The 67,819-nt window shown below is 32.9% G+C and overlaps 1 protein-coding gene across 2 annotated transcripts; it reads left to right on the top strand.

The window, feature by feature from the left end:
• Positions 1-36,095: 36,095 nt before the first annotated feature.
• Positions 36,096-67,009, top strand: LOC129232083 (peptidyl-prolyl cis-trans isomerase FKBP4-like; the record flags this gene model as incomplete). 2 transcript variants are annotated; one of them, XM_054866319.1, is given in 6 exon segments in its annotated part: positions 36,096-36,225; positions 42,667-42,920; positions 47,195-47,458; positions 56,450-56,697; positions 64,491-64,574; positions 66,773-67,009. In XM_054866319.1, coding segments are annotated over 5 exon segments (1,077 nt in total), but the record flags the coding sequence as incomplete, so codon positions are not given.
• Between the last annotated feature and the right edge of the window lie 810 nt (positions 67,010-67,819).

Raw genomic sequence — 67,819 nt, 5'->3', positions numbered from 1 at the left:
TGAAGGAAGCGGCGCGGCAATGTTTGGCGTCCCTGGCCATCATACCAGGTGGGCTTACAAAAAAGTTGCAGCCCTTGGATTTGGCCCCCAATCACAGTTTTAAGAGCCACATGCGTCAACAATGGGAGTCCTGGATGGTGAACGGACTGCACGAATACACGAAAGGCGGCAACCTGAAGAAAGCGTCGTTCGCGGAAGTGGCGAAGTGGGTAGCTGCAGCTTGGAATGCGGTAAAGCCGAGCACCATAATTTCCGGCTTCACCGAGGCGGAGATCATTCCCCGAGTCCCGGATGTTGCTGCGGAGGACGATGGCTCCGATGACGAGGAAAACAGCCCGGAGCTCGATGCAGACTTTCTAGGACTATTTGCGTCCGACAGCGAGGACAGCGATTTCGAAGGATTTTGAATCGCCGATCCATAGTGGATGCGACCCACTGAAAAAAGCGTGCTTATAGTGGCGCCGACCACTTAAAAAAACGTGGAGCGCCATGAGGAGAAGGGTCCGCGTCCCGCGCTCTGGATAACCAACCAATGTCTCCTCCCAAAGTACGAAAATTTTAATTATAGTAATAATAATATAGTTATGTTAATTATATTCTTTTAAATTTTATTTTCATTTTATTGCAAGTTTCTGAACGTCTAAATTGCGCTTTTAAGTTGCGTTAAGTTGGATGCGGCGCTTATAGCGGGCGCGGCGCTTATAATGGGTGCGGCGCGTACATTAATTTTTTTTTTCCGGCGACGATAATTTTCGATGCGGCGCTTATACTGGGTGCGGCGCTTAATCCCGAAAATACGGTATTCAAAAAGGCTTTAAAATAGCAAAAGAGAATGATAAAATATAAAAACTTTACCTAAATAAGTTACAAGTGAGTTTTTAAAGAGCTATTAATTAATCTTTGGTAAGGTATTTACTTATATTTGACCTTAATATATAGACATATATGTTATACACGGTGTACCATTTTAACCTGCAAGACCTTTATTTTTGCAACCGTTAGTCCTAAATGTATACTTCCAATTGCAAAAATGTTCAAAATCAGATGCAGGGTTAAGATATTGAAAGTCTAAAGTAAAAATAAAAATAAGTCAAAAAATACAAAATTTAACTTTTTACATTGGCCCCAGGTCCCTTAACTTATATTTAGGGAAATAACCTCCATTGAAAAATAATTCCAACAAAAAAAGTTTGAAATTAGTACGACAAATAATCACCGAGATATGAAACACAGCGTTTTGTGACTTAGACCACTTTTCACTCACCGTCAATAACACCTTTTGGGGGAAAATATAGCAGTTAACAAGTGTTTAAAATGACATGTGCGCATATAGCGTAGTTTCTCAAACTGTTCGAGGTTTTGTAGTGTGTTTTTGCATGTCATGGCATAAACATTTGCATAGTAATGAAAAATATAAATGCCTTGTTTTTAACAAATCTGATGATCAAGCGAAGGAATCACAAAATTAATAATGAAATTACATGAAAAAAAAATGATTTTGAGAAATGATGTCATAAGAAAAGGAATTTTAAAACGCATGTGAAAAAAACATGAAAAATAAGAAGAAAAATAATAATAATAGGACAGGCTGAGAATATGGAAAAAATGCCTGAATCTAAGAAACTTGAAATGCCTACAATTCATTACTAGAGCATTAGAATATTACCCGATTTTTGCTATCTTAAGTGACCAAAATTAGTGATCCATTTTCTGTTCTAAAATCTTAAGAAACCCAAGATCAAAAACTGGTGAACAATATTAATTTTTACAGATGGCATTCACTTGAAACAATTTGGATGCAACTGGATTGACATTTTCGAGTGGGCGTGGCAAGAAGACGAACTTATAAGTCCCTTTCTTCTGAAAACAAACGATAAGAATGTTTGAAAACAATGGTCAATACAAAATTTTTGAATTTAAAGGAACAGAATCACACAATAAATTAAAACGATCGAGTTTTTCAAAAGTGGATGCAATCGGATTTTGAAATGAACAAAAAAATCGGGACTAAGTCAAAAAATCGGAAAAAACAAGCTCGAAAGGAAAAAAACTTGATGACATTCTGCAAAAACTGCCAAATTTGCTGAAGGAACTGCAACATTAAATGCAAAATAGAACTTTTGGTTCAAGTTTGTCCGATTTTGGCACAGAAAAGTCCATTTAGTGATCATTGGAGCAGTTTGGCGCTATTGGCGCAGCTGGCACATCCCTGCATTTGTTCCTTCAATTTATATTTGTTCACAATACGTTTTCATAATAATGCAATTTTTGTACAAAATTATGAAATATGGCAACAAAACAATATGTTTTCAAGCATTTTTTTTAGAAGTTTCAAATACCAGTATTCCGGTATCATGTTTTAAAAATATCGAATACCGGTATTGAATCTTTGGTTCAGTATTGCAATCCCTAGTTATATCACAGATTAAAATTTTAAGGTTTAATAGAAATCTTATCTATGTTTCTAATTAAGCTGATTCACTTCAAAGAATCTATCTCAAACCCTTTGCAATCATTTGCCGCCAATCCTCTCAAACCCTTTTCAGGAGAATCTTGTACACTGAAGAGTCAACAAACAGCATACAGATGGAGTTGGTGAAATCATTTACACAGTGATGCCAAGTGATGCTTTATTTAAGCTGTTGAACTCATTAAATTTTAAGAATATTCGTACTCAAAAGGTACCATTGTTAAAAATTATTAAAAAGTTGTTGAAACATTTTCGACAACATGCAAGAAATAGAACAGAAATTTTCAAATGCGAGAATATGGTAAAAATAGTGAAATAATATAGAGACTTTCTCTCCTTTCCTAACTTTTGTGAAACTTTGAAACATAGAGCTTGGAAAAGAGCCTCCTCTTTATTTTATACCTACAGCTGATTCTCAATTTGATGAGTTTTGAGAGATTACAAAAAATCTGTCCTTAAGTAAAATGCATCCTTTAACAGATTTTTTCTAAAGCTACAGTGAAGGGTCCGAGACCTTGAAAAGTTGTCTTTAAATAGAGAAAGACATTAAATAGAGCATCATTAAACAGAGAACCAACTGTACTGTTTATTTATTACTGCATAAGAAAGGTACTTCCTCCTTTTGCCTCTTAATCAAATAACGTGATCCTGCACTATTTTATGTTTTGGTAATTCACTTACGACTTGAATTATTTCTGCTTGACTTACCCATTACATTTAAGAGTACATTTTAGCAAAATTTATTTCTTTGGTTTGGCAACAAAGCAAATTATTCTGATTAATTTTATTAATTTTGGACTCAGATATGACTGAATCTATTTAAAATAAGGTAGTTTGAAAAAAAAAGATTGTAAATTAATACGTCGCTGTTTTGAATCACCAATGAATTTTCTGATAACTTTTAAATAAGCATCACACAATAACTATAATGCCATAAGTGTAATACTTCTAGATCCACTACTGTCTGACCATCGATTACATGGAAAGCTAATATCCGGTTTATAGATGGAAATGGACGTATCTATTAGTTTATCGGGGTGTTAGTTGGTTTGTTACAGATGTGCACTTTTGCCTCTCTATTATTTAGCCTTAGTTTTGTAAAAATGAAAATTTGCTCTTAGCAACATTTTTTAATCTGAAATCTATTCTATCTATATTCTCACGGCAAAAATTGATTTATTTATTCACAACAAAGTTTTGAGCTTACCATTTGGCTTTTATGTTCCTGAACGAAATGAATATATTTTCTTTTCTTTTTGTTGTTTCCATGGTAACTATTTTTGTCTTCCCTTATTTTATTTTAGAGAATGCAATAAATGAATATAAGGCACTAGTGACATTATAAAATGCGAGCATCAAAACCCCATCGTTATTCTCCCTTCTCCCCTGTTAAATTCATTCAGATGGAATAGTCTTTACTTGGCAGATTGCCAAATTACATACAATCCGCGGTCAACCAGTACTACGACTAACTTACATTTTCAGTAGATGATGGAGATGATTTCTGCAAGTTGTGCTTGGGACTTTCATTCTCCGTGGCCAAACTATCTGTTTTGGTTTGTAGCTTTTCATTGAAAAGGGTCAACAGTTGCTGGACCCAAGTACTGCGACTCGAGGAAGGCTCAGAATAATGCAACCAATGATCTCGACTAGCAACTGCAAAAGGAAAAGGCTGACACTAAGTAAATGACAATAACACTGTTAGCATAACCATATATTTTAGGTTCTTGGAGCAATTTCGTAAAAAGATAGAATGTATTTTAATTGTTTAAAACTCACCAGTAAATTCAAACTAGTCTGAAAAATAGATTCCCGGTTTTAAAAGACGTAATTTATCCGGCGGGCGTATGTATGAAATCCCTAAGTGACTAAACGCCCGACAAGTCAATCACGTGTTTCGCCCATCGGCGGACGTGACGTCAGGCCTCAAGAGTTGAGGATCTTTCTGCTGGTAGCAGTCAAGAAAGTAAATTTAAAAACTAGCAACAGTTAAAGGATTATCTGTGAGTTGCTTTCAGATGCAACAGATGTAAATTTTGACGACGTCATGTCATAGCGTCGGGGTAACAGAGAAGGTTTAAATAGAAAGTCAATCAATCAATCGATCTCTTATGATTTGCTTCTGTTCTGCAGACGGTGTGTTTTGATTTGAGCATGTGGGCTCAATAAGATTGATTTATCCACGCAGAGGACGTGGAGGTTTTCAGAAATGTTGTAACAAGATTCAAAAGCCTGCTAACTGAGCAGGATGTTCTAAAACAGTGCCCTACAAGTAACGAAGGAGTTTTATTTAAGGAATATAAATTTGAAGAGTTGATGTCTTTTAAGTATTAGGCCTAACAGGGCCAGAAGGTTCGTCTGGCATATATTAGATTTCAGTGCCGGTCGGAGTGGATGAATCCACTAGATGGTGAGGTAGCCTCTGCTAGTGGAAGGTTCCTGTTTTGCTTGAAGCTGGGCAAATTATTTCCTGTGCTGCTGTTCCTGTGGCATGGGTGTGCCTAGGATTGATTGACCATGGATTCTGGTCTGCTGTCCACGAGTGGACGTTTTCAACTCGTCTGAACATCCGACAGATGGATGTTGCCTTCGTTGTTTTGTGTGCCAAGTTTAAAGTATGGACTGCTAGTGGTATGATTATTTAAAATAGTTTTCTGGACAGCTACCATCGTTGTGGCATGGCGTATGGTAAATTTTAAAAATATTAGGAACGTTTTAGAACTGTTGATGGTTTTTTCAGTAATTGAATCTTGTGATATTTCTCTGTGATATTTGTTTGTTGGGGGGGGGGGGGGGGGTATTATATTTGAATTGTTAATAGGGGATATGCTTTTTATAAATGTTTGATTGTTTTTGCCTATTTACATTTTACACATGTTTTTGAATAAAATGTTATTTAAATTGAAATTCAGTTTCCATTGCTTCATTTCTCCCGAACTTACCATTCCACATCTGTTGGTCTACCTTTAAGAGGCCAACAAACACCTATCATTATGCATGTTACATTACATTATGACAGCTTTTGGAAGATCAATTTTAATTTTAATCAATCTATACAATACAGAAAAGCTTTTGTAAATTTTGCTACTAATCCTGTATTTGCTACCTTAAAAAAGAAGAAATAAATCTGTTGAGGGTATCATATTAAAAAAAAGGGCTGATGTGTGCATCACACAACTTTCTTTTACGCTAATTTAATGATAATAGTGCCTTGGACTTTAAGTAAGCAAGCAAAGTAAAACATTACATATGTTCACCCCAAGTTTGTTGTGAACCGAAGCAAAAATAAAAATGTTTAATTCAGATTAATTTTCCCAATATTGGCAATTTTAATGTGATTTAATGGTTAACTCTCTAAATATCTCCAATAGTGGAAACATTGAAACCAAATTTTTTTAAAAAAGAGCCAAATTTGTTGGCAACAAAACTTGGCGACCAAAAGTTTGGCGATATATCTCCAAGTGTTAGCCAAATTATAACACCACTTGAGTTTGCATTGAAATTAACAATGATTTCCCTCCAAAAAGGTGTAAAAGACCACCTTTGGAACATCCAAATGGAACCAACACAACTAGATCCCACTAGGAGTCTGCTTACCAAATTTCAATTTTCTAGGACATACCGTTCTTGAGTTATGCGACATGCATACATACAGACGTCATGAGAAAACTAGTTTACACAATTAATTCAGAAATTGTCAAAATGGATATTTCATGTTTCTATGCGTTCTTAAGCACTTATCCACGTGTGGTCGAGTCAAAAAAAGAATCTCAACATTCATTCATGGGTGAGCAAAATGGAAATTAAGGCTGATTTTACGAGTGAAAATTTTTTTGCGAATACAATACTTCCTTTTTTGCAAAACGAAGTTATAGATCCACTTTCATGGAATATAATATCAACATAATAAAATAAACTATTTAAAACAGAAATAATTTTACTGAAGATGTCTGAAAGAGAAAAAATGACTTTACTCACATGCTCGGTGGAAAGGATAATAATCTACAATTAATTTATCAAGGGAAACTTGCAATGCTCCCCCTCCTCTTAAATTAGGATGCTGAGATCTGCCATCTAAAATTAAAACATACAACACATAGTTAGAGATTATTTACATACAAACGCCATTTTATATCATTAGAAATCAATAAACAAGACCCCGAAATTCTATGAAACTTTACAGATAAATCAACTGTATAACTAAAACTTGCTAAAGAGAAGGTTTCCGTGTTTTTAAATATTACACTTGGCTTTTCCAAACCATAGACTGCAGTTACCCACACTGAAATTTATCTTCAGTTTAAACAACTTAACAGTTACTAAAGTACTTTAAATATACTGAAAATAGTGGATGCAGTTGAACCTTTTTTATGGCCCTGATCAAGGCCTCAATTTGAATTCTTGCTCCAGTAATACAGGGGAATGTGCTTCACATATCACAAGTGAGAATATTTTTTTCAAAATCAATGACACAACTATTCCCTCACATGATAAAATAATCACCCAATTGTAGTGACATCTATAGGTGATAGGTAGTAACTTTGCTTACAGCACTTCATTGTAGAAGTATGGAACATTCAAGTGGATTCATCGTTATGCTGGGGTGTAGTGTAGCAGGCCTCTTGTGGTGTAGCCTGGGTAACGCAAAATCTGCTACAGCCTTGGCCATTATTTCTTGCTGTCCTCTACTTTGTCCTACTTCAATACTGTACTGGACTGCAAGCCGCCTCATGTCCGAAAAGATGATAGCGGGCTTTTTTTTTAATAATGTTATTCTTATGTATGTAAATGTGCTTTGTCTAGCTAGTGGTGTTAACAATTTTAGTAACCTACTTAAAACTGACACATATGTTCCTAACAGAATGGAAAATAGACAGCATAGTTTAATATCATCTAGGTCTCAATATGGAGAAAAACAGAAGAAATCCTGACTTGCCTTTATTCTGATCTTTATAACTTGCCATGTGGCAAAAAATTTTTCTTTTTTAAAGTAATAATAATGGATATATAAACAAATGAAACTTTTTTTTTTTTCCTTGGTATTAAAGAAGTCCCAAAATATATTTAAATGTAAGCATAAGTGGTTATTACAATAAGTATGAATAAGCACTTGTGAAAACTCATGGAAAATAACAAAAATTAATCACAAAACTCGGGTCACTTCAAAAGGCATTTCTACATACCTTTTGGGTCCATATCATCACACAAATGCAAATCTATTCTACTGCACAAAACATGATATGAAGTTTCCACAACATCATGACGGTAGAAAGCTGGCGATAATGGTAGATTTGATTTGGAATGAGTCCCTGGAACATGTCTATCAGGTTGTTGCTAAATAAATAAAAAGCCCAATCTCTTATTTTTTTCAAATATTAATTAATTTTCAAAGTAAATTCTTGGATGAATACTATTAATGAAAGACAACATAAGATTGGTTCTCACCAAATTGGTTATTGCTCACCAAAGAAAAAAGAAAGAAAGAAAGAAAAGGAAGAAGAAAAATGTATGCATGGAGAATAAAATTACTTATTCACTGAAACACGAGCTTTTAAATTTCCTAAGTTATCAGATAACAAAAAGTAATATACAAGACTTGATTTTTGAAATATTGATAAATATAAAAAGTCTTGAAAAGAAATCATATTAAACAAAATGTAGACTCCCACTTATAATAAATCCATAAAATATATACACACACATGCACCTCAAATCATAACAAAACATAAATTCTAGACAGCATGATTTTTTTAATATATATATTTTTTTGAAAGATTTTATTCCTGTTGTGAAATATAGCTCGGAAAAAAAAGGCATATAAGAACTATAACAAAGTGATGAATGGAAAAACAGAGTTCATCTGTACAATAAATTAAGCATTGAGCAACAAAATAGCCTAAACAACGAAATTTTAAAACTCGGTTTCTTGAGAACTCTTATTAATATAAAAATAAATAACAAAAAACATTTTTTGAAACAAAAGTCACTAAGTCATTAAAAAATATGTAATATGTTTAGTGAAACAATTTTTCAAATATTGGTGTAAAGTAAAACCCGATTATCCACGGAATAGGGTGGGGGGCACAGTAACCGGGCATAAGCGAATGTGATGGGATAATCCGAAAAATAGGTAAAAATGATACTAGTGTATGCAATAACTGAACATGATCAATAACACTCAAATACATTTCAACTATAACTAAGACAATAACAGTCTAGTATGTAAAAAAAGCATGTAAAAGCTGAAAACGGGTCACTCACTTTCGCAAGCGGATTACATAAATACTTGAGCAAATAATCAACATATTAACTGAAACAGATGAAGCTAGGTTACACCAAAAACCATACGGGAGATGAGGGAAACTTTTTCGAAGAGCACTGATCCGGTCAATTTTCTACGCGCTAAGTAATAAAGATCTAAAAATCAGTTAAGTAGTTTAGATCTCAAAATAAGGTTTCAAGTACTGAAGTTAAAGTGACCATGGAAGGTTTGATATCATAGGAAGGGAAAGGGAAGAAAGAAATAGGAACAACTAAAAACAGATTTTGCACTTGTTAAGTTACAGTACGTCCTTTTGTCTATATTTAATTAGCCACCAACGTTTTTTTTTTTTTATATTCATTTCAAGTTAGCAGATAAATGGGCTAATCAAGGCTATGGATGTTTGGGTTTGTACTTTCAAGTTACATTTCTATTGAAAGAGGCTGCTTACACATAACCCAGTGTCCACATAACCCAGTGTCATTAATCTCCTCAGGGATTACTAAAATTTTTAGTAAGACCTGAGAGATTAGCATACACATAAATACAGAGTTTGCAAAGTATTCAGATTCTTGAACATGTGTAATTTAAAACTGTTTAACTATTAATCATGAAAACCAAAACTTTCAATAACATACTTTCTAAATTTTCACTGTTAAGTACTTAAAATGTTCAAATAAATACTTTCACTTTGGTAGAATTGTTAAAATATTGAGATATAAAGATCACTATTAGTGGTCCCCACTTGTCATGTGGTGACTAAGTGAAAAAACCGCTGACTAAAATATTAAAAACATTAGTTTAGTAATACTAAATATATTAGTTTTATTTGCCAAGGAGTCACCAATCTGATCAACTCCACCTGTGTTATCCTTTTTACTTCTAAAAATTTCAACTAAAAAAAAAAATACTAAAAATTAAACTAGCTGCATTTGATCACCGAGAATAACGCTTATCTATTTTTGCCACTTTGGCATATATTGGCAAAAATGTATTTTTTGACCAGGACGTTTTTTACAGATTTTTTAAATGGTTTTTGCCAAAAACGTGACAACCCCAATGAACTTGCTGTAACTATTGATTGGATCCATGGGTGCAAGTTTGGTGATGTGTTCAAGACGGAAAATATTTTCAGCCCCCCCCCCCCCCCCCCCACCGCCCGCATGCAGGCTTAAGGAAAAATTTGTATGTATAAATGTTGCAGATTTTAACAATGTCAGTTTTGCAATCTGTTTGATTTAAATTTTAAGCCTTAAAATTGTAATATTTAAGTGTTTTGACATCATAAGTCCAAAAAATCTAAAATCCGGCAATAAGGGGGGGGGGGGGTCTGGGAGCTCTCTCCCAGAAATTTTTTCAAATTGAAGTCCAAAAAGCGCTGTGGTAGGCCATTTTGGTAAAGTTCAGGGAAAGGAGCAGTTCAGGGACTCTTACATCAATTATTTCAAACTGATAGTCCCAAAATCACAATATTGGGCAACCTTCAAAAAATATTAAAGAAAGAGGGGGGGGGGGAGGGGACGCTATGGGCTTTCCCAAAATCGAAGATTTAAAAACGAAATTGTAATTTAAATTTCATAACGTTTATACGCTTTTTGAAGGCACTATTGAAGGGATGGAGTTCAGGAACCCTCCTTCGGCAATATTTCGAAATTGAAGTTTCAAAAACGCAATTTTAGACGATGTTGGATAATGTAAGGGGTAAAAGCCTTTGCAGCACACCACCATTAGTTTTTTGCCGATCCTAAACATTTTTGTTGGAGCAATAAAATTGCTTAGGACATAAGATTTTCACTTTTGCAACATAAATCAGTTCTGATTCAAAAGTCTACCCAAGGTAGCGCCAACAAACTAGAAAAGAAGGAAAGGTGGGGGAAGGGCAAGGCCGACTAATGATAATGAACTGTCACCATTCCCCCACAGTCTTCATTTGAAAAAGAATTCTTTTATAAGATAGCAGGTGGTGAAATTAGCAATAAAAAATCGCTTCAGTGAAGTAGATATATTTTTTTAAACAAGGTACCCTTTCCAACATTCATTAATTAAAAAAAGAAATAGGGGAACTGAATCCTAACTCCAGGCAGGGTTCCCGAATCACATCCCTCTTAAGGCACTCAAATATAGCCAAAAGTGGCGCTTTATATATTTCAGCATCAAAGAATTTTCGGAGAACTCCCGAACCCCTTCCTCTGAGTTCACCACAAATGTCCAAAATTTCAATTTTTAAGGCTTCAGTTTCTAAATTGTTTTGTAGAAATAGTACTCCTCTTACCTATAAACATGACTTATGATAGCCTAAAAATTTTAATACTTTAATTTTGGAAACTTTTTGAAAAAATCTTCCTACACTCTTCCCCCTTAAGTCATCCAAAGATAACCCAAAACAAAGCTCTTAAAATTTCAGAAACTAAAATATTTCGGTCTGGGGGTGCGGAATACCCCGCCTCCCTTTCATTGTGTTTACTAAACGCAGTGTAAGTTTTTGTTTAAGATTTATTTTTCTATTGAGAGAACACCTCCCTTCCACACATCGCCAAAGACAACCCAAAGTTTTAAGACTTCAATTTCGAAAATGTTTCGAGAAAGACCCCTGAATTCCCTAACCCTTAACTCACTCAAAAATAGCCAAAATAGCATTTCAATACTTCGGGGAGAGAGACCCCTCCCCCCCCCCCCTCTTTCCTCTAAGTTCACTAAATTTTACTTAAATTTGCGGTTTTCCCTTTAGATCACCGAAGATTTAAGAATTTAAATTCTAAAACGTATTGAGAGAAAGCCTTCGAATTCCCTCTTCTTAAGTCTTCCAAAGATTACCTAAAACTGAGTTCTGAATGCTTCAGCTTTGAATATTTTTTGGGAAAGGAGAACCCCGAACCCCAAGACGGTCCAAAGTTGCGCTTTTAAGACTCCAGTTTCGGAATTTCGCCTAAAGAGAGCCCCCTCCCTCCCTCTTGACATTGCCAAAGACAGCCTAAAAGATTTAAGACTTCAATTACAAACACTTTTCGGGAGAGGGTCGCAAATGCCCTTTAACATAAGTCATTTAAGTATAGCCTCAAACAGTTTTTAATACATCAGCTACAAAACATTTTCATGTTAGAACACCAAAACCATCTCTCATAAATTCACCAAAGATTGCCTAAATTAGTGTTTTTAAGACTCCAGTCTTCGATTCTTTTTTAAAACCCACTTTTACATCATTAGAGACAGCCTAAAACTTTTTGACTTTTAAATTTTTAAGAGTTTGCAGTGGAGAAACATCGAACCACTCCTAGCTTCAAAAATATTTTCAATTCAGTTTTTCGATATTTTATACTGTAACCCGTGAGTAACACCCCCCCCTCCTTAGATTGTCCAAGATATCAATGTTTTAAGACCTCAGTATCGTGGGTTAATTTGCGCACAGATTACCCTCTTTGCAAGAGCAGCGTTTTTTCGCAAACTCGCGCGCTACCGTTATTTTTCTCCTTTCCTTTCTCTCCCCCCCCCCCCACACCCATATTTCCATTCTAGCGAGTGTTCGATTCAATGACATTAGAATTTAGTGATACCTCAAGTATTTGTCAAAAATGCAGGAACGGTTTGCCCATCGGTGTTTCCAACCAGCTTGAAATACCCCCCCCCCCCCCCCCGATTATTTCCAAAATTCCCATTTTCATTAAAATCTTCAAAATCCTTGATAGTTTCTGTTTTACCTGGTATGTGGACGCCCTTTGCTGAGGCGAAAATATTTCATCTTGTCAGCAATCACTCTCAAACGGTGATGCAGATTCAACTCTTAAGACATTTTAAGAGCGTACATAATTTTCATTTATGCGTGTAAAGTTTGCAAAAAAAAAAAAAAAAACACACACAAATGAAAAAAACAAAAGGATGATCGAAAATAGCATGAGAAAAGGCTAAATTTTCAATTAGAGCCGATTGCTTCGAAAAATCAGGGAGAATAGCGAGCAACTCCTCGGCCTGCAATGCAGTGAGTTGGAAATACAAAGCTACACCTAAAAAAAGTGAAACGGCGCGAGTCAAAAAGCCACTCCTCCAAAAGCACGTTGCAAACGAAACAAGCACATGGCGGAAAACTGAGAGAATGTCGATGTAAATTCGTGGTTATGGAACGGTCCAGTAATATTAAAGCATATTTTTCAAACACTCAATTTTTCTTTTTTCATTAAAAATTAAAAGAAAGTCATTGAATTTCTTTCCGTCCCGACCTCCGTCTCGGAAATTTTGTCAAGACGGAAATCCGTCCTGAGACGGAAGGTCTTGCACCCATGATTGGATCGCAAAGAAATGAAAAAAAAAAAACATTTCCTCACTCTAGAAAATCCTGAATGTAATTTCTTTTTTATGTTGTAAATCTTTCTGGCTCGTCTGTTTTGTACTCAATGTAAAGTTGTTTCAAGATTTTTTTTTTTTTTTGCAGGGGACAATTTTTATTTATTTATTTATTTATTTATTTATTTATTTTTTTTTTTTTTTTTTGTAAAGGAAATTGTTTCAAAGAAATATTTTTGAACGATCCCATTCATTATCTTTTTTTTTTTTACTATATCATTTTTAAGATAAATAATGAACCAGCTACAAAAGTAAAGATTACAAAACCATGAGTAAAATTTAAGAATTATTCATGTTGGGTGTCATGTTGGCCTAGATCTCAGGAATTTTATGAGCTTCATCTTCGGTTTGGCGAAAAATCATAATGGCAGCCCTGATAACATTTTACGTTTTAAAAGCAATTATATTCATTTGTGAAAAAAAATAGTAAGAAGGAAAAAAACACAATAAATTTGCTTCTAATAGCCGCTGACAACCAGAAAAATGACTCACTATTGATCTTCACTGAGATACAAGTGCAACAATTCCACCACTGTATGTAAAAAAGATAAATATTACTTAATACCTCTAACTTTTGTTTAGCTTTTTGCTTCTGTGTCAGTTCCGTAGCCTTTTGCACCAAGCCACTTAAAGACTGGATGAAATGGAGAGCAGCAACCAACTGAGCATCTGTCAATACCCATAACAGATCATCGAGAACAAAAATCAACCTTGAACCAACAACACTGCAATCTAAAAGGAAATTAGAAAAGTTTCAAAATAAGTATAAAACATATTGAAATCAGGTACTTTGAGTTAAACTAGTGCTGCCCCTTTACTGGTTGGAAAATTTTTTACTTTTCTTTTTTCCCTTTTTTGATGGAGTAGAATATTAAGAAAATTGTCAAGAATTCCAGTTACTTCAGCTTAACCACAGCCTTCTATATATCAGGCCTACGCGCTGTATTGCGCAATCGATGTCACGTGACCTCAAGGAGGCTTTGAGCGGGAAAACCCCTTTACTTCAAACAGTGTTGTGGACTTCAAGTAGCTGCTCGTTGCGGATGCAATATTGTATTTCATCTTACAACTTTAGTATCAAATAACAAAGTAATATTTATTCCGAATGTGTGAATACGTTATCAACTGTCTTTATGGAGACTTGAAATGATGTTTTCTTTTTTGCTCTTTGTATTTGACTGTGCTAAATCGTTACGTTTCGTCAAGTTTACATTATAAGCCGTTGGGATACTTTGGTGGTCAAAATTTAACGTATCAAATGTTTAACATCTCCAAATATGTTTGAAGCTACTATTGTTGGATTAAAAAATGTTAAGAAGGTAAGTGTGGTTACCAATGGTTATTTTTAAGCAGAATTGATAATAAAAATAAATACAGTAAAATCCCTCCTAACGGATACCCCTCCTATGTGGACAGTATTTAATTCCTCGATTCTAAGGTAAAATTAAAAGGTATTAAACTTTTGTCATGCGGACACCCCTTTATTGCGAACAAAAATTTTTGTCTTGTTAGTGTCCGTATTAGAGGAGTTTTACTGTACTTGTTAAATAATATTTTAAGGATTTTTTACTTGTAAGGGACGAATTTTTATGTATGTTTTTTCATGCTACATATTTTTATCACTTTCGATTTTAATGACGAAGCTTTTTTGCCCTCAATTTGTGTAATGATTATTTTTTGTAACTATTGTTTCAAGGAACTTTTTAACATGAATTGGCTGAAGAGTGCTGTTTAATATATACATTAGATCGCGATTCATTAAAAAAAGCAACTGTTTTAACTTTTAAAGCAGTTTCTATTTCTGTAAGGTACTGTACTCTATTATTGAAAGGTACACATTTTTATTTATGTTTTTTTTTCATGTAATACACATTTATTACTTTCGATTTTAATGACGAAGCTTTTTGCCCTCACTTTGGTAAATGATTATTTTTTGTAACTAAAATTTCAAGGAGCTTTTTAATATGAATTCTCTGAAGAGTGCAGTTTAATAGATACATGAAATCGTGACTTTTGAAAAACACCAACTTTTTCTTTTAAACCCAGCTTCTATTTGTTTAAATGTATTTTAAAATGTTGTGGAGTTTTTTTTTTTTTTTTGGAGGAATTCATAGCAAATGAAAATGAATTAAAGCTTTTAACAACTATTAGCGAGCCATGCATTAGAAATGTGGTACATGACCATTACAAGCTTAGCTCTCACACCATTTTCTTGATTTTGAGAAATGTTATGCAAACGATTTATAACATACTGTTAAATAACTTCTCCAAAAAAAAAAAAAAATCTCACAGATAACTCATGATAAATCTAATTATATTTTTTACTCTGAAATATATGCATTAGTATTGTCCTTTATACCAATTGTTTAGTTTGTTTCAATTGTTCAGATGTTTTGTAATTATTATTGGGTATTGGAGTGATTTTTCTCTCAAAAATGTATACTGTTTCTTTTGTTTGTAACAGTTAGAAATATGGCTAAATATTGGTTTATTTTATTCCATCTTATTTTTTTTTCATTTGTCTGTATTTTTATCAAAGGAAATCAATACTACTGTAAATCATTCGTGTGAAAAATGCAAAATATTTATTAGTTTATGAATAAGAAATATGCACTTCCCATTTATCTTCCCCGTCTGTCTTAATCATTTTACAATTTACATTAAGCAAAATTTATTTCGTACTTTCTTTTGCATTATGTTTTGAAGTTGAAGTGTATTTTCTTTTTACCCATTAAAATTTTCATTTTTATTCATTATCTATATATTTATTACGAATATAATATGTAATGTGTCATGCATGAATTTTAATTTAGTTTACTATTTAAGAACTATTTGTGTCGATACTAAAACTCGAACGATATAAATTTTTAATTTAGAGATGTATCGGAGTATTTCATGTAAAAATTAACTGTTTTTTTTTAATGGATTATAAAAAAATCTAAATTTTTATTCACGGTAGAGCTATTATGAGATGTAAACAAACCGCCTTCACGGGCGGCCATGTTGAATGAGCGCGCAGGCCTTGTGTTAAGATGGCTGTGGCTTAACGGTGAACTGATTATCAGATAGCAAGGCTTTTACTGTATGCATATTTATATGTATCTGCTATACAGCCTGGTTGATATATATGGCAGACTAGTTATGGATACTAGGAGCTGTTATAGGACTTAATAGAGTAGAACCTCTTAAATAGAGACACTAAGGGGACTAGAAGTTTGGTCCCTTAAATAGAGGTGTCCCTTCTTCGGAGGTAGATGAATTGATGCATGAAGCATATTGACTGAGTATAATTTTGTAATAAACATAAACTATAAATATTTAAGATAAAATGCTAAAAATAATTTAGGCATACTGAATAAAAAGCAAAATTATTAAAATTTCGAAATTTATTATTTTAATGATTAAAATTTAATCAAAAACATAGCAATGGTAAAGTTTTGTGACATACATGAATTACATTGAAGCAATTCCTTACCAGGACTTGTTTGATTTCATACAATTTAAAAGTCATTATAGTATAAATTCCAATCAGTGTTCACATTTGAAGTTTTGTACACGAAACTATTCATGGGTCTTGGACTACCCATTGGCTGTTAGTCTACAAATGAATTGCTGAGAGGAAAAAACATGCATGTAAATTTTAGCAAGAATTTTACTATGGATCATATTAGTACATGTTAATGTCAAACTTTCTCTCATTGAATTTTAGATTCTTAAATTCCAGTAAATTCAATACCTTGTATGCATTTATACATTAATTTTTGTAAGTTTTCTCTGTAACTGTCCCTTAAACAGAGTGCCCCTTATTTAGAGGGAAATACATGGAGATCCCAATTCAAAGGAACTGGGACCAGAAAAAATGTCCCTTAAATAGAGGTGTCCCTTATTTGAAGATGTCCCTTTAAAGAGGTACTACTGTATAATGGTTCTTTAATTTAAATCTTATTAGGAAAAGTGCTACTCCTGTCAAACAAATGAAATATTTAAAAACAAATGAACACTGGACAAGAGTCATACACAAAATTGAAATTTGTTTCCAAGGAATATTCAAAGACTTTCCAAGGAAAAAAAATGTCAGTTAAAAAAAAAAAAAAAAATTAACAGGATTCTTTAGTGAAACTCTTAAAATTAAATCACGAAATTCTAAAACTAAAACCATATTTTGATGTCTTTCTCCAGGTTTCTAAGCACTTGAGAATGAAACTTTTTATTTCAAGCAGTTTTTGAGGACTTTTAAAAGCGTGCAGCACCATGCTGGAGAGAAACATAAGTGATTATAAACAACATAACAGCGACATACATACATACCACACAGTTTCTTTTTGATGGTCATTTTGCAGCAACCTTGATTTGTAATGAGTCTCAGTGGAGTCAATGGTATATCACCACGAAGACCATTTGCATCATTATCTCGTGATTTTGCTTCTATACGCAGCACTTGCCATTCCAAACGTTTGAAAAGTAAAACCTCGCCTCGATCAGCATCCTTGATGCGGGACAGACGGAGATCCTTCTTTTTGAAAAATGGACAATAACTTTCTAAAACAACACGGGACAGCTGAAAGAACAAGTTTGTGACTTCAAACAGCAGGCTAGTCAAAAAAATTTTGATATACACAGTGAAATACGTCTAACACGAAAACATTTACCAAGAAATGATATAGTGGTGGTAGGTGTTTTATAATATGCTGCATAACTTTGGATTTATGCCTGTTGCTCGTAAATTATACCAGCTCAAACTTTTTACATTTCCACAGCAGCACTATTTGAGCAATTTTATAAATAACAGGGTTCATACACTTTTGGTTAAAAAAAGTTCCCTGACTTTTCCAGGTTTTCCAGGTTGTTTTTCAGAAAATTCCAGGTTACTCGCTTCATTCAAAATTTAAGTTTAAATAGTAATATTTTCAAAATAATTAAAATTGTTTAAAGTAGCAATGCAGAAGAACTGAAACTTCTCCCCTTAGATTTAAAAAAAAAAGGATTTTTTTTCCTTTGTTTTCTCTGTCAAAATTTTAAGTTTTCTTTAAACATTTTGTTCAAAATTGTTTTAATTTGTTTACTATTTGTTGAAAACAGAGTACTTTCAACTTATTTTAGCGTTTCTTTGATGTCACACGTAATATTATAGCGTTTTGCTGTAGTCCTACAGCAACCTTTTAGCATCCGCTTTTGGTTTACAATACTTTTTATTTTCTTATAAGTAGGTTACACAAAACATATTGAGCAAAATGCAAAGCTAAATTTCAGTATAAATATGGTTAACTTGTTGCATCAATCGGCATACCATGTAATGCATAGTAACAAAAATCAACATCTGCCGATCATAGGCCAATGCCAATAATCTTTTTTTTTTTTTCACATATTAAAGGACGCTTACATTAAAATTTCAAATTTTCTTTCCCAGAAAGTAATAGTTAATTTTCAAAAATTCATAACTTTTTGCACATTTAATGTTATTTTCAATGTTACTCATTGATATAAAAATCCAATTCTGTTTCTGAAAGTTTAATTCTACTTCCATTGTGCAAACGATCAAATATGGCGACAAAGTGAAAAATTTAAAACAATAAGTAGATTTTTGGATTTGTAGTATAAAAGTAGTAATAAATAATTAATAATCCTTAAAAAGCTACAATAAAAGCAAAATAGTCAGTATTTAGCACATAAGAGTCTAAATCAATTAAAACAAAAAATGTTATGAAGATTAAATTTTGCATTTTTCCAGAAAATGATTACAAATTATCCGGAAAAAAAAGCACAATTTGTGTTGCTTTCGTTTGCATTGCAATTAACATCCAATGCCGTTTTCGGGAACTTAGGCACTTAAAAAGTCTTGTGTACTTCCATCTTGGGAATGACCAAATATGGCGGCTATGCCCAAAAATAAGAAATAGCTTTTTTGATTTGTCGCATGAAGACAATTAAAAAATAATAAATCTTCATGAAACTACAATTCATTGAAAAGTTTTTATCACATTTGCGTCCGAGGCAGTGAGGATAAAATTAAGTTTTAAGAACAAAATTTTTCATTTCTCAAGAAAATTATTTTAAATAACTATAGAAAAACAATTTGTGGACCATTTTTTGTTACTTTCATCAGTTTTCAATTAAAGAAAACATCCAATTCTGCTTTGTTTTTAGAAACTTAGGCATTTTAGGGTCGTATCTACTTCCATCTTGTGAATGACCAAAGATGGCGACTACGTTTCACACGTAGCTGAAATGATTTTCGATCAAAAAAAAAAAAAATAAAAACGATTTCCCCGATCGACCCTCCCATCTACAGGTTGTGCTTCCGAAGCAGTAAATTGTCTTCTCTCCTTTTGAGTTTGTGCATAATTGCTGTTCACCTGATTTTTTTTCCCTTGGGAACTACTGAGAGCCAAAAATGGCGGCTGCTGAAGATTTTTTGGGTCGCCACTTTTTTCATTGCTATAAAATTGTTACAATTTTTTTTAAATACATCGATAAAAATGAAGATTAGATCTCATAAAACCAAATTCCCTGGGGAAAAATTGGGAAAAGAAAAATTTTGGGGACACATTTGGAAAATTCCCTGACATTTTTGACTATGTCATTTTAAATGATAATTTTAAGTTTTCCCGAAGCGTACGAACCCTGAACCGAATAGAATGTTGTGGCAACCCATCTATAACTTTAGGCAGTAGAAAGAAATGCGTTCCCCTCACTGACTCCATGCAAGAAAATCTTCGCTCTTTTGGCGCATTTTTCGTGGTGAAAAAAACGTTCATTTTTCGATTGCAGTTTTTAAGTGCCAGTCAGTTTAGATAAAAATTTACAATTTTTTTCGTGAACTCACAATAAAAACGAAGACTAGACCTCATGGTACTTAATTCCTTGGGAAAAAAAATTTTTGGAGGACAAAATTTGAAATCTCCCTGACTTTTCCCTGACATTTTTGACAGTGTCATTTTCCCTGACAATTCCCGGTTTTCCCGGAATTCCCGGAGCGTACGAACCCTGAAATAGGAACTCCTCTGCTGTTGTAGATTTTTACTGCTGTACGTTCAAAAATTTGAACGTACAATGATTTCGGTTCTGTATCATGGGAAAATAAATGTACATTTAAAATATAAGTAGGTATTTAATTAAATTGAAACTTCTTGAATTAAAACTTTTATTTTCAGCTAATAGTGAAAATAACAGTATTCTCCTCAATGCCGGTATTACGAAATTGCAAAATTGCTCGAAATACTGGTATTCTGTATACTGGTATTGCAATCCCTACCTTTAACCTAACTTTCATCTTCAAAAATTTGGCAGAAAACTTTTAACAAGACTTTTTGAAAGATGTCATACACATCATGCTCCTGAATGGTTTTCATTACGAGTTGGGTCTTTACGTTTGAATGTAAAGGGAAAAGGTACTGTGTACACAATTCAACTAAAAACATTGTGTGCTGGTACTGAATTCAAAACTCTATGTGTGGTAAAATATTTCGATAATAAAAAAAAAACTAAATAAATAAAAAGAACAAATTAAGAATTGTTGTTTTCATACTTAAAGAGCAATTTAAACTAAGTATTCGCAATCTGCATACTTTAAATTCAAAAGCACTATGTTCTAAGTACCTTAAATTGCACTTATATTTTTTGATAATTTTTGGATTTTAAGAAAAAATGAATAAATTCTACTGATGATTTAAAACATTCTAAATATTTTAAACCACATAAGTATAGGTCAGGCATTTCTAATAGTTTACTCGTGATAGCTTGACATTTACTATTTCATTCATATAGAAATGAAAATTAATTTCATTATCATTATTTATTTTGTAAAAATATCCTTTCATTTAAAGTATTTACTAGCTGCGTTGCCCGGCGTTGAGAGGTCTACCTTGAAAATAATACTTGTGTCAAGTGGCGCATTTTCAACAATCAGGCTTAAATAAAAGAAAAAAATAGTGTTAGGTTTCCCTTCTTGTAGGAAAGAGTCTCAAAATGTAACTTTAGACGTATTTGGCTTTTTTTAATTAAAATTTTTTTTTATCATTGTTACTGATAGGCCTCCACTATCCCGTTTAACGGATTTTCTGGGAAAAACCCCTAAGGTGGTTGACCCCCCCCCCCCCATATGGGACAAAAGTACCTCATATGTGAATTCTTGAGCATCAAAGGTCGAATGTCTGTGCCAAACCTGGCAAAGATACGACGTAAACTAAACTTGAATACATAGGATCCCCGTCAAGGGGGGGGGGGCAAAGCCCGAGGGGAATCCCATGCGAGTTCCTGAGAACACCAAAGAACCTCTGTGCGCAATTTCGCAAAGATCCGACATAAACTGGATTTTTATTAGGAAATCTCATTCAACTATTGCACCCGGGCACACACGTAACGCTTATAAAATATTTTTTGTTGCTGTTGTACAAGCTTTACAGAAAAGCTATTAATGGAATACTTACTCAGTATACTTTGACACGTGCACAAAAAATACTGTTCATTTACCTTTTAAAACTTCACAGGAAATTACAAAATAGTATAAGGTATAGTTAATTTTCATATTTTCTGAGTCACACGTAACTCTGCATTTAAAATTTTATTAAAAAAATTTAGATTTGTCCTACAAAAATAAAACTGCCACTTAAAACCTCTTACATATCTTCTGCTAATCAAGTAAAAACTGCTTTTAATTTCAATGAAATGGTGTCAAAAAGTCACACAAGTAACGCTGGAATGGCACTGATTCAATGTGATTTAATGATTATGTTTTACAACTTTCTGTGCTTTTACTCAATTTTTTTTTATTTATATGATAGTTATTTACATTTATATTTAAATATGTAGAATGCACATAATAATAAAAATGTTACAAATAATTCATATAGCAGTTTTTTGAAACCAAGTAATGTTTTTCGTTTAGTTAAAAATAAAGAAAAGAAAAAAAAACAACACGAGTCTGTAAATTGTTTTCAGAAATTTTTTATCAGTCAGCAGACCAAAAGGGGTTCTGAGGCTGACCCAAACTAAGTTTTAACAAACTAAGTAATAACAAGTGCATTGAAAGTAGTAAAAGTCAAAATAAATTCTAATTTTTAAAACAGTAGCAATATTTACAGGATGCAGCAGGATTGAAACTTCCAATCATGGCATACAATTTTCGGCAAAGCACTTGATCTATTTCGGCAAGTTTCCAAAATATAGGGTTTTTACATGGTTGTAATTAACACACTTATATGGTTATAATTAAGATAATTCAATTCAAATATTTAAGATCTTCCATAAACATTGATGAAAATTATTGCAATTTTTAAACATGAAAATTTTGTAGATAAAAGTTATTTTGCAATGAGGGAATAGTGAGATGCCATTAATTCATTGACTGCACCCTTTCATATAAAAAGTGCAGAAATTATACATTGAATTAAATTTAGTTACAACTAGCCTTTGATACAAATGATATTAAAATAAGTTTTGAAGCCCAGCATCAACAAAATAAGGATGCTTGTATGGAATTATAGCTCTTATAGCTATATAATATCACATAAATATTTCCATTTCGTACTCATTCCATTTACATAATTTTTGATTCATTGTTTCATTCCAATATGTTAATGTAATATTTTTTCACACTTCAAAATTTCAACATGCCTAGAAAATAGGAAGTCAGATAAGCTATCTGAGATTTTTTGAAACAGACGGGACAGAAACTGTTGTACTAGTATTAGACAAAGGCTACAGTGAAAGCATTCCATCCTTATCTTATGCTACATCACAAGATGATACTTTAAGTCAATTTACTGATCCCGAATTATCTATCAATCATTCTATATCAGTCTCAAATAAACTTGTGGTAAAGGTCACTAATGAGTGTCAAGACCACACAAAATTTACCTTGCCAAAGGTAATGGCTCATACCAAAACCAAAGGACAACAATCATTCAGATTTTTCCAGGAAATTTTCTGTTCTTTCAAAGTTCGCTAATTCAAAAAAAAAAAAAATGTGTCTCACTGTTCCCACTTACCAGGGGAAAATGAGACAAAATTGCATTTAGATCCAATTTTTTTTTTCCTGTTTGTGTGTATTTGTAGTTTTTTTTTGCTACAAACTAACTTAGCCAAATTTCATGAAAATTGGCCGAACGGTCTAGGTGCTATGCGCGTCCCAGACATCCAGACAGAGAGACTTTCAGCTTTATTATTAGTAAATATTACAGTGACAAATATTGTACCATTTGAAAGAATTTAATTTCTGTGTTTTTAATAATGAAAAATGTAATTGTAAATTTTGGCATCTCACTGCACCCACTCTTCCCCTACTTGATACTAAACACCTTTAAAATTTATACTAACCCCCATCGATCATGTGGTAACTAAATAGATAAATTATGAGAGAACAAAATTATGAAACATGTTATGAGGTTTGTAAAGATTTAATTTTCAAAGACAAAAAATGCTGTTTTCACTATTAATTTCAGAACAAAAGTATAACAGTTTACTTTTTAAGTAGGTATTTTTTAGCACAAAGAGCTGTTGATGGATTTTCATTTTAACAGGTTAAAGTTTAACCCCTTCAGTTGGAATTATGAAATATTGGACCAAAAATGTTGATATTTGGTACACAGTGTACAATAGTAAAGGTTATCTTAAAAACAAAGTTTTGAGTTTGTCGGAGAAAAATTAAAACAGTTATGGCACGTCCAATATTCTGGACTTATATTTTTGAAATCAATATTTTATACATAAAAACGATGAAATACCGAACAAACTTCATTATAAAATGTTCTACAAACAATTATAAAACATAATATAAGCGTTTGCAATAATTAACTAAAGATTATATATTTTTTTAAAAATCTAGAAAAAAACCTCACTTTTCAGATGAAAATCCATGGTTGGAAAAATGAGCCACTCTCTGTCTCTCAATCCTTATGTGTCAGTGTTGTCAATCCCAAAACGAAAAATTATTTCACAGATTATAATAAGTAGAATGTAAAGAGTCAACTACAAAAAACAGCAACTAATTAAATCAATTATTAAATGATTAGCAGCTGTTTAAAGTGTATGTCCGGTATACCGGACACCAGGTCTGAAGGGGTTAATAGGCTTATGTTGTGCATTATGAAAAGCTCTATAAAATTTCAATTTAGTCAAATGAGATCAAAACTTGCTGGTACCCCCCCCCCCCCCCAGCCCCTCTCTTTAAAATGAAGATGTGCGGATTTAGGACCGTGTAAATTATGTTAACTTTATCGATGAAAGATATACGAAAATGCCACTATTTAGAAAAAAAAAAGAAATAGTTTAAAAATACCTGAAAAGATGCTTGAAAGGCAGGAGAATTAAAATTAATAACAACTGAATTAACAACAACAGTCATCCCATCTATAACTCGATCAGAAAAACCATATTTTCCACCAGATCTGAAAAAAAGGACAAGGTTAGCAAGTTTAAAAAATTTCCTTTCAAAATACAAAAAAATTTTCAGCACATTAATAGATTTAACATATAATTTTTATCACTGGTTTAAAACTGATTGAATCTTTTGAAAGAATTTAATTTAAGTTCAAATTTTATCGAAGCACAAATAAACATACTGGGCTATTTAATTTTAATGCATTCACTCTGTTCCAATATTGACTTCAAAGAAAAAAATTTTTTTTTTTGCTCTAAAATCAATAACAGTTCAGTGGAAACACGGAAAATGATATCTTTTCTAGCAAAGAAATCATTTGATAAAAAAGTGTTGACATAAGAAGTTAAGTACTCAGTAAATGTTTCCCCAAAAATTAATAGAACTCATCTTACTTCAGAACAGATCTTATTTCATTAACTTGCTCTTCAAAATGAAATAAATTAGGCTTTGATTAAAATTTGAACAGATTCATCTTCAAGAAAGATAATGTTACCAACAAAATTTCAGAAAATGTGTTTTTTAATTAAGTAACAAGAGCGATTGCTAAAAAAAAGTTTATTAAGCTAACGACCAAATGGCACGACGTTGAGGGTTACAGTTTTGGACAAAATTCTGGATATAGGAAATGTGTCCAGGTAAAGTGGTTTGACTGCATAGGCCCTAGTTTGGCTGCAACTAGGCTCCAAAGTAGCTAGTTTCGCGCCAGAAATACAACGGCATTTCCATTGAAATTTCCGACGAACAAATTTGGTATCTTTTGTTAGTACAACGAGTGGAAGGGAAATCACCTTTTTTTTATGGGCATTATTTGAGTTACTTGAAAAGTTGAAACGATCTTGTATTTTTATGTGCCATGCACAAATATCTTTGATAGCAGAAGAAAAATATCCAGGGCCGGATTTAGGGGAGAGCAGGCGGGGCTACTGCCCCGGAGCCTCCACAACAAAGGGGCTCCCACAATAAATTTTTTGCAAAATATCCTAACTTTCACGGGTCGAAAATGTCGGATATATACATATATATCAAAATATTTGGTTATATATCAAAGTATCGGATATATTCGAAAATATGATGATCTTTTCGAACAATGATTAGGGGCCTCCACTCTTTCGTTGCCCCGGGGCCTCCACACTTCCAAATCCGGCCCTGTAAATATCCAGTTAAAGTACATGTTTTCATTAGTAAATGAAAAATTATTTTTACTAGCAGAGTATTAATATGAAATGAAAATAATTAGCTTCATTTGCAAATGATGAATATCCTGTAACTATGTTATTTTGGCATTCAAGTTACCAAAATTAAAAATAGTATCCAATTCAAATTTGACAACCACTTATTAAAAATCAGCACTTAATGTAATTAATTCAAAGGTAAGTGATTGAAAATGGCTCATAACTCAGTACAATACTGTAAAAAGGGGTAAAATTGGTAATTCCAAAGGAAATTCCATTGCATTTTTGGGTCCAAGTTATCAACTTTGGACCTCCGTTGCAGCCAAACTAGGGCCAATGCAGTCGAACCGCTTTACCTGGGCTCATACCTAGAAGGAATTGACCTATATCTAGGATCATGTCTAAATCCGTGATCCTCAAGGTTGTGCCGTTTGGTAGTAAGATATACGATCATTTATCGTCTTTGAAATCTGAGACTGGATAATGCATGTACAGTAGAAACTCGATAATTCGGATTAATTGGAATCTGACCAAATCCGGAGTATTGAAAATCCGGATTATCCAGGAAATGAAAAAAATAAATAAAATAAAACATACTTACTGAAAATCACCTTTACATAAAACACATAGAATTACACCTATAAACAGTAAACATGTTTACTTTGCTATTATAAAGTCTATAAGCTTTATTATAAAGTTTACCTATCGAGCAAAGAAAAATTATTCAAAAGTTGCATTGCCAAGAAAAGGGAACTCAATCAACCACATAACACGGTCTTGCCCGTGAGAGGGTTAAACAAATTAATGTTATGGAAATTCGACGATCGCTCCTCAAATTAAAAAAAAAAATTGATCAAATTGATCGATCCGGATTATCCGGGCTAACGGGGTACAAATTTGCAGGGTTCTACTGTATATGTATTCTACTGTAGTAGTGGACAATGTTCAGTACTTTGCCCGATGAGATACAGTCGTCCCTCGCAGGGCCCACTTTCGCAGCTTCACTACATCGCGGTTTTTTCTAGTTTTTTTTTTTTTAATATAGTAATTAAAATTTTTTATGCGCTCGTGTAAACTTTTTACTACAAAAGAATAACAAAGTATGTCTTTTAAGTAAAGTGAGCTCTTTTGAGGGGCTGTAGTTGAACTAGTTGAGTGAGTGGAAGTATAAAATCTCCGAAGAAAGTGAAGGGAATTGCTATCTCATTTCAACCGTTAACTGAAAAGTATAAATCACTGTATATACCACTATCACTGTATATATCACTAAGGGATAAATACATCTGTAGTGTAGATGGTGTTCAACAATGTACTAGCTTTTTAAGTTGTATACGTAATACCTTTAATGAGGATGAATGTTGAGGAAAAACGGGGGCACATACGTTCACTAACTGGCAATTAATTCATCATCAAACAAGTTGAACTATTTTCATAGATTAGTAGTAGTGTGTAAGAACTACAAGTGTGTGTGTAGTATATTTCCCAATAATTAACAATATGATATCTTTTTAGTCTATAGTGTATTATTTTGTGCAATATATTGAATACTACAAATTTAATGGTGGCTAAGGGTGCCATTTCAGGTCTAGAGCGCTCTATCTTAAAACCCTATTTAAATAGTCGTAAGTAAGTTTTATGTGCTCCTAATAAGGAAACTATTCGGTTTATTAATACAGAATCCTACTTCGCGGAAGTTCTGTTATTGCGGTAAAATCTGGAACGAATTAACCACAATAAAACAAGGGTTGACTGTATACCAGAAACTGAGGTTGAGGCGTTGAATTTTGGATTTTTGGCTAGTGCAATGTTAATTCAACTCTGTAGGACCTAAACTCTTGCATTTATTTATTTCTTCTTTAATTTAAAAAGTTTAACGTAACATTCAACAAAAAATATTGCAATACAGCTATTGGTACAATACCTCAAAAAAAAAAAAAAAAAATCTGTTTTTGCATTGTACATCTTCATGCAAGGTACGTGTTATCATCCAAGTGAAAATGTTTCCGTGTGATTCTCAGACGCATTTTGCTTGAAAGTAATTATACTTTAAAGGTATTGAATACAACTTGATACAATTGTTGGATTCTAGAAATATAGTCCAGTAGCAGATACTTCAGGCTCATATTGCTCAGTTGAATGATTTCATGTGATGCAGTAATATTCAGGAAAATAATTTTTCTTCTTCCTCTATCCATTTTCTCTTTAATGCCATTCAATCAGTGATAAAATTGTAAATGTCTTTTTAGCTTTCCAATTTGATTTGGAGGAATTCCCGAGTTCCAATTGTGAACATGTTCAGTATATAGAGAGAAGATGACTAATGGGGATTGAAAATAACATTCATAATACGGGGTTGTTTATATTATAGGATGTTCAGAGTACAGAGAGGTAAGTGTATGGAGTTTTGCCAGTACCATCAAACCTGTTCAGTATACTGGGGTGTTTACATTAGAGAGTGTTCCGATAGAGAAGTCCAACTGTATATCCTTTTTGCATAGTTTTATCACTTCATTGCAGACATAATAGGAAAAAAACATTCATTTTTTGTTTAATTTATTGTTTTGCATAAGAAGTTACAATAAAAACATTTTTGTATTCACACAAGGGTTAATGACTTATCAGATTAGAAAAAATAAATGAATCAATAAAACAACCTGACATATTTAAACACCACTTCGAATAAAATTTATAAAGTGAAACTCTTTCTAAAATATTTCTTTTTAAGTATTTTTACTACACAATAAAGAAATTCATTAGGGAAAAAATCTAAATTAAATTACAAAAATCATGTAGCAAAAATGCATAAAATAATTTTTAAATCTGACAAAAAAAATCCCACTTTTGTTTATTGCTTGAAAGAATTGAATATTACTATATTTGACATCCGGGCTTTAAGCTGACAAATGGCAATAGTTTGACAAGGACATCTAATTTTGAACAAAATCAACATCAATTTATAACTAATCATTTTTAAATTGATTTTCTAATTGTTGCAATATACAGGGTCTGAAAAAGTATTTGACACATTAAAAAAATTCACAGAAAAGTAACAAAATAATCTATAAATATGTGATTTGAGCAAGAATACTTCACAGGTTCATGAATATTTTTTTGTGTCAAATTGTGTAGCATTGCTAGCATTGAAGGTCTGAATTGACGAATTACCAAGCAGCACAAATATCTGCAGTTCATGGGGGCTAGTACATGGGATGAATTTGAGCACCGTTTACATGTGGTATGAGCAACAAACAGTGCATGTTGACACATTGAACTCTAGAAATGAAAGGTGTTGCTTTCTGTTTAACAAAATGATTAAACACCTCACATTATGTTTCTTCTCCCTCCTAGCAGTGACGGTAGAGCAGCGCCACCTTTAAATGCAACTTCAAAGTTTTTTGTCTTTTTTGCAATGTCATAAATATTCATGACCCTGTGAAACATTTTTGTGTAAACTCCATATTTATATAACAATTTGTTGCTTTTCCATGATTTTTTTTAAAGGTGTCAGAGATTTTTTGGACACCCTGTACTATAAATATTCAGCAATTCAAAAACTAGTTTTATAGAAGCCACTAGACCATATGTGCTTCACCTTTGGTGTGAAACAATCTTGATAGCTTTTATTCATAAGACACTCAAAAGTTTAACAGAAGCAAAGAAATAAATTATTACATAATAACTTAAGAGGAAAACAAAACTAACTGCATTAAAATAATGAAAAATTACAGATTAACATACTTATAGCTAGCTTCACTAGACATAGGGGTTGGTGGCCTAAGATCTTCACAAGTTTCTATTTCCACAATAACTTCATCTAAAGACTAAACATTTATTCAAATCATTAGATTAACACACTTTAGTAAGAGACAATGCAATAATAATTATAATAGTAATAACATGTTAAATAAATGAGTAAAACAAATAAAAACAGAATAAACAGATTAGGATCAGGGTTGGCCTTTTCCCGTCCAAAAAACTTGTTTTTCCCATCCCGCCGGGAAATACTGGGAAAAAGTGGTAAATACCGGGAAAATGTGATAAAAACCAGGAAAAACTTCCAAATAACAATATGTAAGAAATATTTTGTCTTTCTGTATCTGATGTGTAAAATGAAAGTTAGAAATAAATAGTTATTACAAAATTCTCTTGGTTTTAAAATTATTCTGTAGGAAAGGAATATAAATAAATACGAATTATTGCATAAAACATAAAATTTGCTCACAAAAGTTTTTAACAATAATTAATTTCCTAAATAAATATTTTAGAACATAATAAAATAAAATTCTTAAACTTAAAAATACCAGGGTCATCAGGAGAAGCAATAAATTTTTTGTGTTTAATATGAATAAAGTTTTTATTACATTTTTAAGTAGACCTATCAATTTTTTTTTCTTTAAATTTTGGTTCAGTGTGATATTTACACAGAATGTTTTTTTGCATTATCAGTAACAGTTGTTGCCAGATTCTTGTCCACTCAAATGGAATGTTTGACAAATCAGTCATAGACATTTTTCTCTGAAGGCAAAACAAAGGTCAACGAAGGTCAAACACTGCAAAAAGCATCTAATGTGCTTTGTTACATGATGCTAAAACCCAATGTGTAAGTAGAAGATGAAGAATATAAATAGGATTAAGATTTGTAATCTCTGTGTTGTGTAAATATTTATAACTAAATCCACTTCATTGTCCATTTTTGTAAAATTTTCTCCTTCTTTTCTATTTTCCAAGCTATTATTTAATTAGAACTCAATTTCGATATTTTTAAAGATTGTTTTGAATTGATATTTATGTTTTTAAAAATCAGTTTTTCCCCATGCGGGAAAAACATAGTATTTCCCATGACAGTAAATGCCGGTTTTTACCATGGTATTTACCGGAGGTGGGAAAAACCTTGCCAACCCTGATTAGGGTACATTTCTGCATGGAGGTACAACAGTACCTACTAGAGCTATTTTTAACATTCCTACACGTGCATTCTATACATTGAACCTTGAAAATGCTGATAAAAAGTTTATTTAAGCGTACTTTCACCCTTTACATTTAAATGAAAACTAAGCAGCATGGAAAATGGGGAGGGGGGAGGAGAAAAGCAAATTAAGTTTTTAAATATTACATTTGTATGCTTCTTCATTATTCAAATTCAAAACATTAAAAATCAAAATAATACACACCTTTCCTTACTCTGCCATCTTTCATTACACCCCCAGAAAGTTTTTAATAAAAATGATCACCATTATGGACGTTAGATTTTTTTTTCATTTACTTCACTCATCCAAAAAAAATTTTACTCATTGAAAAAATGTCAAGGTGTATTTCCATGCTTTGGAAAAAAAATCTAGCAATATCCTGTACTGTATCATTAAGTAATTAAAGGAAATACTTTCTATAATATCAAAGTTAAAAATGAAATTTAGCTTTTTTATTTTTCCTTATTTTTAAAATTGATTTGGAACAGTTTCTTTAAAACTAACAACCTGTTTGGCTCCTAATGCTACATCAAAAGTACTTTTACTTTGAAGATTTTTGATATCTTAAGTACTTATGTATCAATATCAAACTGTTTACATTATTTTAAGGAACTATTTATTCATAAAAATATCATTATTATTCTATGAAATAAAACAAACTTACCAAATAAATAGGAACAGATTTAAGTTTAGTCCAAGAGATCTAAAAATTCAATATGAAAATATTACCATATATTTTTTCAAATAAAAACCATCAAAAAATTTCAAATAAAAATGAGAGGATGTCGGAAAATGGTACAAAACAAGAAACATGAAGCACAGCATTTATAAGATAATAAGGTTTGTATTTCTAGCACTTTTAGTAAGATTTATATTTGCTATCTTGTGAATTAACAAGGTGATATCAAAATGTAATTTATTTTTATCAATTTTTATTTTCAGAAGAAAATTTACTATTCAATCATCAAAGTTGTTTGAGAGTGAATTTAATGACCCTTAAAGTATCTTTAAAATTTTCCTCACTGCTTAGTCATTGGCTATCTATAGGTGTATCTTAAAAATTCAAAATTTCGGAGACAAGCCACCTACAATATTGGCTTCCCAGATAAAAAATTAAAAGCTTCTTTTTTTTTTCTTCTTTTTTTTTGGGGTGAGGGGGTAGGTATCGAAGAAAGAGAGGACTTGGGAGTAAAAAATCATAAAAAGCAAGATACAAAATTTGACATTACCCTCGAGGGCCCCCTGTTCCTATCACTTGGTGACTAGCCAGGTGGGAGTCCCTTGGGGAAAAAACAAAATTTGACAGGAGACCAATGGCAAAAATACTTATTCGCAGAAAAATCTGGAAACTGTCTGTTCTCCTGAGCTCACAAACGAAGAAGATGGACGAATGTCTGAAATCAGTATTCTAATGTAAGACCTCTGAATCCTTGATGCTTAAAATTAAAACAAACCACTTGAAAAATATTATTTCACCCTCCCGAAAAGTGATAAACCAAACCTTCCGACATCTAAACCAACAACACATTAAATCAACAAATGCTCGCTTCGAAAGAGAATGAAAATATCAGCAAGGAAGTGCTACTATATGCCATAACAGGCTTGACAATAGCTGTTGTGTAAAAAGAGGATTTCTTTCATTGAATTAAAAAAAAAAATCTACACACTCAAAAGTGAAACATAAACTGTTAAATGCAAAAACGCAGGAACTTAATAGTGGAAAAATTTTTAATGAATTTGATGCTGAACCAACAACTGAACATTCGCCAAGTGTGGGACTTGGCTCATTGACGGCAAGTCAATGGAACCCGTCTTTTTTTTTTAAATTCTTATTATTGCTTAAAATATAAGGGTTATTTTCTGAGATGCTTTGTCATTATTTTACTGGATTTATATGCTTCAGTTAAAAGAAAAATTGATGACAAAACTTCTCCTAACTAAACGAACTAAAATACAAACCTGCAAGGTGACATGATTGCAAGTGGCACATTTCAAGTTCAACCACGCAGGAAGTTCAAGAAGTTCTGTCAAAACTTTTTCATTCAGTTCCAAGTTACGTAGTTCTCCATGTCCTTTTAAAGTGCTAAGATGCAGCTTATCAGGAGAAAGATTTTTGGCAAATCTGTAAACAAAAGTAAATGAAAAAAGAAATAAAGTGAGCAACTTTTTTTTTTCAATAAAATATTATTATTGAAATAAATGTAAAGATATTTAAATAGTTTTTCCAAAATATTAATTGGAGGCATTGCTGATGATAGAAGCCCAGTGGCTCAGTGGTAGCGCTTCGCACTCCCCAGCTACAGTTCCAGGATTTTTTTCCCAGGCTGGGCATGGTTGACTCAGCCGTTCATCCTTTAGTGGGTCATTAAAATCAGTACCAAGCGTACTTGGGAACCAAGCACTGGAGGTTACGCTTTAGGCTGACCACCTAACCGGAACATCTGCCTTCAGGGGTCTGGCCAGAGTAAATCTGGGTCTGTTAACGGACTCTTCACGAAAATCTGATCAACCAAAACGGACCTTTCACAAAATCCCGTTCAACCAAAACGGACCATTCACAAAATTCTGATTAAAAAAAACAGATCTTTCACAAATTGTTTATTGAAAGAGCAAACCTGAAACCAAAATAACGCATATTTCCCCTGTATAAAACCAATAATTTTTGGAACCTTTTTTGAAGTTAAATTAGAGGGATGAGCTTATACAAAATCTGCTAATTTTGCAGAAAAAAAAAAAAAACAAATTGGCACTCTTGTGATGCTCTTGCAAGCAATAAATAACTACTGCTGCCAAATAAATAAAATGCTTGTTTGTTTCTTTGAAAGAAATTAACCGCTGAAAGTCAGTTTGGATTTAAATAATTTTGCTTGGTTGTTTTATCTTAACTATTTTGCACCGGTGTTTTTGTAAACTTCTCTGCTCTGAAAAAGGCATTGTGACACTTTGCCTCCTAAGCACTTTTCTCCCCTCTCATGATTTAATAGACAATAATAATATATATCAGCAAAATGAACTTTTAGAACTGCAAACGGATAGTAGGGGTGGGAAAAAAAATGGGATCACTTCAGATAGGGTTAACAACTTCAAAATGGCAATAATTTGTGTATCTACGGTGCAATGTGTATCTGTTATTTTGAAAGAAAATTATATGGGTTTGATTTGCTGATGCTAACAAGGATGATTAACATTAACTCTTTTATTTACCTGCAAGTGCAATCTTTTTACATCCGATATGAAAATCATATTTTATTCTTTTTTCAAGCTAACTTTGCTTTATTAGGATACAAATAAATGAAAATTCTCTTTATTTTTGTTCAAATGCTGATTTCAAGTTTTTAAAGTGAAATTCCATTTTTTATTTTTAGTATGAATCAATGCTGAATCAATGGTTTAATTTTATTTTTGCTTCAACTCTGTCAATAGATATTAATGATATGCTTATCATAGGCCTCTAAAATACAATTCTAAAATAATTTTAGCAAAAATATTTCTTTTACAAGCCATTTTTATACCTTTGATGCCTTCACTTTGAGGATTGTGATCTCTTTGCATCTGCTATAGGGACATTACACAAAAAAAATGTAGGTTTTTGAAGTTGAAATTCATGTAAAAAAATAATCTTCAATTTTTTTTTTTTTTTAAGTTAATTTACATTGATCCTTTAAGGCCCCTTTTTACTCTCACAGAGTTAGTCACATTCTTTATTGATTATTTTGTAACTTAAAATAAACCCAATCCGATGCTCAACTTTACAGAATTCATTCCAGTTATCAACGTAAAAGTAAAAAACAAATCCATATCCAAAGAGATCAATCCAGAAACATGCTGGTCGTCTGTTTCCCATGTGTAAAATTCGTCCACCCCAGCGATCCACAAAAAAATGGTTTGTCAAGGTTGTCTCATACATTTACACAGTCAAATGGTTTCAAAAGTAAGTGAAATGTTCATCAAAGGCTATACATTTGCTTAAGTATAGCCTTCGATGAACATTTCTCTTCTTTACACATACGCACATATGAGGCAGTGAGAAGCAAACGGATGTAAGTGGCAGAATTTTAAATTTGGAGATAACCAGTACAAATAGTAGAGGAATCTCTCCTCTGTCTTTGGACAAGAGATAGTACTAGTAGCCCAGGTAGGTGCTGCTGTACAGCCTCATTTAGGAAAAAAAATTCAATGAAAGCCTACCTAGGATGTTACCTTTAAATACGTTTTACTCATGACTTGAAAATTTCCACTTACATCCTTTTGCTTCTCACTTTATGCTTTATATTTAACAATGTACCAACCAAGTATCTCTGATTTCCTTGCTAAATCCTGGTTCTTGTTAAAACAGGACTTGTTACAAGCGAGTTTGACTGTATAATTAAAACAAATGTATATGTTTTTTTTAATTATATTTTCCAAGTCAATAAATAGTTAGAAAAAATCGTTGCTATTGGAAATAAACCACATCCAGAATGCTGCATTCAAATAATACTATTGAGGGAAAACCTGGGGTTATATGAAAAAAGCCCAGCTAAAAGAGTTCCACCTATCAAAGAAATTAAGAAATGCTGATTTGACAAATTCAATTATTGCATGGCTTGCAAATCATATTTATGTTTCCAAGTGGAACTTTGCGAAGGGTAATTACAAGTAAGATTATTATGAAACCAGCAGATAGTTTTGGTATAAATAAATTATGTAATTATGTTGAAGTGAAGAGAGAGATAAAGAACATTTCTTTTCATTACAACATCTATAGACAAATTCAAAGTCCATTACAACGTTTATGCAACAAGCTTAGTCTATATTACTCGGACTATGATTATCTAGAGGAAATACAAACCGATATTTTAGCAAAATATACTGAGTAAATTAAGGATCGATTAAGGATAAAAAATTAATTGGCGTTTGTCGATTCAAGTCTCATTTTCCAAAAGAACCTGAACTTTTTAGAAAAGTCTCAGCATTATATTTTATTTTAACTCAAAATATTTGAAATAAATTCATGAAAAATTATCATACTTCGACAAATGCTTTAAAAGTTGATTTTTGAATATGGATGCCATTGTAAGTATATATTTAAATTTGTTCAACACATGTAGGTAACATGGTTCTTGAACTTCTTAAAGATAAAGTACCACCAAAACATTTAAAATGATTTACAATTCCCTGGTTACTCGCAATGAAACAAAGATCTATAATGTGTAATGATTAGCACATCTTAGCTATCATTTCACGGAGATGTTTACTAAATCATTATACAGTCATAGTTAGTTAAAATTAACTGACTTTCAGCGATGATTCATTTCTCATGTTTTCTCATTTCGATCGTTCTTTTAATGCAAATAGATATTTTTGGTCACGTTACTTTTAGAATTTTTTTTAAAAATTTTACTTTGCATTTCAAACGTAAATACTTTCCAAACGTAAAAAATAAAATAAATTTTCAAGAAAAAAAAATCTTTTCATCTCTTTTGTTTTGCGCATGCTCTCATCATTTGTAGAAAGCAGAATTAATGGAAAACTAGCCACTGGTACTCTACGAGCGTCTGTCTCTCTGTCTGTGGTTGCACGCTTTCCCTTGCCGGCATCTAAAGGAACTTTCTGGAAAGATTTTTCCTGTATTGAAATCACAAATCCATTCTTATATACATGTGAGTGCCATAGAATACCCTTCTGTGAGTTCAAATTGAATATTATTGTGAATTAATAATCTTGGTTTTCAGGCGAAAACTTTAAACGACAAAAGTTGTTAAAAGCCTTTGTATTTAAATCACTTTAATAACTTCGTAGAAGTGCAAATGAAAAACAACCCATTGGTAGATTTCTCAATTTAAAATCTTAAAACGAAGTAAATATTTTATTTTGACTGCAGTTTTGAATTTGTTATACTTTCAGTGACTTCATGCAATTTTCAGATTTTTCCTGGCCAAGTGTTTCTAAAGATTAACGATCGTAAAATAACTTTCAGTTTCGTTCGTTATATTTTATACCTACATATTCTAATTTCTTGAAGCATATGTATAAGTCAAATAAAAATGAAATAGGCAAATAATTTGTTTGTCCAAAATGATATTTGTAGCTGGTTGTAGTTTCAATTTGAATCATATCGGCTTTAATGTTGGAGTTGGTTTGCTGTCTATGGCTATTCAGCCTGATGAGCCTAAAAAAGACAAAACTGAAGTCTCTGGATGCTGTAACTGAACTGTTTGCTTAAATCGGATGTTTTCAATTAAGTTACAAATGCTATAGAGCTTTAATTTTACGCTTTGATTTGTTACTCTAGTTCATATGGTCAGTGATCTTCGACCTTATTTTAATAAATGGCCAAATTTTTATAATTTTAGAAGGGGGCAGTGTATAGCTTTACGATACATTTACATTTAGTTTGAAAATTACAATGAAAATAGACATTAAAATATAATGTTAAATTAAAATAGTGAAATATGATATAACTAATCTGCCAACCAGAACTTTTGTCTGTGATAAAGCAATTCAAAGAGAATTTTTGAGAAGATTGCTGGAAACAAGATTATTCAGTAAAAATATGAGGTGTATACTAGGGTGGGTCAATTTTAACTTTTTTGAAAAATGGAAAACTGTGGCGGAAAAAATTGTGTATTGACATCAAATGTTCGTGTAAAAAATTTTTTGGAAATCAAGTATATTTAGATTCTTTGCCAGCCCCTTGAAGTTTCGCCAAAATGTAAAAATTGACATTTTTTAAATTAAAAAAAAAATGCTGAGGTATAATTTTTTTTTATCGCCTGTGATAGGAAAAGTTGTGTATTGACATCCAGGGTTGTTTGGTTTAAACCATGTGTTTTTTTTTTTTTTTTTTTTTGAGCAATCACGATTGCTTATTGCTTTCATTTGACTGTTTTTGGCGTCCTCTATCATTTTATTTTCCCACTGCCACCCTCTGCACCATCAAAGTCGACCGGCTCCTCACGATGCTGCTCCTATAGCGAAAGCCGTCTCCAGGTTGCATCCATGTCCTACACACACGCGCACACATACACAACTACACATACATACACAAAAACATACACACACGCACACACAAACACATACACACACAAACACATACACACACAAACACATACACACACAAACACATACACACACGCATACATACAGACACCTACACATACACACACGCATACATACAGACACCTACACATATACACACAAAAACATACACACACACAACTACCCACACACTCATGCCTGCACACAGACACAAACACATATGCCTACACACACATACACATACCCCTACACACAACACACATACCCCCCACACACAAACACACACGCCTACATACACACAATCGTGATTGCAAAAAACATAATTTGAATTCAAGATGTCAAAATTCAAATTAATTTTTCTTTTTTTCAAAATGGTTTTTTTTTTTTGAAAAACTTCCATCATTTCCCCCCAAATATTTTCATGTATTTTACATATTGGGCAATTCCATGATAAGATCAACCAGATGATCAAATTTTCAGAATTAAAATTGTGAAACAAATAAGGTATCATTTTAAAAGTAAAGTGTTGTGTATTTTGAAATGCCTGTCTAAAATTTGACGACTTCAGTTATAAATAAGTTACAGGAGGTTAAACTAAGGTCAACATCTTGAGTATTTTCAAACCATATTTAGCGACTCTCGAAGTTATTCAGTTTTTCCAAAAAATACATTCCGAATTGAGATGAATAACCATTTAAAGATACAATGTGTTGCTGGTGATGTTGCAAAAATGCGTCAAAATACAATTCATTTTGATTTGTAAAAGAATTTCTCTGAAGTACAGTAAGTGTTTTAAGTCCAGAGTTGGCAAAAACCCGGGTTTTTAAAAAAAAGCCCATGGACCCAGGGTTTTTTGGGTTTTTTAAATAAGACGCAAAAGAACCCAACTAAAGCTGGGTTTTTTTTAAAGAAATGTGGGTTTTTTGGGAAAATGTGAAGTGCTTGTAGCATACTGTAGCGTAAGTATATGGACAAAGATGAAAGCACTAAAGAAAAGTATAAAAGACAACGGAACCCAAGAATGGTGAAGTTTCAGATTTTTTAGTTTTCATGATTACTAACAGTTAGGGCAAACTTACTTTTTGAGTGATAAAATCTATTGTTCGTTTGTTTGTTTATAATTATTACATTTTTTTCTGTATTTTACTTTATTGTATTTCATTTTGACATGCAAAAGTACTGTAGAACCTCAAGTAGTTTAAATCCCTTTTTACTGAATTCCAGCTTAATCAAAACATTTCTTTGAATTTTATGTTGCATGTTTTTCTATTTCTGTGTACAGAGTAAGAAATATTAAACTTTTTTGTAAGCTAATGAAAATACTGTATATCCTATTCTGTTTTCTGTCCAACCGTTTGTAAAACCTGTTAATTTCTAAAAATGATACCTTGTTTATTCGAGATTTGTGACATGTTGGTTTACAGAAAATAATTCACATGAAAGCCTTTTAGCTCGAGTAGTTTCATCTATACAATCTATAAATATTGAGAAAATCAGACATGACTTAGGCAAGATAATTTGAGTTATTTATTGACCAGTTAAAGAAAAAAGTTAAATATATTTATTTAAAATCTTTGAAGCTTTTTTTAATGCCGTTAAGAGTTAAGAAATACTATTAACGTTCAAAATTCATTTTTTATGTCCATTGTCTGTAATAAGAACAAATAAAAAAGAAGTTTAAATTGTAAAAGTATTTAAATTAATTAATTTTTTTAAAAACTTCTAGAAAAATTTTAAACAGAAAAGTGGGCTAAATAACAGGTTTTTTCAAAAAAAAAAAAAAAACCATTGGGTCCAATCCGGCCAACCCTGATTACATCCGACACCAAAATGTGCAATTAGTTATGCTGAGCCAATAATTTTAAAGCTAGATACATGAATTTTTGGGTACAAAGTAAGATTTTCAATCTCATTGATGTAACGCATATGTTTTCAACTGTTTTTCTCCTTTTTTTGCATTTCATTTCAAAGTTAAAGTGAAACATATGCATAGAAAGCAACATAGTGAATTTACTGCACAAACATACAGGGTTGATTAGGGCAAGTAGGACTCCTTTTGAGAACAATTTGTTTTTGAAAACATACAAAAGTTTCAAAACAAAAAAAAATATTTTGTCTTGGACAATAAACGAATTCTATCATTATTTTCTAAAATAATGCTTTAATTATTGTTAAGGTTTATATTTTTTTAAAAATCGAACAGGTGTCCCACTTATTCCATAGTAAGGGGTAAGTGGGCCACCCCCCTTGTAATTAAATTTAAATCAAGCATATATAAAAAAAGGGGTAAGTACATGATAAAGTATGTAAATTTTTAGTGTGAATTAATTTTTTGCAAATGCATCCATTTATGAGATATTTAGTCTTTTAAATCTGTATCACGGAAAACTTTAAATCAAAAAACAAATCAATTTCATTTGTGAAATTTATTGAAAGCCTTTAGGTATAGATTTTACTTTTACATATCAAGGTGTGTTGAATGAACGTAATAAAGTTGATTAAGATCAATTTTGGCAAATTAGCCAAAACTATAACTTGAAAAAGAAATTGGATACACTAAATCAATGCGTCTATGTAAAGTTGGCTAAGGAAGAACCATTATCAATATTAGACCTACATAAATCTTAATGGTTTTCTTTCACATAAGTTTCACAGATAAAACTAATCACCAGCTTTAGCAGTTTTTATAGCTGAACTATCAATTCCTACTGAGTCATCATAGTTGTCTTGTATTTCACTGATACAAATATTTCATCAGAGTTGCTTTTGATTTTCAAATCCTCACTGTTACGGGTGGAACCACTTATAGCGAAATTTTATGGGATAAGTAGAACTCCTCCTCTAAAACAGATATTGATAATTTTTTATTCAAAAATTCTGGTTGAAGTATGCACTTTAAGTTAAACTGTACATGAAGGTTTAATGATCATAAAAAATAATAAAAGCTAACAGGAAACACTTCTTTGAAAAGTGTTGCTTAAACTTGCCAAAAAATATTTTTCAGATTTTTTTCCCCTCTGACCTAGAAAAAAAATTCCACAAAACCCAAATATATGCAAAATCGATCACTGTGATGAATCATGACATGATAAATGTAAAAAGTATAAAAAACCATATGCATATTTCAGTTTTAGGGGGGTGACCCACTTAACCCAAATGATCATACTTCTGAATTTACTTGGTAAATTTTGGCGCAATATATGTAACCTGTAATTTAAATATTTATAATAGTAATCGTTGTTATGTATTTACATTAAAAGCAAAAGTTTATGTCCAATATGAACAATTTTCGTCCAACACCAAGATAAAAATATTTTTTAAGTAATTTTATTATTTATAATATCATTTGAAAACTGAAATATGCTTCAATCATAAGTATACTTAAGAATTAAGTTGTTTTTAAAATTAAAATGAAAGGCAATTCAGACTTTGAATAATTTTTAAGTGAACCATCAATTTTACTATTTTTGTATTTACGTCCGACACCAACTCCTTAAAATTTTTTAATTCATGCTTTAGGGATCTATTTTGAAAAACTAACATGATTTTTTATTCAGTAGGATGTAGTAAGTATCTTGAAAATAAATTTAATCAATTTGGATCAGTTTATATTTGGTAAATGAAATTAAAACTGAAATGTTTCTTCATTTTTCACCTCCGACACCATGAAATTGCGCTATCATTGCAAAGAGTAAAATCTAGTTGATGCAAAGTAACTAGCAAATTTTTACAGATAAATTACAGATTTAATAAATTTAGAAACTTATATTTTTTAAGGAAATGTAAGTTTGCTAAATAATTTTTTTTTTTTCTCTTTTTTAAATCAATGCAGCTTTCCTATTAGGTACATAAATATGTAAGGGAGACCATCTAAGTTTTTCTAAAATTACATGGAGAAAAAAATCCAAGTAACGCTTTTTTTATTTATTCAATTATTATTTTTCAGTCTTTTGCATTTCAAAATAGTCTGAAAAGCATATTTCAACCAAAACTTCACTTGCTACCTAATTTCCTTGATTACTTAAGATTTATTGAGATAGATTATGTACCCTTGAAGCGATGCCTAGTGTATGTCAATTTTAACGCTAGAGTATTTAAATGACAAGAGAAAAAAAAATTAACTAAAGAAGTTAAAGAACACTTAGAGTAGGCATAAAATTCTGCTTATATCTGCACACTTTTTGCATCCCCGATAGACGATAAAGTCTAAACAAGAAAAGAAGGTATATAAAATTATGAAAACAGAAAATATTCATGTTAATCAATGCTCTTATTGAAAAAAAACGAGCTGATGTGAGCATCGCATGACTTCCTTTTACTCCAATTTAATTTCATTTCCCCATTACTGGCATTTTTAATATGATTCAATAGTTTACTCTCTAAATATCACCAACAGTGGCCAAATTGAAAGTTTAAAAAAAAAAATCGCCAAATTTGTCGCCAAGTTGGCGACAAAACTTGGTGACCAGAAGACTGGCAATCTATTGCCAAATGTCCGACAAATTATAACACCACTTGAGTTTACAAATTAACAATGTTTCCCCCTCCCCCTAATAAAAGGGGCAAAAGACCCCTTTAGAAACACCCAATTGCAACCAAAAGGGGAGGTGCACAAATAGACCCCACTAGGAGTCTACGTACCAAATTTCAACTTTTTAAGGCATACCATTCTTGAGTTATGCGACATACATATGCACATACAGACGTCACAAGAAAACTCGTTGTAACTAACTCGGGAATCGCCAAAATGGATATACTGAGTATCGATACGTTCTTAGGCACTTATCCACGTGTGGTTGAGTAAAAAAAAAACTCAACATTCATTCGGGGGTGAGCAAAATGGAAATTAAGGTCGATTTTTTATGGAAATTTTTTTCACGAATACAAGACTTCTTTTTTTTGTAAAAGGAAGTAAAATGCCAAATTTTCACCTTTCAAAGAATTTTTTTATCCCAATATAATAAAAGAAGTCTCACGTATGAATGATAGAAGAATCTATATACATTAATTTTTATGACAGTAATCATCATCTTTGATTTTAAGGAACCTATTTATTTATTTAGATAGTCCATTATGAGTGAGACGGAAGCAATGGAGTGTAAGGAAAATGAATATGTTCCTGGTCCTAATGCTGTTGATGTTTCACCTAATCATGATGGTGGTGTGTTAAAGACTGTAAATACTGCTGGTATAGGTGATGCTGGTCCATCCAAAGGCGACAAAGTTATTGTTCATTACACTGGAAAACTAACAGATGGCACGAAATTCGACTCTAGTGTTGATCGTGGTGAACCTTTTGAATTTACTCTTGGAAAAGGTATTATTCTTACTTTTTGAAGAAATATGAACTATTATAATACAGTAAAACCTGTAAAGTTGACCACCCTTGTAAGTTGACCACCTGTCTATGTTGACTGCTTTTGTCAGGAACGGAATTAGTCCTATCTCATATAATGAAGGAAAACCTCTCTAACTTGACCACCTCTCTATCTTGACCACCTGTCTATCTTGACCACTAATGTTCGCCAAATTTGGTTTGGAGTATTGTAAAAAACCCTTTGTAAGTTGACCACTTGGTTTATTTTTTTTAACTTTCTTCAGCAAATTATTTTATTTTATTATTTATTTACTTATTTATTTTTTTTTTCTCATAGCTTTCTAAGAATATTTTTAATGCTTTGATGACAACAGCATTTTACTAACTCAACAGCAGCATAAAGCGTAATGCTGCTCTTTATTCTCCAAACTTGTTTTTCATTTGTTGTTCTATTTGAGATAGCTTTTTGTACTCTGTTCAATGAAAATAGGTGTCGGTAGAAAAGTTCAAAGTCTTTCCTTTCAGTTGCAATATGTTGTGACAGCACAGGAATTGTGCTAAAAAGAGCAGGCCTGGATGGATCTGATTCCCCTGCAACAAAATATGTAGGGCCCCTCCTTAGTGGCCAGCAATGTCTATTAGTAAAGTGAATAAGTCTTAGTACTAGTTTTTTTTTTTTTTTTTTTCTATTTTTTCTTCAATTTCTAGGGCCGTTCGCACCTTTAAAGACACGGGCCTCTCACACTGCGAGTACACAGATCTGGGCTTGCTAATGAGTAAAGTTACATATTTCTGGTGCAAGGGATTAAGAGATAGGACATTTTGATTTTGCCTTTATGAACTGGGAGAGTCGAGCTTGTTGCTCTTTGTGGTATAAGTTTTACATAAAAAGGCTTCAAAAAGAAAGTTTGACATTAATAAAAAGTATGAAATATTAAAATTAACTGAAAATGGAAAAAGCCAGAGAATATTAACTGGCATATATGGAATTTCTAAAACTAAAGTGTCTAATATAGTTAAAAACAAGGAAAAACTAACAAAATTATTTGAATAGTATTTTTAATTATTGTTTCACTTTCAATAATTTTAAAGAATGAAAGTGAGTTGAACAGAAAGAGTAAGGGTGAATTCCCCAAAAAAATGAATACATGGCGCAAGAAATGAAAAAAAAAATAAAATTACCCCCCTTTATAAGTTGACCACCTGTCTAAGTTGACCGCCAAAGTACTGCACCACGAGTGGTCAACTTACACAGGTTTCACTGTAATTGATGAAATTATAAACCAATATAAAGCTTAATCTAGTGACTGGCAGTGTGGGAAATAAGTATTTTATTTTGGGGAGCAGTCAGTACTGCTCCTCAAATTCTGATATTAAGAAGCAGTTTTACGAAATTTTTCTAAATTACATTTTCTACAAGAAAACAAGTTTTGAGGTCGGTTGAACTCAGCGGCAGACTGACTGACTTTGGACCAGTCGGCAAAAAGTATTTTGGCCCACCTCTGTAAATTAAAAAAGTTAAACTAACCAGTACCGGAACTGGATTCTTCCAAGTCAAGCAAAGACATTAAACTGTCGCTAGTTCTTATTTTTCTTTAAGTTTTTAAATCAAGTTTTAGAGTTCTGAAAAAAGAAAATTGTGAAATGTAAAATAAAGCTATCACTGACACATTTTTGTATGTGCCTTGAAAAAAGGATACTAATTAATGCTATGGTAGACCAGGGCACATTTACGAGGATTTTTGTCAATAAATTTTCTAATTTTTATGTTTGAACTTAGGAAATTTTAGACATTGTGGTTCTATAAAGCAGTTAATGAAGTCAAAATTTGTATATTCAGTTGTTGCTCAGGTTGTGTTTTTAACAGGAAAAAAGATGTTTTTTAGGTCCAAGGCGGTCGCGTTAAGTTACCCCGAACATGGGGCAACTTTACGCATCGAATGGGGAATGTTTACGCATAAAATGATACCAAGTGATATAGATATTAACTAAATTTAAATGTTTTATTTATCTTAAAACACTTTGAAAGTAAGAAAATCACATATAATTAATTAAAGAACATTTTATAGGCTAAACTAAAACCCCAGGGATTATTGCTAATTAAAAACAGAAACTATTTAGTCATCTTCTTCATCACTGTTAGATTTAACTAACAAAAATAAAGTATTAATTTTCGCATACTTGTTATGGGAGTGCGTTTTAACATCTAAGACATTGAACCCTGTCTTATCTTTTTTATTAAGCACTTTTATTATACTTGGCCTGATTGTCACGGAAAAATCTGAGGCCTGCTTTTGCTTATATCTTAGCAACTAGACCACTTAGAGACTTCGGAATTTCACTAAATGATTTGCTTAATCTTAAGGTACAACTTAATGCTGAAAAATTTAAATTCTAAAATAAAATTGTTATTTCAGTTAGGATGGAAAACAGCAAATTTCATGTAATTTCACTATTAAATATTTAAATACAAAACCTAGTGTCACAAATTTTGTTGTCTTGCAATATTGCATATTGTGGTATGTTGCTTTTTCCAAGTGAATTTTTGTCATCACCACAAGTATTGAAATCGAAGAAAGTAGACTTTAAGACCCTCTGAAGTATGTATAAAAATACCCAAAATTAGAATTGTGTACCAAAAATGGAGTGTATTTGCCATTTTTTAAATATATAAATAAATAAGTGAAACTGAATTAGTATAGTTAGTTGAAGATGAATGTGCACAAATAATGCACTAGTACATAGCCAAGAAGTGTAACAAAAATTCAATTCCAAATGCTGCTCAGTCAACGTAGATAATCAAAATTACGTACCATACGTAAAAATCATATTTTGTCGAAGTTTGAAAACTAATTCAACTTTGCCCATATAACTGCTAAAGCAGCAAAGTTTAACTCACATAGCTTAAAAATAAAACTATTCATTTATACTGCAACATCATCTACCTTCTTATTAGTAAAGCAGGTGTACAAGCAGTTAAAACAAACTTGGTCAAAATGGCCCAGTTAGGGTGCTGTCCCTTGGCTGTAGCCACACATAGGAACTGCTGTCTATCCCAAGTATTCTCAAAAGCTTTTTTATTCAGTTTTGTAGTAAAAAATACAGCCGCAATCAATACAAAGCTAAATAACAATAATAGTAACCTTAAAAGCAAAGCATTAATGCAAAGTTGCTTAAAAACTTATTGTAACAGACATTACTGGCGTGACAGACATTACTGGTGTGACAGACATGACAAACTTCAATGTTCTATATTTCCCTCAAATCTCAAATTTATTTTTTAATCTTTTTGTCAATTTTTCCTTTTGGCATTTAGAAAGAGAAAATAAAGTATTATTGAATTTTATCAAGTAGGTTTTGTTTAAAACAAAAAAAATCTACATTTTCTGTGACAGACATGACATGAAAACGGATACCAAGTTTGAGGGAGAAAGCAAAATAATTAAACGGTTTCCTGTTAAAATTTTGGTATTTTTGAGAAGAAAATGAACCAATCTTTCAAATAAATATGCTTGTTAAAAAATCTATGTGCTATTTATATGAATCAAGGAACATGAAACTAGAGGTTAAAATAACAGATTTTCAGTTTCTAAGTAAGTCTTGAAGTAATTTGTTCTAAAGAATTATTTATGCAATTATTTTATTATATTTTATTTTCTTAATATTTGACTTATTTTCTATCAACTAGAACAAAAAACAGTTGATTTAGTTTAAATTTAAAAAATGTCTATGTCGCATTTTCGTGGAATTTACCTCATATAAAAAGTGCCTAATTTAAGTATTTAATGTTAGTCAGAAAAAAAAAGAAAATGTCTTATGACTGCACCGGCTTATACAAATATTTTATTTCTGAATCATTAACTGTGTAAAAGTGGCTTACAGAAGAAAAATGAGTGAAACAGTTAATGCTTAATTAACTCCATTAAAGTTGATAAAAATGTTAAATGATCAGGATAAAGAAGGTTCTACTGTACTTAGAATTTTAATTACATTTACACTTACAGTAATTTGTTTGTATTTAAATTTACATCTTACAATCTTTCTTCAATGCAAGGCTTTCTTTTTTTAAAATATGTTTTATTATTTTAAAGTTGCTCATTCGTATCTAAAATATGTAATGCTGTTATTAAGTTTTCGAATGCAGCTGTCAAAACTTTTTTCTAACATAAGTTTTGGAATGCAGCTGTGAAGACTTTTTTCCTAACACATTATTGTCAAGAACTTTGCATCTCTACTTCAGGCTGCTATACACAAGTACTTTTGTTTTCGTATAGGTCAAGTCATCAAAGCATGGGATATCGGTGTTGCTACCATGAAGAAAGGAGAGAAAAGTACATTGTTTTGCCTTCCTGACTATGCATATGGCCAAAAAGGGAGCCCTCCTAATATTCCCGAAAATGCAACCTTAGTATTTGATGTTGAATTAATTGATTGGAAAATGGAGGATCTTAGTCCTAATAATGATGAAAGTATCTTGAGGTCCCTAATTAAAGAAGGACAAGGGTATTTAACACCTAATGAAGGATCTGTAGTTGAAGGTAAATATATATTTTTTTCTGCATACATATTTATTTTGACCTTACAAATGAATGCCATACTTAGCAAAAAAATACAAATGGTGATCCTGACAAGCATCATGCTGAATTAGCTATCTTAAAAGTGTTCTAGCAAGCAAATCAGCAATCTTTATTGCTGCTCCCTTATTGGACAAGTCATACTACAACCATTAATGCCCATCCATTGTTGTTGTTTTTTTAAATAAATATTTTGCTGAAATGTGTTTTTTAATTTATATCTTAGTGTCAATGCTTGACGAGCAAAAAAATTCACAGAAGGGTAGGTACATAGGTGCCATAGTGCAGCCCATGGGTGCAAGACCTTCCATCTCTGGACAGATTTCCATCTTGGACAAAATTTCCGAGACGGAGGTCGGGACGGAAAGAAACTCGATGACTTTCCTTCAGTTTTTACTTTAAAAAGAAAAATTGAGTGTTCACATAATATGCTTTAATAACTGGACCGTTCCATACAAGGCCGTATCCAGAGGGGGGGCCTGACACCCCCCCCCCCCCAAAACCCGAAATGTTTTGTACCGTGAAACAGAAGAAGGTTTTTTCTTTTTTTTTAAATTCCTAATGTCCAAAAAGGAAAATAACAATTTTTTTTTCATTCTTAATTTTGCTACTATTTAAAATTTATAATATTTTGAAGAAATACAGAAAAAGCAGTTCTAGTTCTCATTAGCTACAAGGCACACTTGAAATTTAGATCTTTAATTAGGACTTCCTGCTCTCTTTCCCAATTCAATTCAGGGCAGTCCAGGTTCAAGGCAGGCCCTTCAAGTCAGTTCGGTAGACTTTTCAAGTCTACTGAACCGACTTCTGTGCACTTCCTCCTCCAGAGGCGTGCACAGAAATTTTGGGGCTGTCACAAATGCTTTTTTTGGGCCCCCTCCATATTGTTTACCCATATTTTCCACTCTAGGTTTGAAATTATTGGGCCCCATTTAAGCTCGGGCCCGGGCCAACAGGTGTCCCTTCTCCCCTCTGTCAACGACCCTGCTTCCCCCTAAAACTCTTATAAAACTTACACTGTACTGATTTCGAGCCGGGGACCTCCAAAGGCTGGGCCCCTAGTTTCCGATTAGGCGTATCTTGTTACCAAGATGTGCCAAATTCAGCTCCTTGATACATCCTGAGTAAAAAATGCAAAAATCACGATTCTCGCGTTTTTGTAGCATAATTTTCAAGATCATTTTTGTGACTGATATGTTTCTTGTCTTGCATTTATTTAATGCCGAATTCAGTATCATGGAAGTTCTTTTGTTATTACTTGTTTTTTTTTTTCTTACTTCTACTGCATACTGTTAATACCTTAAGTATGAGAAGAAAGATAACACTTACTCTACTCTTTCATTTTCTGCACTACTTGTGATTGAAAAAAAAAGTTTGTTTCGAGAAATATTTCGTTGCATTTATTTTTAACTTAAAACGGGCGTGTCTTCCAAAGTTATAATCATTTTGTAAGACTGTGCAATCAACTTCTGAAAAGTGTAAATAAAGAGCTTCAAATAATTTCAACTGTTCGAGAGTCTGAAAATTATTTAAGTTTTTGAAATTCCTTGAAAAGTTCTTCAATTTTATATCTTATCAAGAAAATAAAGTATGAATTGTCCAAATGGCCAGAATATTATTCTTTCGTTCTTATTTTCTGAATGTCTACACCATTTCTTTTAAACTGTTTTGTACAATTTTCATACTGTAAGGCATTTAATGAAAAAAAATGGGGGTAGGGGGATTGATCAAAAACAAACTTCACTAAAAGCCGATATGAGCAGATGGCGGGGTGCTTCTATTTTCTCCTCTCTTGTTTTTCCTCTCTGTCCATTAAGTTCCATGATTTGTTGAGCAAGCAATTTTTATTGAACAATCACGATTGCTTATTGTTCTCATTTGACCGTTTTTGACGTTCCGTGCCTTTTTCAGCTTGGATCAGAAGCCTCTGCAGCACCACCGTCCTCTGCAGGCGGCGTGGCTGCTCGGGTCCTGAGCTATCCGCTTCTCCTGGTCGGAGGCTTTCATATCCTACACACATGCACGCTCACACACACACGTGCATACACACAGGTCTACGCACACACACAAGCCTACACACTCAACTATGCACACGTAACCGCCCAGGAGGAGAGGCAGCTTGGGGGGGGGGGGGACAGGAGCTATTTCTAGAAACAATAACTCCAATGAGTAGGGTCCTGTCTCAGTTCGTGATTGCGAAAAACATAATTTGAATTCAAAATTTCAGAATTCAAATTAATTTTTTTTTTTTTTTTTTTTTTAATTTATTTTTTTCGATCTTGATTTGCAAAAGAATGTATAATTTTTAAAAGACTTTGTTTGCCTTTTTTTTTCATATTTTTGTAGTCTCAATTACCTAATATAAGGCCTCAAAATACAGATTTTTTTTCCAAAAATTTCTCGGGAGAAACCCCCGGACCCCCTGAAATTATGGATGTTCTACATCCGACTTAAAGGGACACTCTCCTGTTATCCTTACCACTACAAGGTGAATAAGAAAAATAATAAGAAATTAAAATAACAACAGTCCAAACAGTGGAATCATTAAAAATCGAGACAAAAAGTCTTCTATGTTAACATTTTTAAGCGTTTGGTGTGTCGATATATACTATATGTATGTGTGTGTGTGTGTTAGGGCAATGTGCTAATCCAGGCCCCTCCCAAAAAAAATTTCTAGATACGGCCTTGGTTCCATAACCATGAATTTACATGGACATTCTCTCGATTTTCCACCGTGGGCTTGTTTTGTTTGCAACCTGCTTTTGGAAAAGTATCTTTTAGGCTCGCGCCATTTGATTTTTTTTTTAGGTAGCTCTGTTATTTCCAACTCACTGCTTTGCAGACTGCGGAGTTGCTCGCCATTCTCGCTGATTTTTCGAATTAATCTTGCAAAATTTACATGCATAAATCAAAATTATGTGCTCTCTTAAATTGTGTTGAATCTGAATAATCCCTTTCGAGTAAGTGCTGACGGGAAGAAAGGTTTATGCCACAGCAAAGGGCGTCTGCATACCAGGTAAAACGGGAACTACCAAGAATTTAAGATTTTAATGAAAATGGCAATTCTGAAAAGAATCGGGGGGGGGGGGGATTTCAAACTGGTTTGAAACACTGATGGGCAACTGTTCCTGCATTTTTGACATGTTTCTGGTAAAATATTCTTAAGACTTGAAGAAACACTAAATCCCAATGACTTGCAATCTAACACTAGCTAGAATGGAAATATAGAGGAGGGGGAGGGGAGACACAGAGAGAGAAAGAAAAGAAACGAGAAAAATAATGGCAGAAAAATTGAAAATGCTGCTTTTGCGAAGAGGGTGTCCGCAAAATAACCCACGTTACTGAAGCCATAAAACGTTTATATCTTGGACAGTCTGGGGGGGGGGGGGGCTACTCGAGGGCTCTAAAATAAAAAATCGAAAAGCTTAATTGTAAGCCATTTTCGAAGCTAGGAGTGTTTCGGGATTTCTCCTCTGCAAACTCTTAAAAATTTTAAAGTAAAAAATGTTTGTAGGCTGTCTTTAATGATATAAAAGTGGGGAGGGAGAAGTTTAAAATAAAAAAAATCAGAAACTGAAGTCATAAAAACATTAATTTAGGCAATCTTTGGTGAATTTATGAGATGGTTACGGTGTTCTAACCTGAAAATGTTTTGTAACTGATGGTATTAAAAACTATTTGAGGCTTTACTTAAATATGACTTAAGAGAAAGAGTATTTGGGACTCTCTCTTGAAAAATGTTTATAAAACTTAAATTCTTAAACCTTCGGTGATGAAAAGGGGGGACCGCAAACTTAAGTCAAATTTAGTGAACTTAGGGGGAAAAGTTGGGGGGAGGGGGCTCTCTCCTTCGAAAATTACTCCATGCTGACATAAAGAAATGTTATTTTGGCTATTTTTGAGTGAGTTAAGAGTTAAGGAATTCGGGGGACTTCCTCGAAACATTTTCGAAATCGAAGTCGTAAAACTTTGGGTTGTCTTTGGCGATGTGGAGAGGGGAGTTGCTCTTTCAAAAGAAAAATAAATCTTAAACACAAACTTAACTGCCTTTACACAGGGAAAAGGGGTATTCCACCGGCCAGCCCGAAAAAATTCCGTTTCTGAAGTTTTAAGAACTCTGTTTTTGGACTGTTTGGATGACTTAAGGGGGAAGGGAGTTTGAAGCTTCTTTCAAAAAGTTTCCGAAAAAGGTTTGAAAGATTTTATCAATAGCCTTCAAAGTGAATGAATATCCATTTTCCATTATTTTCAGCCAAACGCTTTTTTAGTTTTTATGCGAGTGAGTAAATTCCTGGGAAAATTTTGAGAAAGGATTTTCGTAGCTTTCTACTAAGGGAATTTATATTTGATTAATTTTGAACAGATTAATTTTGAAATATTTCTTTAACCTTTGTTGACTAGTGAAATAGTTGGAAATTTACAAAAAAATTTAAAAACAGGAAAAACAAAGGTTTAAGCTGTTGCATAATTACCTGCATATTTAATCTCTAATGTATGTAAAAAACTGTTTTAAAAGAAGATTAGATTTTAATTATTTCTCAATTTTTTATGGTCATGGATATTGATCTGAATAGTCTCATGAAAGCTAAAAACACTACTGTGCATGGTTTTTAAATAGTAATAAAAAATTTCCAATCGGCTTTTTGACCTAATTTTCGACCCTATAATTAGATTTAAGACACATAAACCAGAAATTTCTTTTTGGAGGTGATTTATGTGATTGTTTTTTAAACAACGAATGCAAGTCATGGGTGCAAGACCTTCCGTCTCAGGACGGATTTCCGTCTTGACAAAATTTCCGAGACGGAGGTCGGGACTTAAAGAAATTCAATGACTTTCTTTTAATTCTGAATGAAAAAAGAAAAATTGAGTGTTTGAAAAATATGCTTTAATATTACTGGACCGTTCCATAACCACGAATTTACATCGACATTCTCGCGGTTTTCCGCCATGTGCTTGTTTTGTTTGCAACGTGCTTTTGGAGGAGTGACTTTTCGGCTCGCGCCGTTTGACTTTTTTTAGGTATAGCTTTATTTCCAACTCGCTGCATTGCAGACCAAGGAGTTGCTCGCTATTCTCCCTAATTTTTCGAAGCAATCGGCTCTAATTGAAAATTTAGCCTTTTCTCATGCTATTTTCGATCATCCTTTCGTTTTTTTCATTTGTGGTTTTTTTTTTTTTTTTTTGCAAACTTGACACGCATAAATGAAAATTATGTACGCTCTTAAAATGTCTTAAGAGTTGAATCTGCATCACTGATTGAGAGTGATTGCTGACAAGATGAAATATTTTCGCCACAGTAAAGGGCGTCCACATACCATGTAAAACAGAAACTTATCAAGATTTTGAAGATTTTAATGAAAATGGGAATTTTGGAAATAATCGAGGGGGGGGGGGATTTCTAGCTGGTTGGAAACACCGATGGGAAAACCGTTCCTGCATTTTTGACAATGACTTGAGGAATCATTAAATTCTAATGTCATCGATTTGAACACTCGCTAGAATGGAAATATGAAATATGGGTGGGGGGAGGGAGAGAAAGGAAAGTAGAAAAAAAACGGCAGCACGAGTTTGCGAAAAATTGCTGCTCTTGCAAAGAGGGTAATCTGTCCGCAAATTAACATACGATACTAAGGTCTTAAAACGTTGATATCTTGGACTATCTAGGGGGTGTGGGGTTACTCACGGGTTACAGTAAAAAATATCGAAAAACTGAATTGAAAATATTTTTGAAGCTAGGAGTGGTTCGATATTTCTCCAGTGCAAACTCTTAAAAATTTAGAAGTCAAAAAGTTTTAGGCTGTTTCTAATGATATAAAAGTGGGTTTTTAAAAAAGAATCGAAGACTGGAGTCTTAAAAACACTAATTTAGGCAATCTTTGGTGAATTTATGAGAGATGGTTTTGGTGTTCTAATATGAAAATGTTTTGTAGCTGATGTATTAAAAACTATTTGAGGCTATACTTAAATAACTTAAGTTAAAGGGCATTTGCGACCCTCTCCCGAAAAACTGTTTGTAATTGAAGTCTTAAATCTTTTAGGCTGTCTTTGGCAATGTCAAGAGGGAGGGAGGGGGCTCTCTTTAGGCGAAATTCCGAAACTGGAGTCTTAAAAGCGCAACTTTGAACCGTCTTGGGGTTCGGGGTTCTCCTTTCCCAAAAAATATTCAAAGCTGAAGTATTCAGAACTTAGCTTTAGGTAATCTTTGGAAGACTTAAGAAGAGGGAATTCGAAGGTTTTCTCTCAATACGTTTCAGAATTTAAATTCTTAAATCTTCGGTGATGAATAGGGGAAACCGCAAATTTTAGTAAAATTTAATGAACTTAGAGGAAAGAGTTCGGGGGGGGGGGGGGGGGGGTCTCTCTCCCTGAAGTATTGAAATGCTATTTTGGCTATTTTTGAGTGAGTTAAGAGTTAGGGGAATTCAGGGGTCTTTCTCGAAACATTTTCGAAATTGAAGTCTTAAAACTTTGGGTTGTTTTTGGCGATGTTTGGAAGGGAGTTGCTCTCTCAATAGAAAAATAAATCTTAAACAAAAACTTACACTGCGTTTAGTAAACACAATGAGAGGGGGGGGGGTATTCCGCACCCCCAGCCCGAAACATTTTAGTTTCTGAAATTTTAAGAGCTTTGTTTTGGGCTATCTTTGGATGACTTAAAGGGGAAGGGGTGTAGGAAGATTTTTTCAAAAAGTTTCCAAAATTAAAGTATTAAAATTTTTAGGCGGTCATAAGTCATGTTTATAGGTAAGAGGGGTGCTATTCCTACAAAACAATTTAGAAAGTGAAGCCTTAAAAATTGAAATTTAGGACATTTGTGGTGAACTCAGAGGAAGGGGTTCGGGGAGTTCTCTTCCGAAAATTCTTTGATGCTCAAAAATATTTAAAGCGCCACTTTAGGCTATATTTGAGTGCCTTAAGAGGGATGCGATTCGGGAACCCTGCCTGGAGTTAGGATTCAGTTCCCCTATTTCTTTTTTAATTAATGAATGTTGGAAAGGGTACCTTATTTAAAAAATATATCTACTTCACTGAAGCGATTTTTTATTACTAATTTCACCACCTGCTATCTTATAAAAGAATTCTTTTTCAAATGAAGATTGTGGGGGAATGGTGACAGTTCATTATCATTAGTCGGCCTTACCCTTCCCCCACCTTTCCTTCTTTTCTAGTTTGTTGGCGCTACCTTGGGTAGACTTTCGAATCAGAACTGATTTATGTTGCAAAAGTGAAAATCTTATGTCCTAAGCGATTTTATTGCTACAACAAAAATGTTTAGGATCGGCAAATAACTAATGGTGGGGTGCTGCAAACGCTTTTGCCCCTTACATTATCCAACATTGTCTAAAATTGCGTTTTTGAAACTTCAATTTCGAAATATTGCCGAAGAAGGGTTCCTGAAATCCATCCCTTCAATAGTGCATTGAAAAAGCGTATAAACGTTATAAAATTTAAATTACAATTTCGTTTTTAAATCTTTGATTTCGGAAAAAGCCCATAGCGTCTCCTCCCCCCCCCCCTTTCTTTAATGTTTTTTGAAGGTTGCCCAATATTGTGATTTTGGGACTATCAGTTTGAAATAATTAATGTAAGAGTCCCTGAACCCCTCCTTTCCCTGAACTTTACCAAAATGGCCTACCACAGCGTTTTTTTGGACTTCAATTTGAAAAAATTTCTGGGGGAGAGCCCCCAGACCCCCCTCCCTTATTGCCGGATTTTAGATTTTTTTAAATTATGATGTCAAAACACTTAAATATTACAATTTTAAGGCTTAAAATTTAAATCAAACAGATCCCAAAACTGGCATTGTTAAAATCTGCAACATTTATACATACAAAATTTTCCTTAAGCCCGCATGCGGGCGGGGGGGGGGGGGGGGGGGGGAGCTGAAAATATTTTCCGTCTTGAACACATCACCAAACTTGCACCCATGATGCAAGTGTTGAATTAATGCTTTAAGTTCAATCTAGTTGCTGTAGGAAACAACTTTCAATGCAAAGACATGTACTGGTAAAAAATCCCTATATCTCCCCCCACCCCCTCCGTGTTAACATATTAAGATTGTGTTATTTTAGTTACTAAAACTGCAAAGGCTCAGGAATATCCATTTAAAAAAAAAGATTTGACACATTGTACCTGCATAAATAAAATACAAACACGAACATATAAGTCCTCAAAATTTATTTCATTATAAAAAGATCTTGAGTTTTGAGCCTTATTTAACCAAAATTATTGCCTTGCTGGGTGGCCCACTGTTAAGTTGTGATAATTTTTTTATAAGGTGCCACTGCATCCGAATATTCCTACAATCAGTTGTATCTATTAATGTCTGACGCCACATCAGTTAATTTCAGTTTTAGTTTTGAAAAGCAAAATTACATCTGTTGTTGCTTCTTGCAAGTTTTCCTAATTTTAATAAATTTGGTAGTGTAAATAGAGCAGTATTAGCATTTTTGTGAATGGGACATCTAGCAGTTAGTCTGTATGAAATTCTATAAATGTTTCGCTATTTGGAGTCTCCTTGGACTAAGAAGACTGGTCTCCTGGAAATTTTTAGCAGGGATGTTTACTCTTAGTGTTGACTTAAAACGTAATTTAATGGGTTTACAGTTAGAGGAGGGTCTGTTTTTGTTTCACTTTTCTTTTTTATAGGTAACAACCCTTCCTTGTGAGAGTAAATGGCAGTATCAAAAAAAATTTTTGTTTCTCATTTTTAAGCAATTTTTGTCGTATATTTTACTTTAGTTTTACTGTTCATACATGCTTATTTGGTTTGCACTGAAAAGAAAGCATTTATCAGAAGCATCAAGTGCTGTATTTCTGCTTGCGGTAAAATGGTATAATATTGTAAATTTTTTTTTTTAATATCCTGTCAAATTATTCAAATTCCAAAGATGTTTTGCTTTATTCCATATGAATACTTTGATAATTAATTTTTACATACATTTATTTCAGTGCATTATGTTGGAAAATTCCAAGACAAAGTGTTTGAAACACAAGATGTCAAATTTGTGATTGGTGAACCATTTGAAGAAAATGTTATTGAAGGTCTAGATATAGCTCTGCAAAAATTTAAAAAAGGGGAAACGTCTAAAATAATTGTAGCTCCTAAATATGCATTTGGTGACAAAGGAAATCAAGAACTCAATATACCACCCAATAGCACTGTTGAATATGAAGTTACTCTTGAATCTTTTGAAAAGGTATGTCTTCCTATCTTTTAGAAATAACATAGACTTTGTATTGTATGTATGTAGAAGAGGCTTTGTTATTGAAAAGCTATGACTGAACCAATTTAGGTTGGTGAAATTTCTATAGAATTTTCAGATAACTGAGAATTTATTTTTCTTTAGATAAAAAAATACTATTGGTAAGATCTTCAACAAAAATTGTATACTAAGTTGTATCAATTTTTAAAACTTGATTTAATTAGGATTTTATTGAGAAAGAGGTCGCCAAACTGCCAACTTCAGACATGCCAATTCTTCATATATTTAGTCACCTTTTCTGTAAAATAGTCCCCCGTTTTTCAATTTAGTGCAGAGTAGTTATTTTGGCTAAAATAGTCGTGGTGTAGCTCTGTTGTTTCCAACTCACTTCATTGTAGATCACGGAGTTGCTCGCTTTTCTCCCTGAATTTTCGAAAAAATAAGTCTCTAATTGAACATTTAGCCTTTTTTCTTGCTATTTTTGATCATCCTTTCATTTTTTTTTCATTTGCATTTTTTTCTTTTTTACAAGCTTTACATGCCTAAATGAAAATTATGTGCACTCTTAAAATGTCTTAGAATTGACTCTAAATCACCGATTGAGAGTGATTGCTGACAAGATGAAAGGTTTACGCCACAGCAAAGAGCTTCCACATACCAGAAAATTTCTTCGTGCTGAAGTATTGAAATGCTATTTTGGCTTTTCGAGGGAGTTAAGAGTTAGGGAAGGGGTCTTTCTCGAAACATTTTCGAAATTAAAGTCTTAAAACTTTAGGTTATCTTTGGCGATGTGGGGAGGGGAGTTTCTCTTTAAATAGAAAAATAAATCTTAAACACAAATTTAAACTGCCTTTAATAAACACAAAGAGAGGGGGGAGGGTATTCTGCCGTCCAATCCGAAATATTTCTTTTTCTGAAATTTTAAGAGCACTGTTTTCGGCTATCTTTGGATGACTTAAGGGGGAATCGAGTAGGAAGCTTCTTTCAAAAAGTTTCCGAAATTAAAGTATTAAAACTTTTCGTCGGTCATAAATCATGTATATAGGAAAGGGGGGGGTACTGCTGCTAGAAAAAAAATTTAGAAACTGAAGCCTTAAAACTCAAATTTAGGATATTTGTGGTAAACTCAGAGGAAGGGGTTCAGGAGTTCTCTTTCAAACATTTTTTTGATGATGAAATTTTTAAAACGCCACTTTAGGTTATATTTGAGCGCCTTAAGAGGGATGTGATTCCGGAGCCCTCCCTGGGGTGAGGATTCACTTCCTCTATTGCTTTTTTTCAATTCATGAATATAGGAAAGTGTACCTCGTTTAAAAAATGTATCTACTTCAATGAAGTTTTTTTATGGCGTAATTTCACCACCTGCTATCTTATAAAAGAATTCTTTTTCAAATGAAGACTGTATGGGGGAACGGTGCGAGTTCATTATCATTAGTCGCCCTACCCTTCCCTCACCTTTCCTTCTTTTCTGGTGTGTTGGCACTACCTTGGGTAGACTTTCCGATCAGAACTGATTTATGTTGCCAAAGTAAAAATCTTATGTCCCAAACGATTTTATTGCTGAAATAAAAATATTTACGATTGGCAAAAACCTAATGACGGGGAGCCCCAAACGCTTTTACCCTTAACATTATCCAACATTGTCTAAAATTGCGTTTTTGGAACTTCAATTTCAAAGTATTGCCGAAAGAGAGTTTCTGAACTCCATCCCTTCGATAATGCATTCAAAAAGGGCATAAACGATAGATGGAGTACAGTTTCGTTTTTAAAGCTTCATCCCCTTTTTCTCTAATATTTTTGAAGGTCGCACAATATTGTGATTTTAGGACTATCAGTTTGAAAAACTTGAGGTAAGAGAGTTCCTGAACCTCTCCTTCCCCTGAACTTTACCAAAATGGCCTACCATTGCATTATTTGGACCTCAATTTAAAAAAAATTCTGGGGGAGATCCCCCAGACCCTCCGTTATTGGTAGTTTTTAGGTTTTTAGAATTATGATATCAAAACGCTTAAATATAACAATTTAAACTAAGTTCTTGTTATTAGAAAAGTAAAAAGCTTAAAACTGAAATCAAACGTAGATTCCAAAACTGGCATAGTTAAAATCTACAATATTTATACACATAAATTTTTCCTTGAGCACGCATGCTTGGGGGGTTGGGAATATTTTCCGTCTTGAACACATCACCAAACCCATGACTCTCGGAAACATTGACATCAATGTTATACTCATTATACTATATACTTAAGGAATTAATGTCTGACAAAAGTACTGAAGCCCTGTAGTTCTCAATTGCAGATCTCATTTTCACACGTAGGTTGCGAAATTATTCCTATTGAATTGTATTCATGATTTGAGGTTCCGTATTTTTGTCAGGTATGTATTCTTTCGTATCATGCAATGCATGGAAGTCTGGAGTGCAGTATATTCATAAATGTATGCTATATATTGATAAAAAGATTGATGTTTTTTGGTCGATGTATCAATACCAAATGTGTCGTGCCTCTAGTAGCAATAGTTGCTTTTTTTTAATCACCAGTGGCCCCTGTGGCAGAAAGCTGGCGACATCGTCGCAGAATGAGAGAGTTTATGCAGAAAGATTTTGCACTAAAGAGGGAAAAAAGGGATAGGGGAAAAAAAGCAATAAAATCATTCTGCAGAACAATACCAAAGGATAGCTATTTCACGGTAAAAAATGTAACTGGACTATGAATTGAGGAAAAGGGCTGATTTCCCACGAAAAATAAAATAATTGCAACATTTTACAAAAAAAAACTTTGGCTGGCGCCAAATTGAGCGATCATTGATGACTGTGGTAGTCTGCAACATCGGAGATCGGGAGGTATCGCAGGGATTAAAACCAGTTCTAACCAGAACTTCTCACCACCAGTATTGTCTGTTTTTCAGCAGTTGAGACTTGGCCACGCCCCCAACACGTGGTATCGGAAGATTCTATATGCGTCTTTTGGGGATGAAGTTTCAGACCAACACTGAGAAAGGTTGCCAGTTGGCCATCGTTATCGCGCTGGAAGAAGACGAGTGTTCTATAATTTTTTAAGAAATCACCTCCCACCTTCTCTCTCGGGGAAAAAAATGTGCTACAAAGACAATTGTTCGACTTAAAAGCATTTTAAGATTTGCAGTTTATTTCTATACGTTTCAGGTTAATTTATCATTGATTTTGCAAAGGAAATCCTAAACTTTCTGTTTTTCACACAGGTGAAATTGGAACGAAAATGTTTCATTCTATTATGCTGAAACTTTCACAGAACTCAAACGTGGGTTTTTCACACATTTTTTAATTATAAATCTCTAATAGCATTTTGTTAACTTTGCTGGTCAACCATTTCTCACCTTATTTTCGATCCAATTTTCTTCTTTAAAGCGTTTTTTTAAGTATTACACAGTAGTATGGGATAAATGAACTACTTTTGCAATATTTTGAACTGTTTTACTTCGAATATCATAAAGAATTAATACAAATTTGGAATTGCGTTTGTTACTTTGCGAATTCAAGCTATTTTGAAAATAATACGTAGAATTTATGAAGTAAACAAGCAAAAATTAATACCAAACAATTTTTTAACTATCACTGCACAGAAAAAATAATTAAAAAAAGAAAATGACAGACGACAACTTTAATTTCGAATTTTTCTGAAAATATTCCTCTGTCACCTCATTTTTGGCCCATTTCAAACAGTCAGTATTTTGTAAAAAATGTTGCGTTGATGTAATCATGTAGAGACAGTATGAAAAAGTATTGAACTACTATTTCAATTTCTAGGCACTTTATTTTTAACCACGCACATTTAAAGCGTAGTTCCAAAAACTCAATTTTAGACGTTTTAGTGATATTAAATAGGGTTATAGGGTTAAAGGGCTCTTCTCAGGAAAGTTTCTAACATTGAAGTTCCCTCCCCCCCCCCCAAAAAAAAAAAGAGAAACTATTATGGGTCACCTTTGATGGCGTTAAGGTAAGGGATGGGGTTTGGTACACTTCTCCGCAATTTTGTAGAGAAGGAAGTCCCCCCCCCCCTCTCCTCCCAAAATAACTGAAATGAGACGATCTTTCATGGTGTTTGGAAAGGGGGGGTGGCGGAGTTTTGCGAATTTATAAAAAGGGTAAGGGTGTGAAATCAATCGCCCCCCCCCCCCCCCCCCTTGAATAGTCCCTGGATCCGTCCTTGACTCTGAATGTAAAAGGCGTAATTTTTAGCAAGAAACATTGCTACAGTCAACCTATTCAGTTGTTCAACATACTGCACATTGCCCTCCCCCCGTCGCACCATTTAGGTGAGCTAACTTTGCCATTTTTGTGTCGAGAAAAAGCATTAAATTTAGATTTTAAATCAATAGCCGATACGGTTTTCCCAAATTTTGAATTGTGTCACTTTCTTGCCGGGGGTGCAATATGATTCTTTGTTAAAAACATACATGATCATAAAAATATTGTGACTAGCGCTATTCAGGGGGGAGGGGGGGAGCCGGGTCTTTTCCCTTAAAAGAATTGTTAGTGCGATTTTGGTGACTTAGAGCAAATCTAAGGAGCCGTTCACAAATGATGTCACACTTGAAAGGGGTAGGGAGGGAGGGTTCGGGTTTCATGAACTTCTGACATTTAGTCTCAAGGGGAAAGGAGGGGATTACATGAAATGTGACTTCACACATTTTTGGTCCAAATAAAAGTGTTGGTTATAGTAATATGTTCATCGAACATTGCGTGAGATGTGACGAGGGTAAGGTGAAGTGTAATATCCTTTATGGACAATCTGTGTGGACGTTAAGCTACTGTGTACTGAAGTGTTATAACTAACTTCGTTTCTGCCCCCCCCCCCCCCAGAAACGAAATTGGTTAGCGTCCCCCCTCCCCGCACTGGCAAATATTCGCCCTGGGGGTAGTCGTCATCTCTTAAGACGGCCCTACCGATGAACCTATAATTTTAAAACAGTATTCCAACCAAAGTCACTTTTTATAACGCACCGAAAATTATTACATATTTCTAAACATTAACATTCATGCAATACTTAGGGAAATAATCTTGATTTTAATAGTGAATTGCATTGATATATTTCAAATTGATTTTTTTTTTCTCATTTACTTTTATTTCTCACATGTAAATCCTTTCTGGAACAATTGGCCAGTCCCCGCCTTTGATTCAACCAGGTTTTCTTTTTTTTTTTTTTTTTTTTCGGGGGGGGAGGGGGGCAACTTTTGTTTGAAAAATGTTTTCAGCATTTTTTAAAAACTAACTGCTTCTGTAGATCTACTGACTGTATATCCACTCTATATGATCTGAAATTTTGTACAATCCATACATATGCATCAAAGACCCACTCCCTAAGAGCTGCTGAGTCACCTCCCCCCCCCCTCAAGAAAAGAGAGAGGGAGATAGAGATACTAAGTCTTCAAAAAGAGCGCAATCCTTAAGCATTTCAATGCCACAGTCTGTGTGACAATGAAATTTTCCTGCCCCCCCCCCTTTTTAATCAGCGCACTTGCAATTTCGAATATAGGACGTTAGTGCTTAAAAGAATATCGTTCAAAATTCAGAAAGCCTATCTTTAATAAATGTTTCTTTCGGAAAACAAAATAACTTACTTTTTTTTTAATAAAATATTTATAGTTCTAAAATTTTCAGTTTAACAGGTAAGGTTTCCGGTAGACGGCAATTACGCGAAGCTAGAAACGAAAGGAAAGAACACAAAGACATTTTCGCAAATTTAAATGCCCGCTAAAGTTAGGGTTGCCTCAATTGCAAGCGGTAGCGATCACCCCCGCGCTAAAATTAGCTATGCTTTCGGGAAGGCGTTCCAAAATGTCTTCTCCTCATGAATGCACAATACTTGTTTTAAATTCTTTTTTCACATGAGAAAAAGGGCAGAGGAGCTCACCTCGGGCGGGTGGGGTGGGGGGGGAGGGGTTATGGCACATACTGGGACATTAAATTTTGTAAGGGGGGGGAGTTGTTTTGAGAGGTATTTTTTCATTGGGGGGAGGGTTCCGCGATATTGAAGGGGGTGCGCCCTTGCCTTTAAAGGGGGGGGGGCAATTCCTGGGTGGGATTTCTTTTTGCTTTAGTTTTTTAATAAAATCATATTTTCTTCTGGGGGTGGTTGAATTTAATTTGTTCTGAATAAAATGTGTTTTTTAATTAAATTTATTTTCCTTTTGGGGAGAGGGGGATACTTTGTTTATAATCTTGTGTATTGCATATATCAATTTTTGATGGGAGGGTGCCCTTTATTTTTTTTCTCCAAATCACATGAATGTTTTAGTTTTTTTTTCAAACTGTAATCCATATTTTTAATTAAATTCATTTTTCTTTGGGGGGGGGGATATTTAGTTTTAGTTGTGTAAAATGCATATTTTATTTTTATTTTTTTGTGGGAGGAGGAGGGGTGATCCATTATTTTTTTCAAATCACATGCATGTTTTAGTTTTTTTTTGGGTGGGGGGGAGGCACCAAACTGTAATGAATATTTTAATTAAAAATTATTTTTTCTTCGGATCTTATTTCTTTGAGTATTGAATAGATGTTGCATCTATTTTTCTGGTATTGAGAACTACAGATAAGTAAGTGCTAAGAGATTAAGACTGGAAACTCAAATATGAGAGTGGCATCTCTGTTTAAACAATCACCCCCTGCTATAACACAATAATTTACACTAGCATTGCACAAATTAGCATAATTTACATTGCTTTTGGTTAGATTTGATTTTTTTCTCCACTTACCAATTGCTGTTACCATGGTGTTAATATTTTTTACCATATAGATTTAGCTGAAGATCACTTTTTTTCCCCTGAAAGAAGTGACCCCTTTTTTTTCCCCCAGAGCTGAAAATCCATTGGAAGCCCTGATACTGAGCTTTAATGCTTTTCGTTTTTGTATAAATGAATTTACCTAAGCAAGAAATTGTGTGAAATTCATTAAATAAATTTTTCACTTTTGAAATGAACTGCACTTAAGTTTGTCCATTAGTTCATTTTTCGCTTCACGGAGCATTCTTGCAGAAAAAAAGAAGGTCCAGAAAATTTGTCGCAGAAAGTAAAATAAAATTCTGCCACAGTGGCCTTGCTTGTCGGAATATTCCGTACGATGCACTAAGTTTATTAGATCATACGATCATAAAAGAAATTGCTTATTTTGTACGAATTCTGAATGTTTTGTATGTTTCAAAAAAGAAAAGCATACCTAGTGTAAAAACTTATGTTAATTTTGACACTCATCTAAAAATAAGTACTTGCACCTGTCTTGCTTAGAAGAACTTGAAGGAAACTGCATCACAAACACTGCTCAGCACGATATGAAATTAGAGTTCACAAATGCGTCTATGTTAGTTCATGGAGTGTGCTTGGGTTTGATTTTCATTTCAGATTCTATGCTATTATTGAATTTACAGCTTCCGCTCTAGCTCTTAGCTGCACGATGTAATCATGATCAAAACAATCTTCAAATCTTATTTAAAAAAATTTTTAGAGGAATTTCAGCATATATTTAAGTCCAAAAAAAAAGATGGAATTTTATGTCTTGTTTTCTACATGGATAATCTTCCATGTCAGACTGCTTGAATTAGTAAATTTACTAATGCTCAGTTAAAATACCTTATTCTTAATTTTAACTTGTTAAGAATAAAATGCTTTTTTAAAATGTTTTATTAAATAAATAAATCGAAATGATTAAATACGTTTTAATTGTGTATAGTCATGAGTTTTTCTGGGTATGGATTTTTAACAGATATATGCCGTAATGAGTATGAGAATAATAATCTAGTATTTTGCTCCTTAGGAAAAGGAATCTTGGAACATGACATCAGAAGAAAAACTTGAGCAATCAGAAATGGCAAAAAACAAAGGAACAAGTTATTTTAAGGTGACCTATTTATATTTATTTATTTTTGAAAAATATATTTTTTATATAAAAATATTTATGTCAAACAGTGTAGTACCCCAGAGGAGGGTGCAAATATTTGTTCTTAAAAATAAAAAAATATGTTTATTTTCAAAATACTACACCTGGAGCCTAGATTATATGACTCAAAAATCATTAAAATATGCATGCAAATCTGCACTAAAATAAAAAGATATGTAATGCTAATAATTTTTATTTAAGTGGAGAAAAGTTGTTACACCTGAATATAAAATCATTGCCCTTTCTACTATTTGTTATTATGGCGATAAATACTTATTATAAAAATTATTTACACAGAAAATGGTTGACATTTTGAACCTTTTTTTATAACAATGCATTGGATGTTTTTAGGTTGACATTTTGAACCTTTTTTTATAACAATGCATTGGATGTTTTTATTAATTTCTAATGATGAAAATATCCTTTCAACTTAACTTTGTCCTGTAACAATTTTTTTTTCTTATTTCTCACTAATTTATACACTAAAGTGCAAAAATAACTGGTGTATGCATGTAAATACAAATAACAATGGTATAGAAACAATCAGATTAATATGATGTGATCGGCAATTCCTTTATCAGACGACAAGTCAAAAATTTCGGTGAAGTTGGTGCAAAAGCAAAATCCAGTGTAACCATGCTTCATTCATATTTTTTTCAGAAAATCATCCAAAGTTAGGAACGAAACATTTATATCGTTATTCAAATATGCTGTTATCAATGCATATTGTATGTAGTAGTGAAGAAACTGGGCTTGATTAAATTTATAGTTGTAGTTGAGTTATGGCTGTGAATTATTTTATCTATCGTTTTTGCACCAACTTCAAAAATTATGTTTAAAAGTATTATCGATGGTGTTCAAAGAATAAAATTAGTTTTCACTTTTTAGAGCAATTTTGAAGTTTTTTTTTGAGCAATCACGAGTGCTTATTTTTCTCACTTGACTGTTTTTGATGTCCTATCATTTTATTTTCCCACCGCCACCCGCCGCACCATCACCGTCGACGGGCTCCTCACGATGCTGCTCCTACAGCCAAAGACGTCTCCAGGTTGCATCCATGTCCTACATGCACACACACATACACACACCTACACACACAAACACATGCATACATACAGACACCTACACATACACACTACCCACACATTCATGCCTGCGCACAGACATATACCTACACACACATACACATACCCCCCACACACATTCATACACACAACTACCCACACACTTATGCCAGCACACAGACACAAACACACATGCCTACATACACACACTCTTGATCGCGAAAAACATAATTTGAATTCAAGATGTCAAAATTCAAGTTAATTTTTTAATTAATTTTTTTTTTGTTTATCTCTAAAATTCATTTGTGTGTTAATTTAATTATAACCATTTAAATATTATTTTTCCCTAACTGATTTACGTTTCACAGTATACAAGTTGCTTGTGATGCAATCCTGTATCTTCTTACTTAACCCAGATCATCTGTTATTGGCATAGATGATGATGATAAAAATACTACTATAGTATTTTTAGACTACTTTTCTAGACTACTATACTATACTTCAGACAAACCTAACCTGGTAGCATTATGAAGGCTAAGCAGATCCTAATCACTGCATTATCTCGCTTCCAGGTTAGGTTTACCCCCACTATAGAGCAATGACACTGAAGAAACTTGATGCTTGCTTCAGAGAAGCCTTCAGTCAAAAATATTACTACAATTACTATTAATATTACTGTTGTATGGCACTAACTTTTTGTAACAATGGGTTTTATATTTAATCATTTAATAGGGAAATTGCATGAAATTTACTGTTTTTTGACCTTAACTTTTTTCTAACGAACAAATATGGTCAAATAATGTGATGGGACCTAAGTTGAGCCATCCCCTATCCATTAAAAAAAGAACCGTCAAAATCTGTTTACTAGGTAAGACGCTGTGAGTGGACAAACAAAAAAAAACATACATACGGTATGAACTGATAACCGCCTCCTTTTTGAAGTCGGTTAACAAATATGAATAATAATGCTTTAGTTTTTACCAGGAGGTAATTTGAAACTAGAAACTTTGCTTCTTTTGTTGCAAAGACAAAGGATTTTGAAATGTGTTGAATTATGTGTAATTTTTTTAATATTTCCTTTTTCTTTTTTTGTAGAATGAAAAATATGAAATGGCTTCAAAAAAGTATCAAAAAATTGTTGATTATCTACAAAATGAGTCTGAATTGACGGGAGATCAAAAGGATAAGAAACAAGCTCTACTGCTGGCAGGATATCTTAATCTAGCTGCATGTTTCTTAAAACTAGGAAAACACCAAGAAGTCATAGAGAATTGTGATAAAGCATTGGAAATAGATTCCAAAAGTGTTAAAGGGCTCTTTAGGAAAGGACAGGTATAGTTTTTGCAATAATATTTAAGATTTCTTTCTTTTTTTTTTATTATTGCAAAAGCACTTGTTTCTACATCAGTCTTTTATGTATTGCAGATAAATGAGATTGGAGCTTAATAAGTAGAATTAAGGAAACTGATAACACATTAAAAATATATATAGAACAGTAAAAATTAATATTTAGTTGTAGTAGAGTATTATAAATTATCTAAATTAACATTTTTTTTATTTATACAGTCATTTCAGAATAACTCGAATTTAAGGGTGCCGACGAAAAACTTCGACTTACCGCTAGTTTTGGTTTCGGACATTTCAATATTAAAAACCATCAAATATTTACATATGACAGACAAAATTACAGAACATAAATTTTTAAGCACAATATGCACTGTTTAATCAAATATTTCAAGGAAAAAAAATCAAAAGCATGGCCTTGATTTCGAAACTGCCGGAACCACTTGAATAGAGCTGTTTCTACTTCAGGAAAGGTGCACATTTTCATTTGTTTCAAATTTGGATTCTACCACTTTAGAAGTTTTTCTTTTAATATCATTGACAGAGTATTTAGAGGTATATCATATTTCAATGCAGTATTTTTCTTTTCCATTGTTGGATTCCTTTCAATGTCATAAATAAGATTACTTTCTAAATCCAAGGTTTTTAGCTATCACTTAGACATGTTTAATAGTAAAGAAAACTCGCTCTTTCTCTCGGGTACTTATCAGCAAATGATCAAACTAAAGAATGAAAGGGAACGTATCTTAACTTAGGTCAACTTTTGAATAAAGGTACAATTTTGAACTTCACAGCTTA

Source organism: Uloborus diversus, unplaced genomic scaffold (genome assembly GCF_026930045.1).
Source record: "Uloborus diversus isolate 005 unplaced genomic scaffold, Udiv.v.3.1 scaffold_1051, whole genome shotgun sequence".
Classification (NCBI taxonomy): Eukaryota; Metazoa; Arthropoda; class Arachnida; order Araneae; family Uloboridae; genus Uloborus; species Uloborus diversus.
This window is presented reverse-complemented; position numbering and strand designations above follow the sequence as displayed.